This window comes from Lepus europaeus, chromosome 3 (genome assembly GCF_033115175.1).
Source record: "Lepus europaeus isolate LE1 chromosome 3, mLepTim1.pri, whole genome shotgun sequence".
NCBI lineage: Eukaryota > Metazoa > Chordata > Mammalia > Lagomorpha > Leporidae > Lepus > Lepus europaeus.
In genome coordinates, this window is record NC_084829.1 from 82,349,621 (window position 1) to 82,421,709 (window position 72,089).

The following is a 72,089-nucleotide window of genomic DNA, read 5'->3' on the forward strand; positions in this document are numbered from 1 at the left end:
TTGGAAAAGTTTGCTAACTGTTGCAATGTGATGTGGTGAGTACAACTTTAGAGGAATGTTCCACATTGAACAGTCCATGGAGGAAAGGATAAGTCACCAAGGAGTGCCCATGTAGAGTAGGAATTGCTCAAGCCCTGTGCTGGGGAGTGAGCAGCAAACTAGTCAGAGGTGACAGGGAAGACAGAGGGATATCAGGGAGAAGATTTAGTGGTGAGATGTCAACAGGGCCTTTCTGGAATGGCTAGATAATGGGACAGAAGGAGGACAGCCAAAGAACAAAGTTGCAATGAGATAGAAAGCTGAAGTGAGAGAGGGCAGGCTTGAGTAGGCTGTGTATAAGTCACACTTGTTCATGGATCCTGTCCTGTCAGCAGTGGGGTTCATTACAGGGCTTTAAGCAAAAGAGGAAGTAGATAGAAAATAGACTGAAAAAGAGATGAGAAACAAAGGGGGTCTTTGTAAGAGATAATGACTTAGAAAATGAAAAGACCATAGCAATAGGGACGCTGAGGAGGCATCAGAGGTCTCAAGGAAGCTGAGTTCATCAACTAAACTTTGCCATGCATTGGCAATGAATACTCCATGTGGCATGGTGACTTCTAGTGGCCAGAACAGGTAAGACTACTTTGGTCAATCAATCCCTTGTGCCAAAAATTACTAAACTATACAGTTTATCATGTTTCAATTGTACCACAGTAAAGCTCTTAAAATGTATACTTATGTTAACTTACAAGGCCTAAAGCCCACCAGATTATTATCAAGCCCCTTCTATCAGGTTCTATTTGCCTCTCAATCAGAAAACTTAATTGTAGCTTAGACAGCACCTTTCTTAGCTCCTCTAATAATGACTCTGTCCTTTGTTCTAGACCCTGTCTAGCTCACTTGGGCCTCATTCCTTTGTAATCATAACCTCTACTCTACCACCAATGGCTCTACTCCCAACCTGTGTGTACTGATGGTCCTCTTCCCCACTTAATGCTGTATAATTGTTCAAACCTGGTAAATGCCACTCTTAGGATCATTGGTTACTATCCTCACTCTGTCTTTTATGACCTTGTCTAAATATGATCAGAGTCGGCGAACTTGGAAGGCTTCCATAGCCTTGGCAACTCATGACTACAGCCTAGGGTGGTTACTGGCGCCATAAACTAGAATGTCAATTTGTTGGGTCAACAACAAGAGCCACTGTGCACTTGCTCCTGATGTGGGATCTCTGTCCTTAATGTGCTGTACATTTTGATTTAATGCTATAACTAGTACTCAAACAGTATGTTTCACTTTGTGTTTCTATGTGGGTGCAAACTGTTGAAATCTTTATACTAAATTGATCTTCTGTATATAAAGAGAATTGAAAATGAATCTTGATGTGAATGGAAGGGGAGAGGGAGTGGGAGAGGGGAGGGTTGTGGGTGGGAGGGAAGTTATGGGAGGGGGAAGCCATTGTAATCCATAAGCTGTACACTGGAAATTTATATTCATTAAATAAAAGTTAAAAAAAAAAATCAATCCCTGAAAGATATGGGCAAGAACCATCATTTACCTATAGGGTTTAAAAAAAAAAAAGCTTTGGTCAATATTTTTAAAATAATTGTAACTAAATATTGTTCAATGGCATCTGATAAAATGAGTGGAATGGATGACTGTTGTTGTTAGTTGTGGGGCCACCTTTACTTATTATTGGACTGCTTGTCCCTTCTTGTTTTTCTGTCTACAAGACTAGCCTCACAGAGAGCTAGGCAGAATATCAGGTAGTAACTAGCACAGGTTTTTTATCCAGATGGATGTTGGGTCCAAGTCCTCACACATACATTTAATAGCTCAGTATCCTTGGGAAACCACTCAGCCTTTTTGAATCTCAGACTCCTCATCTACGAAAGTAAGATGAGGGGATCAGTGTTGTGGCAGAGTGAATTAAACTGTTGCCTGTGACACTAGCATCCCATATGGGCACTGGTTCGAGTCCCAGATGTTCCACTTCTAATCCAGCTCCCTGTTAATGCATCTGAGAAAGCAGCAAAAGACAGCCCAAGTGCTCGGCTCCCTTCCACTCATGTGGGAGACCCAAATGAAGTTTCTGGCTCCTGCACCTCAGCCTGGTCCAGCTGGGGCCCCATTGTAGCCATTTGGGGAGTGAACCAGCGATGAAATCTCTCTCTCTCTCTCTCTCTCTCTCTCTCTCTCCCTTTCAAATAAAATAAATAAATCCATTTAAAAAGAGGATAAGAATAGTCAAATAGGTATTAGTATGGATTTGTTTAAGAATTAGATATGAGGGCACAAACGCAGTATTCAGCTTGGGGCCTCACACAGAGGCACTCAGGAAATGTAAGCTGTGATTATCTTATGTCAGCACCCATGTCCTTCATATGTCAACCAAAGAAACCTCATCTCACCCCCCAACAAACAGGTGAGATCACACTTCTGTGAATACCTAACACAACTGTGATTAAATAATTGAAAAGTTGTTTAATATCTGTTTTTCCAAATGAAATGAAGGTTCTGAAATTTCAAAGACAATACCTTTTTTGTCCAACTATGTGTGCCCAAGGTCATCCCTGTGCCATGCACCAAGAAGGTGGAGGAGGCAGAGGTGAAGGAGGTGGAGGAGGAAGAAGGAAGAGAAGGAGCATGAAGAAGGGGAGTAAGAGAGGCAAAAGCAAAGGACTTTTCCCTTATGTACCCTCTTTGCCTAGCTACATTCCTGCCCATAAACCTGACTATTCAGAAATCAGGACTAGGGATAGCATCTGGCCTATTGGTTATGATGTCTGCATCCTATGTTAGAGTGCATGGATTCAGTTATCCTTATTCCAGCTTCCTGCCAGTGCAGGTATTTGGAGGTGGTGGTGATGGTGAGTCAAGTAATTGGGTCCATACTACCCATATGGGAGGCATTTACTGAGTTCCTTACTCCTTGCTTTGCCCTGCCCCAGCCTGTCTGTTGCAGGCATTGGTATAAATCTGCAGAAATGAACACATTAGCGCTCTCCCTCTCTCTCTCCCTCACACACACGCACGCACGCACGCACGCACTGTGTGTGTGTGATAGATAGGGAGGAGGTGTAAAGCAGCTCAGGTAAAATAAACACTTTCATGATTCCTGAAGGAACTTTTCAGGAACCAAGCTTTAGAGACTCCCTTTTGAGCTGGGAGCAGCTTCCTTGGGCATCATTTGGCAAAAAGTGGTCAACATCTCCCCTCTACACCAGAAGGAGGAGGAGGAGGAGGAGGAGGAGGAGGAGGAGGAGGAGGAAGAAGAAGAAGAAAAGAAAAAAATAAAAGTCTAACTTCCCCAGGCCTGAGAATTGAGATACCAATTAACAGGGAGTTTTAACTTTCAAGGGCCAAAGGTAATTCTGGCAAGATACAGGAACTTAAGTGGTTCTCTGAAAAAGTTGTTGTCTGGAAATCCATTAAATCCAAATCCTCTGATAAACATTTTTTAGCAAAATTTGAGTGTCTAGAAATCTCAGGAGTAAGCTACGGATTTAGCAGTTTGGGCCCATAACATATGTAGATTCTAAGGCAGAAAACCCAATAATATATAAAACATCACTGAGAGTACTTCAAAAAATCAAAATGCTCACAGAGAAAAGGAATTAAAAGAAAATGGAATTAAAAACAAAATTTTAAATCCACAAATATGAAGGGTATTCAGAAAATTCATAGAAAATACATATTATGAAAATATCTATGTGTGGATTTCTAAATTTTTTGCACCAAAATAAAATTATCTTTTGACTCTGTTTTCCATGAGCTTTTTGAAATAATCTAGTATTTTTAAAAACAGTTTTAATAGAAATCTTTCTAACATGCATTACATGACTTTCTAGCCTTGTTACATATGGCCAGCATATCACATATGTTTTTTGCTGCCCAGGGCCACTGTTGTAAATAATTGTGACTTCTGAACTGTAGATTGTTGATCATTTCTCTAAGGGCCTCAGACTACTATGCCATTCCAATTTGTGACAATTTTGACTCTTTCTTGACATTTCCCTGTAGATGGCTTACATGAAATCTTTAAAACCATTGCTCCTTTAATTTATCAGCTATTCGTTACTATAACATGATACCTGAGGCAACTAACCATATAAAGAGAATAGGTTGACTTAACTCATAGTTTCAGAGATTCAAGTCAAAAACTGAGTAGCCCTACTGGTTTGGTGTCTAGTGACACAAGTGGAAGCAAAGGCAGAGAATGTGTGGAGGAACAATTACATGGCAAGCCAGGAAGCAGAAAAGGCAAGCCCAACTAGAATTTTACAACAACCTTCCTGCACAAAAACCATGTTCCAAGTGCCTGCCCACAATGACCTAAGGACTTTCCGGTAGACCCATTCCCTAAACATCATACTTGTGTTAAATGTCTACCTTCTTGTTACCATCAACTTATGACTTTGGGATTTAAATGTTTGCATGACTTTCAGAGTGAAATCACAATCAAATGTAAAATTCCTTATATCGTTTAACTTTGGAATCCCCTAAGAAGCAGTTCTTCTACTTAATATTTTTGTTTACCAAATGTGGCTGCTTGTATTATCTCGTGCTGCTCCTTATGTTGCCATTGAGCCTCCATAATTTATCTCATTCCTCTCAAATAGCAGTTGCCCTTCCATTACCTACGTTAAAACTAGGAGACTGTTAAAACTATCCAGATATAAAGAGAATTGAAAATGAATCTTGATGTGAATGGAAGGGGAGAGGGAGTGGGAAAGGGGAGGGTTGCGGGTGGGAGGGAAGTTATGGGGGGGGAGGGAGCCATTGTAATCCATAAGCTGTACTTTGGAAATTTATATTCATTAAATAAAAGTTTAAAAAAAATATGATCTCATGTAGAAACATTCAACTTGCTAATGCTTTGCTGACACGTTTCACATAAGTCCATCAGAGGGATTTACAGGTTGTTTTCCTTTCCAGCAACGTTTTATCAGCTTTTCATCTTAGGGAAATGCTAACCTAATAGAATTAGCTGGGAATTGTTCCATCCGCGTCTATTCTGCATAAGACTGCTGAGAATTTGTATTAGTTCTTTCATAAATGTTTGGGCAACCTGAGCATGCTAATCTAGCTACTGGATGGTTTTAAGGTATTTATTCAATTTGTTTAATGATTCAAGACTATTTAGTTTCCTAGGTTTCTCTGACTTTCAGAGTTACCCCATTTCAAAAAAAAAAAAAAAAACTATCCAGATATGAACCAAAAGTTCACTATCATTTGTAATAACTCTATATTAAAACCTAGTCACGGGGCCAGCACTGTGGTACAGTGGGTTAATGCTCTGGCCTGAAGCACCAGCATCCCATATAGGCGCAGGTTGGAGTTCAGGCTGCTCCACTTCCAATCCAGCTCCCTGCTATGGCCTAGGAAAACAGTAGAAGATGGCCCAAGTCCTTGGGCCCCTGCACCCGCATGGGAGATCTGAAAGAAGCTCCTGACTCCTGGCTTTGGATCATCGCAGCTCCGGCCATTGCAGCCATCCAGGGGTGAACCACCAGATAGAAGCCCTCTCTCTCTCTCTGCTTCTGCTTCTCTGTAATTCTGCCTTTCCTATAAATAAATAATTAAGTCTCTAAAGCTGGAAATATCAGTAACACTCAAATCTAGCTTAATATAAGTACAGATGATTACCTATAGAAATATCTATGGTTATGTCTATGTCCATGGGTATTAAAACACACTTATTTCCTTAATATTCCATCTGAAGAGGGCTAGCAAAAATTATACTCCAGTAGCAATGAACGCCTATAGAATGGTTTCTAATAGCATTATCCAATAAAAGGAACCAGAGAACCCCTTGGTGAAATAGTTGATCCCTAGGACTGGGACAGAAAACATATGAGTATGGAGTATGATGTAATTCCAGAAAAGCAAGGAAATACTTTTAAAAACTCAGAAAAAAACAATCATTATGAAAGCATATCAAAGGCATACAGTAACTAGATGAAAGAGTTCCAGTCAAAGCCAGAAAATGAGCAACAAAATAAAGTCGAATTAAATTATAACCCAAAGTATAAAATAATGTCTGTGAATACACACTTTCACAAATAAATAACTGAATAAGTAAACCATTTGGGAAGAAGAGATCAATCAGACATCCTATGCAGAAGAATGTTGAGTAATTTACATAGTCTTCATAATTTCCTACTCAATTGTGAACTACACAATGTAACTTCCTCCCAAAGAGTACAGACTAGAAAGGTGGGGTGGGGGAGTAACCTTACACTGAAGAAACCTGACAAACACTACATCAGTCAGGGTGATCAATGTTAACACTGATAACTATGCAGATAATAAGTACCATTGACATGATGTGATAACTATGTTGATTATAAGTACCATTGACATGGTGTGATAAGGATGGCTCTTGACCTCTGTGGTCTTCCACCTGAAAACCCATAGCTCCTCTCTAATCATGAGAAACACATCAGACAAATCTCTACTGACAGACATTCTAAGAAATACTTGTCTAGTGTATCTCAACAGTCAGCTACAACCAAGAAAAATCTAAAAAGACATGAGGACTAAATGATTAAGAGTAGTTCAGCATTCTGGATGAGATTCTTGACAGACAAGAGATATTGGGGGTGGGGTGGAGGTTAAACTGTGGATTTTGTCTAATAGTAATAATTGTAATGTTGAACAAATGTAGCATACTAACACAAGATATGAGTATTTGGGGTAACTGGGTGTGGGGTATATGGCAATCCTTTAATATCTTTGCAGTTTTTATGAAAATCTAAAGCTGATCTAAAAATTAGTTTTTATAATAGGCACAAGCCTATAGATTTCAGAAGTAAGTGTAAATTAACCCTCTCCTGCAGACTCTGCTGTCTTAGGATAGAGGTATCATATGTCCAAGTGACTCCTGTCTTTCAAGACTGCTGCAATTTTGGCTAAAGGGAATATTTATGCGCTTAGAACATGGCCCAGAATACATAGAGTTTTACAGTCTATGAAAACAATTATTTCCCTTATGTACTCTTCTCAAATTTATTCTTCTTATGATATAACAGGGATTGAATTCAACAAGGAAGAAAAGTCTACCAAGAAAATGACAAAAACTCATGTAACATTAGCAAGCCAGTTGGTTAGAATTTGTTAGGAAAAGACCACTCCCTACAGTTCTCATTTACAAGCTTCTCAAACTGGCTCCTAAAGTACCTTCCAGCTATGAAAATGTGTTAAAGCATCAATAAAACTGTTCTAATAAGCCTTCCATAACCAAAACCTATTTGAAGCTTATAAAGAGAAGGAACACCAAGTACTCCTTAAAAAGCAAAAGGAAAGAGGTTGGTCTTCGATAGTCAGCAAGGTTGTGTGGAGCTGCAGCTTCCTTCCTGGCCCATGTGGGAGGAGAGAGCATTAGAGTTCTAAGGACATGTGTGCTCCAGAGATCATGTCAACCCATGGCATTATATGAGTCGGCTGCAATGATACTGCACTCTGGTGAGCAGAACACTGGATAAGTAAATGGGATTCACTTCTGCTCTTTGTTTCTGTCTTGGTCTGTCCATGCTGCAATAAAAAAAATCCAGAGACTGGATAGCTTATAAACAGTAGAATCTTACTTCTCATAGTTCTGGAAGCCAGGGAGTACATCAAGGAGCTGGCACATTTTGTGTCTAATCAAGGACCACTTTGTAGTTCATGGATGGCTCCTTTTCACTGTATCCTCACATGCTGGAAGGGGTGGAAGGGGTCTGTCTCAAGCCTCTTCCCCAAGAGCACTAATACCATTCAGCAGGGCTCTTCTCTTGTCACTTAACCACCTGTTAAAATCCCACCATCTAGCAGCAGCATCTTGTGAATTAGGATTTAAGTGTGTGAGTTTTGAGTGATATACACATTCAGACCATAACATCCTTTTTGATAAAACTACTGCTCTTGGGGCTGACATTGTAGCATAGCAGGTTAAGTCATCATTTGCAATGCTGGCATCCCATATGGGCGCTGGTTCAAGTCTCAGCTGCTCCATTTCCGATCCAAATACCTGCTAATAGCCTTGGAAAAGCTGAAGAGGATGGCCCAAGTGCTTGGGCCCCTGCATGCATGTGGGAGACCCTGATGTAACTCCTGATTCCTAGCTTCAGCCTGGCCCCGCCCTGGCTGTTGCAGCCATTTGGAGAGTGAATTAGCAGATGTAAGATCTCGCTCTCTGTCTCTCTCTCTCTCTCTCTCTCTCTCTCTCTCTGTGTGTGTGTGTGTGTGTCTCCTTCTCCATAACTCTGCCTTTCAAACAAATAAATCTTTTTTGGGAGGAGAGAACTTCCTCTTTGACTATGACCCTATCGGAATAAGATCAAAGTCAGCGAACCCTAAAGGCTTCCATAGCCCTGGCAACTCATGACTAGAGCCTAGGGAGATTACTGACGCCATGAACAGGAGTGTCAAATTGTTAAGTCAGCAACAGGAGTCACTGTGTACGTACATCCCATGTGGGATCTGTCCTTAATGTGTTGTCTAATGTGCAGTGATGCTATAACTAGTACTGAAACAGTATTTTTACACTTTGTGTTTCTGTGTGGGTACAAACTGATGAGATCTTTACTAATTATATACTGAATCGATCTTCTGTATATAAAGATAATTGGAAATGAAAAAAAAAAAAACCTGGTGTTAAATTGGAAAAGGCATAGAAAATTAATTAATTTTTTTAAAAAATATTATGTAGGATCTCTGTCTTTAATGTGCTGTACACTGTTATTTAATGCTATAACTAGTACTCCAACAGTATTTTTTTCAGTTTGTGTTGCTATATGGGGACAAACTGTTGAAATCTTTACTTAATATATACTAAACTGATCTTCTGTATATAAAGAGAATTGAAAATGAATCTTGATGTGATTGGAAGGGGAGAGGGAGTGGGAAAGGGGAGGGTTGTGGGTGGGAGGGAAGTTTTGGGAGGGGGGAAGCCATTGTAACCCATAAGCTGTACTTTGGAAATTTATATTCATTAAATAAAAGTTTAATAAATGAAAAAAAATTGCTCTCATTATTTCTCATTCACAAAGGAAGAGTAAGAAAACTTTCATCCTTACCATTTAAGTAGTAGACAATGAAAACAAATTTACAAGCATAATGAGGAACTCTTTCTTCAATGTTTTTCAGCGTATAATATGTTTGGTAGAATTCTTGGACAAGTAAATCAGGACTTTGGGTCACTGAATACTTCTATTCTTTAACCAATTACTTGACAAACATCACTCAATTGATGCATTTGTTTTTTTTTTCTTCCTTTTAAAAAATTTGCATTAGTTTTTAACAGATTCAATATGGTCCCTTCCTCCTTTCCTCCCTTCCTCTCCCTCTCTCCCACTCACCCTCCCTCCTTCACACTTTCTTTCTTTTTTTAGTTTTTGAGATAACATACTTTAAATTTCCATTACAGCAAAAGGGATAAATAATTAGCTGAATACGTTTAAAAAGTAAAAGCAAAAAGACCCTAGTTTATTGGGAATATAGACAACAGCTATAAACAATAAGTGAATGGAAAAATGACCATTTCACCCATATACAGTAAATTTTACAGTAATCACAGATCATTAAAACTATGGTAGTATACTATTTTTTTAAAGATTTATTTATTTAGTCATTTGAAAGTCAAAGTTACACAGAGATAGGAGAGGCAGAGAGAGAGAAAGAGGTCTTCCATCTGATGGATCACTCTCCAATTGGCTGCAACGGCCAGAGTTGTGCCAATCTGAAGCCAGGAGCCAGGAGCTTCTTCCAGGCCTCCCATGTGGTTACAGGGGCCCAAAGACTTGGGCCATCTTCCATTGCTTTCCCAGTCCATAGCAGAGATCCGGATCAGAAGTGGAGCAGCCTGGTCTCGAACCAGCACCCATATGGGATGCCAGCACTTCAGGCCAGGGCATTAACCCCCTGTGCCACAGCAACGGCCCCAAGTATACTATTCTTAACCATTAGTTTGACAAAGGTATAAAACAAAGCTTCACAAACTGTATTTGTCACATTCATTTTCTCTAATTATCACTTGTGTGAAATATCCTTGATAGTCAACCCATGGGGTCTTCTCCTCTACATTTTAAGTACTCCTTCTGTTCTCACCCTCCTCCCAGTAGTACTGGGAACATCTGGAATATTGAATTAATATTCTAACAACTAGGATACATTGAAAAATCTTGTGGACCAAACATGCCATATTATACAGAATATCTTAAATCACATATGAGGGCTTTTGATACAGTGATACTGCCTAGAAATACTGTTTTTTGTTTTTGTTTTTGTTTTTTCTGGTGACTTAGAACTACATCACCTGTTCGACTCATCCACAACCTGAGATATCTTATTTTATTCCTGGGCTGGCAGACATGGCTTTACTGTTGTTCACATCCTTTGGTGCTCAATCTCTTCCATTCCCAGGCCTTCATTCTAAGTCTTACTTTGTCAATACTTTCCCTAGATCATTGGATCACCCCACCCACATGGTTAGCCTGCACCCCCAAATCAAGCCCTGGTTGTCAGAAGTGAAGTCTCTCTTATGCACTTCGCAATAGTCCCATCTGCCCCCTCTGCTGTTGTCATTTTGTCTGCCCAGGAAGAGGTCTCAACCTTTCTCCTTGATGCAACAGAGTCTCATAAAACACAAAGGCACTTGGGATTTGGAACATGAGTGATTAAGGTTGAGGAGAGAAAAAGAGAGATGTGGGAGTTGGGAGGATGTTAATTGGGTCCACCCCTATATCATTTTTTTAAAAGATTTATTTATTTTATTTGAAAGGCAGAGTTACAGAGAAGCTGAGGCAGAGAGAGAGAGGAGAAAGAGGGTGAGAGAGAGAGAGGAGAAAGAGAGAGAAAGAGAGAGAGAGAAAGTCTTCCATCCACTTCACTCCCAGGATGGCCGCAAAGGCTGGAACTGTGCCGATCCAAAGCCAGGAGCCAGGAGCTTCTTCTGGGTCCCCCATGTGGGTGCAGGGGCCCAAGGACTTGGGCCATCTTCTACTGCTTTCCCAGGCCATAACAGAGAGCTGGATCAGAAGTGGAGCAGCCGGGACTCAGAATCAGCACCCATATGGATGCCAGCATTGCAGTCGGCGGCCTTACCTACTACGCCACAGCACCAGCCCCCCTACATCATTTTTTTAATGAAAGGAAAAAAATCTCTGCTGAGTCTGCTTATGGAAAAGAGTTATGGAAAATATACATAAATTAAGGAATAGCTGTTGAGAAGTGGAGAAAGGACAGGCTGAAGACAAGGATTAAAATCTCTGCCATCACCCAGAAAGTGCCTCTGAAGCTACCTATAACTGCCATGAAAGATGCATATAATGGGACCTTCACCATCTGAGGAGACTTCATATTATCATGCAGACTGTACATGTTTTCATCAAGCTTGTCTAACAGGGTGTGTGACCTAAAAGCTTAAGCCCTGCTGCCCTAGACATTCACGCAACTTTTTCTGACATAGAACTTCTATACTGGATGCTTTTCTACCAAAGAACTGCAAAAACCACCTCTATCAAAATTTAAAGTAAAGGAGACATAAGGTACCAGGGGGAAATAAGCTTACATTCTCATAACTTTCCCTCATCATGGGCATGATTTTGGTGGGTTGCCAAGCACCAATCAACTCTGGGTAGTGCCTGCATTCCAAAACAATTCTGCAAGAATATATTATTCTATGAACAATAAACTGCTGTAATGTTTCTTCATTCCAATATCAGACCTTGAAGAATACCACATCACTTGCTCTTTTGATTATTTTCTCATGAACCTGGAGTACTTGATTTATGCTTAACTATTTCCACATCTAAAAACATTTTGGTATTTTATAATCAAGTTTTAATCTTCTAAACTAGATGATTCGGAGAAAATACTTAATCCATCAAAATAACTCCCAACCATGTGCTTTTCAAATCACCCCCAAAATGGCATATAGTTTCCATCATATTTGGATTGTAAAAGGCTTTGCAATTTATGACCATTGGCTTGGCTCCAGTTCTCTGAGCTATTGATGGTATTCTAATGCCATCCTCCAAATGTCCCCTGGCAAGATTTCACAGGGATATCTGTGGGCTCAGATTAGAAGGAGTAACCAATGAATTTAAGTAATAGCAATCAGTCTTGAACTCTATTCCCAAATACCCTTATAGCTCACCAGAATTCTGTTTTTGAATAGGAAATCAGCTTCATGGAAAGAGAAAGCAAACTAAAAGTTTAAGTGCTCACCAAAAGCCAAGCACTTTGCATATGCTGTGCAAGAGTACTTCAAAAATTTCGTAGAATTAAAAGATACGTTTATTTTGGTATAAAAATTGAAATCCATGCATAATTTTTTATCATAAGCATTTTTCATGAGCTTTTTGAAGACCCATTCATATTGTCTCATTTAAATTCAGGAAATTATTTATCACACAGAGAAAACCAAAGCTCAAAGTTTCAATTTACCAAAGGAAACAGCCAAATATTCGACTCCAGATGAGTCAGATCTTAAGCTCGGGGTCTTTCCAGAACTCCATTCCATTGATTCCTACTAACAATTGTTAAAACTTGAGTGGACAGCTCCAAAAATTTGGAAATTCAAATATAATTCCACTAGAGGCATGATCTCTTTCATATATACTTTTAAATTTCTCCACTGAAAATACAGGATATGTGTGAATTTGGCCCACCAAGGCAACAATTGCAAAGAATCATGTCTTTCATCAAACCAGAAGTAAAACTAATATGCAGAAGTAAATGAATAAGTAAAGTTCTAACAACTTTCCAGGATTAAACTGAGCATAGCAATGGAATATTGGAAACAGAAAAAAACATATCTAATATGTGCTAAGTGACTAAAAGTGAGGCAAATTATCTCAAAGTGAATTTCCCTATGAAGATGAAATTTTCCAATGTGGCTAGGAATTTATTGTACATATTGTTGAGAATAACTACCCTTGTCTGAATTCTATCTGACATCACTGAATATAAAACATGTACAGCATTTAATCTTCTAACATTATTCATGTTTGAAGATGCAAAATAAAACCACTACTCTGGCCGGTGCCACAGTTCACTTGGCTAATCCTCTGCCTGCGGTGCCGGTACCCCAGGTTCTAGTCCCGGTTGGGGCACCGGATTCTGTCCCAGTTGCTCCTCTTCCAGTCCAGCTGTCTGCTGTGGCCCGGGAAGGCAGTGGAGGCTGGCCCAAGTGCTTGGGCCCTGCACCCTCATGGAAGACCAGGAGGAAGCACCTGGCTCCTGGCTTCGGATCTGCGCAGTGCGCCAGCTGTAGCAGCCATTTGGGGGGGGGGGGGGGCGGTGAACCAGCAGAAAAGGAAGACCTTTCTCTCTCTCCCTCTCTCTCTCTCTGTCTAACTCTGCCTGTCAAAAAATAAAAAAATAAAAAATAAAAAAACACTACTCCAGGAATTCCTTTCTGGTATCTTCTTTTAAGAGATCTATTTTTAAAGAAATAAAGGATTTTCTTGTTCAATAGAATAGCATCTTTTCTTGCTTACATTTAATCTTTAAATTAGTTTTACTCTTTAACACAGAAATGGACACATCTTTATCAACAAAAAGCATTTTTAGAAGTTCTCTTATCATTTTACCAAATATTTTTCTAGGGAAGCTATAGATCTTCCTCCTTCTCCTTATTCTTTTCAATGAATTTCTGATTATGGCATTGGGGTAGGAGAAGCAAGGAGCCTAGTACAAGCAACTCGTACTGGTTATGGTTGGTCAAGGGTGTCAGACCTCTGAGTTAAACAGATAAAGTTCACCACTTAAGAACCATATGACCTTACACAAATTACTTAAACTCTATGAAGCTGACTTCTATACTCGAAATGTATTCCAGTACCTTCCTTATGAAATCTTGGTGAAGATTACATGCACATGTCAAAAATTTGTCACCATGTCTGCTACTGCCTGTCAGTCAGTAAATACTGATCAACATTAGCTGTTAAGTTCTTATTAGTAAAGCCACTTGTGTAAAGACTTCAGAACTCCAGAAGACATGATTATCTGCACAGGAATATCATCATGACTGATCAAATGGCATTTGGAGTAGTCCCCAGGGTTCCTGGGATGAGCAGAGATTTTGTAAACAATTCCACTTGCAAATAATGTGAAAACAGAAAATGACACTGACATTTTCAAATTTCAGAAGCCTTCATACCTTTTTTGTCTTATTTTGCTAATCTCTCAAATCACTTCTCCTTCGCTTTCCTGCATCACTTAAATCATATTTACTGAATACTGGGTTTGATGCTTCAAGGGTAGGAAAGAATCATAAATTTTAGTCTAGATGATAGAATTTAGAATTCTGGGTGAAGAAAACACAAGAACCATACCAAAGGAACAGTCAAGAAAGTGGTTTATTCAGTGGGAAAATGAAAGATACGATGGAGTTCATCAGAGAGAAATAACTGTTTGCCAGAAAGATACAAATTATTTACTTTTCCTGTCCTCAGACTGTTTGCCTCTAGCCTTCAAATGACTTGCTTGGGATTCAATAAATCTAGTAGGTGGGAGCGTGATTTGTGATACTTGGATCTTAGGAGATTTAAATTTCAGGAAAATCAAAGAATGTGCTCCAGACAATTTTAAGAGAGGTCGAAGATAGAAAGCTATTCCTTAGTTCCCAAAAAAACTGCTCTGTGTGCCTCTCAACATTCTCCACCAACTCTCCCTCTCGCTGCCAGCGTGAGAGTCAGCCAGGCTCAAAGGAGAAGGCAGAGGACCTGCTGCATTGCATAAAAGGCATTGCAAAAATAGTGTTAACTTAGCTTGAAACAGCCCGAGAGAACTTAAGTCAGAATGCTATTTTCCACCATTTAAAAAAAAATCACAAACCCTAGGAGTTAGCCTTGTCTCAAATTGATTTCTGAAGTGGAATGGTGTGCCATGATATGGTTCCCTGAAGCCCACCTTGTTGGAGTACTTTGTGATTGCATAAGCAAGCTCTTCACAGCTTCTTAGTGGCTTCTGCACCTGCACTTTCCGGATAAAAGATGCCATCCAAATGGGGGAAGGAGGAGAAAAGGATTGAGGCGAGGAGTAGATGACAACCCAGTCAGAGCAAGGCAGGTCTCCATTTGGGCTTACTGTGTTGATTTGTTTCCCATAGGGACTGGTTATTCTTCAACAGCACAATTACACCTCTATTTAATAACTTGAATGGCCATTTCATCTTTAAAATATGTAAGTCACTATCAGAGTTATTCAATGACAAGGAAAGTAAAAGATCGCTCTTAAAAAGAACAGTGAGGGGTGACAGTTCAGAAAATATAGAAGACTTGAATTTTAAAGGCAAATGGAATAATGGTGACCATAATTAATTTCTGTAACTCATATCCTGTTATTTCTGACTCCTTCTAGGAAATCTCCAATGTTAAACAACTTCTGAGCACTAGCAAAGAGATAGAGTTATTACTTCCAGTGGTCCAAATCTAAATAAAAGGCAAAGAGAGAGGCAGGATACTGACTAAAGAACCCAAAAGAGAAAAGGGATTGGTGATCATTCCATGCTTTCCAGAAAGACTTGTAGAATTTTCCAAATTGGTTTATGATGTATCTAGTTATGGTGTGTGAAAACTCATGCAAAAAATATCATACTACCCCTACTTATAGATGAATGCATTCAAGAATCATTAAAATAAATTATTATATTAACCACATATTCAGATTATACAATAGATGTTTAAATTACTGTGAGGCACCTAGTGAATGGATCTTCAGAAGAATCATTTTAAGAGTGAGAGACCTTTGGAAACACAATGTGGGCATTGTAGTAATCCCTGAGGTCCTTTTTCCAGTTCAGCAGTGAGCAGCAGATGGTCTTATACTCTCTGATTAGTTTCTGCATCTGTGGGCAAAGTCCCAGATAGAAGCCAGGGATTTCTCTAAGGAATTATTCCAGGCTTCAGTATTAGATAGATGCCATGACTCAGTGCTTGGTAACTGTTCTGGTAGGCATGTCTTCCTTTCAGTCATTCATGAGTGAGTGAGTGACTACCATGTTCTAGTGAATGTGTCAGGTACCCAAGTCTTGGCCTGTCTTCACTGAATGCCCACTCCTGCTAGAAGGGCAATCCTAAGCTGCCCATGAATGTGTTACTGAGAAAGCTCCCGGTGCGTAGTGTGGAAGTAAAGTCCGTCTGCAAAAGCTTCTTGACCTTCCCTGCTTTCCCTGTAGCTCAGTGTGTTTATTGTGTGGGGGATTACAAAATGGAAACAAAAGAAGCCTCTAAGAAAGTGGTAGGTCTGAGACCCTTACTTGACGTGTATAACTCTTTGGTTTTTTAAATTTTTTATTATTTATTTATTTGACAGGTAGATTTACAGACAGTGAGAGAGAGAGAGACAGAGAGAAAGGTCTTCCCTCTGTTGGTTCACTCTCCAAATGGCTGCAATGGCCGGAGCTATGCTGACCTGAAGCCAGGAGCCAGGCGCCTCTTCCTGGTCTCCCACACATGTGCAGGGGCCCAAGCACTTGGGCCATCCTCCACTGCCTTCCCGGGTCACAGCAGAGAGCTGGACTGGAAGAGTAGCAACCAGGACTAGAACCCGGCGCCCATGTGGGATGCCGGCGTCGCAGGCGGAGGATTAACCTAGTGCGCCATGGTACTGGCCCCTCTTTTTTTTTAGGATTTATTTATTTGAAAGAGTCACAGAGAGGCAGAGGCGGGGTGGGGGTGGGGGGTGTCTCCCATATGCTGATTCACTCTCCAGTTGGTCACAACGAGCAATTTTTTTTTTCTAGCCCTCCCAAGGCTGTCTATTTCTCTATCCATTTATCATCTCCACACATATTTAGAAAGCCACCAAAACTGTTAGCAAGTCCTTATTTCCTCATGAAAATGAGACTGTAATTCATTCTATAAATATTTACTGAGTATAGATTATAAGCAAAATGCTGATTTCTCACAATCTTCTGTGCTACTCTTTGGTTTGTTTTTGTTTCAACACTGACTATATAGACAGACAATAGTAATTACAAAGTCTGAGCTCTAATCCTAATGTCAAGTACATGAATAATTAGCCTGTTGACCTTGGACAATTTGCTTTCTCTTTCTAGATCTTGATTTCTTTCTGTTTAAAATAAAGATACTATAATACTGTTAAGCACTGGATTGTGTTTCACCACACCCAGAATGAGACTGTATTTGGAAATAGAGTCTTTAAAGAAGTGGATAAATTAAAATGAGACCTTTAGCAGTCACCGAATCTGACTACTATCTTTATCAGAAAATAAAATTTTGAAATGCAAAGAGACACAGTAGTAATTAAGGTAAGAAGGTTATATGGATAGACCCTAATCTAATTTAGTTGTTGGGCTTATAATAAGAGATTAGTGCAGAGAAAAGACATCAGAAAATCTTAGCCATCTGCAAGCCAGACAAAGGCCACCAAAGAAACCAAACCTGCTAATACCTTGATCTTGGACTTCTAGTCTCTGGAACTATAAAAACATAAATTTCTGTTGTTTAAACTTCCAACTTTGTTGTATTTTGCAATGGCAGCCCTAACGACTAATACACAAATCTAACTAGGATCCCATTTGCTTGCATATCCTGGGATCATCTCTTCCCTCAAGTACAAAACATAAGATACTCTAAGTAACATAAAAGTGTTTAAAATGTATTGCATCATATTAGTTCTGAAATAATGAATTGGCAAACACTAACAAAACAAATTCTATGCAACAGATGCTTTAAAAAATTGTTTTTAAGTCTCAGTTGCTTACTAGTGAAACCAAATTTCAAGTCTATGGCATTTGTCATTCTATGAGTCTGCTGTGTATCCCACTTCCCATGTTAGATCGTTCTCTCCTTTTTAATTCTATAAGTTATTATTAGCAGACACTGGTCTTGACAAATGCCCTAAACAGCACTCTGGCCTCAGAATCAGTCCTTAAGGCATTCAGATTTGGCTAAAAAGCCCATGAGAGTTTCTCAGTCATGGAAAGCCAAGACACTGTGGCAAAAAAAAAAAAAAAAAAAAAAAAAACAAAAAAACAAACACCTAAATAAAAATTCTCTGTGTGTGAGATCCCAGCGGAAAGAACGGGCCATCAAAGAAGGAGGTACCTTTCTCTGAAGGGAGGTCAGAACTTCCACTTTGATTATGGCCTTGTCTAATAAGATCGGAGTTTGTGAACTCAAGTGGCTTCCATAGCCTTGGCAGCTCATGACAAGAGCCTCGGGTGATTACTGACGTCATAGCTAACAGTGTCAATTGTTAAATCAACAGCAAGAGTCACTGTGCACTTACTCCCCATGTAGGATCTCTGTCCTTACTGTGTTGTACTATGTGAATTATCGGCATAACTAGTACTCAAACAGTACTTTATTATACTTTGTGTTTTTGTGTGGGTGCAAACTTGAAATCTTTACTTAGTCTGTACCAAGTTGATCTTTTGTATATAAAGATAATTGAAAATGAATCTTAATGAAGAATAGGATGGGAGAGGGAGTAGGAGATGGGATGGTTTGTGGGTGGGAGGGTGGTTATGGGGGGAAGAACTACTATAATCCAAAAGTTGCACTTACAAAATTTATATTTAGTAAATAAAAGTTTTCTATAAAAATCAAGTCTATGGATTTAAAAGTATTAACTTCTCCATAAGTAACTGTATCAAACAGTCTGAAATTTTTCTTAAGTACATTTCTGGAGTGAAATTCTGCAGAGCATCAGGTTCACCTTAGACCTAACGCAAGTGATGGAAGGAACAGAAAGAAGCCAGGGTGGGGCCAGTCACAGTAGATGTGAACTGGTCATGTTCCTACTACACCTGCTCCTGTGAGGTTTGCATGCCCTGAAAAGAACTTAGAAACCAGATCTAGTTGATTTTCTGGTTTGCTTTTGGTTTCTATCTTTCCATACTTTCAAGTGATTCCACTGATGTTGCCTCCAGAGTTTATAAAAACGATGCCTCAATTGTTATATTGCGTGTCCGCTGGCAGATTTCTGAATGTTTCCTGGGTTTGACAGGCTGACACTCTTTGCACAGAAGTGAAAAAACTAACTCTAAAATGAAGACCTATAAACTAGAGGGAAGGGAGGGTGGTCTTGGTAAGGTTCTGGGGGTGACATTTTTCTTTTATTAACTGCTAGACAGGAAATGAGGCTTAAAGTATTGATGGGATGATGAGGGAGAGGGGAAAGAGGGATCAGGTAAACGGATTGCAAAAATATCACAGAAAAGGTTAAAGGGTATGTGCCGAGAAATTGGTTTTAGCAACTGATTCTGTTACACAGGAACAGGAGCCAATCATCTGGAATCCTCTAATGTTAACTCACATGTATCTTAATCAGAATCCTATCTCTGTCAAAGCCATCAGAAAACATGTTTTCCTTCCCATTCCTCAAACCCATGCTAAAATCTTTGATTGGCAAATTTATGACTTGGTAATCAATCTTGAAACCATCACTTTGTTTTTCCTTTGTATTAGGTCTTCCAAAATGTCATGATTATCCATCCCAAGAGAGTACTAACTGCAAGAAAACACTAGAAGCAATGCTGTAACTATTAATAGTGTCCGTATGTCACAACAGCAAGACTCAGGGAATACAAGAAAAAAGGGTGTTAGAGAAAGGAATATTTGGGTTAGGTCACTATGGTGACAAGACTGGCTCTATTAACTGGTCATTTAACAACTTCCACAGAACTTGATTGCCTTCCAGTGCAGTACTTCATTTAACTTCCCCATAATCCATTCCTTCTCCTGCTCATCACACCTTTAATAACCCTATGTCATAGGCTCATTAATCTTTCTACCTCTACATCATAAGGTTTCACATTTTAATATTAGAGCTGGTCATCTTGTTAGTTTGATTTATTGTTTTCCTCTTTTGAAAAGTCCATACTCTCCTTCTATGTACTATAAATAACAAAGCATAGCTCCAGATTGAATAACAGAGCTGTAATTCAGGCTTGGGACTTTGCTGCCATTCCTAAGGCCTCTAGCTGCACCCCTGGGGACCACAATGTCAGAAGAGACTGGTGATTGAATTACAGCCCTACAGTCAATCAAGGCCTTGTACTATTCGAAGTACTTCTACAAATGACAAGTTATTAATGCTTTGAAATGAAAGTCAGAGCTACAGTAGATCAGATGTTAGTTTAATGAGGACAGCTATTTTTTTCCTACTTAATGAGTCAAAAGTCGTTTTTATTTCTTTTAGAAATAAATCATAAGCAATATATAGCAGAAAGTTCTTAAATACTCAAGTTTTATTATTGTTGTCATTGTTAGTATTATTACCAATATTGCATAGTATTCTTTACATAACATATTCATTTGTAGAGTATGCCAAAAAGTAAAAAGAATAAAACACAAGGAAAGGAAAAAAGGAAAGAGGAGCAGAATGGAAGGAAAGATACAAGGGAAGGAAGAATTATTTGAATGGTATATATAGTTCCAATTGTCTCATAATCGAATTTCAGAATTTCAGACACTGTTGAAGATCTGTGAGTGTGAACACTTGGTAAATGACAAAACCAAATCAACCAAAGAAATTGTTAGCCTTAGGGATGTTGAAACAAATAGAGCTGTATATCTTGGTAATAAGTGTCTCAGGAAAACAGGCCATAGGTGTAGAATATTAGAAAATCTTCAGGAGCTTCCCAAAGTATTTTTGAGAAATTTTTTCTTAAACTTTAACAAAATGCTTCATTTTAGTTTCTCAAATTTGACATTTAGGGCAAATGTTATCAAAAAAGACTATGTCAGAAATACAGTGCAATCCACTTTCATCTGCAGAAAAAAGCTCTTACAAGTAGGCTGTCTGAAAAAAGCAGACTTACTCTTGTGCAGGAGTCCTTAATTCTTGACCCCATTGAGAATCTGATGAAAGCTGTAGATTTTTGCCCCAGAAAAAAAATGACATCAACAAACAACACTTCTCTCCTCTCTCTCTCTCTCTCTCTCTCTCTCTCTGGCTCTCGCTCTCACTCTCACTCTCGCTCTCGCTCTCATCACACGCACACAACACTACTTGTCAAATATGAAATTTTTCACACTTTAGGTAATCCATGACCTCAGGAATCCCAATATGGCAAACTGGGATTTGAGGATCAGAATCAAATACAATTAGTCATGGGGAGATCAACTTTATTAGGGTTTATTATGTTCTAGAAAAAGCAACATCTTGAAGGACAAAATTGCTTGCTACAGGGCTATTGTTAGATGCAACTCTTTTTGCCTTTCTTTTTTCATAAATGTATTTACTTATATAAATACTTATGTATACAAACCAGATTTATATATATATTTATGTTTTATATATATCATTTTTTGCTCTTAATCAGTGTTCTTGGTATGAAAGATAACATAATAACCCAACAACTACTGTCTTTTTATTGTCAGTATAGTCAAATAAGTAATAGGGCTAACTGCTATTATTATTTTCTAATAACAATAACAAAAAATTAATATAACAACAGCTATAGTTGGAAATATTCTCTGGGTCTCATTTTTTATCATCAGAATTGAGCATCCTTAAAATTCAGCCTAACAATGTGTTTTAGATAGCAAAGTTCTGATAAGAGATTAATATTATCTAGTTCCCATTATCAATTTATTAATTCATACTAATATGCTCAGTGGTAAAAAATATGCAGGTGAAATCATAATTTTTTTAATAAACTTTGCCTCTCCACCTGTTCTCCATTTCTTTCTCTGCTTTGAAATTTCTTTGGTGTAAATAAAAATATGTCATTTTTATCTTCATGCCTTTGTCTCTCTCTGTTGCCCTTTTCAGCACAGGTGCATGTATGTGTGCACGCACGCATGTGTGTGTGTGTGTGTCTGTATGTGTATTATACAGGGTCTGAGGGTGTGTATATGCTGAAGACAGTTTTTCCTGCAGCCTACTTAAGTAACATGAGAAGCAGCCCGAGAGCCAGCAAGCAAGCCACGGGTGCCACCAGGTGACCAGTTGGAGTCTACTCCCGACATCAGTCAAGATCTTGGAGACGAGCAGTGACAGAAGCCCTTGAAGTCTTTCCTCTGCTCTGACTCACAAGGCAGCAGTGCCCAGGGGTTTCTTCATCAAGTTTTCCTACTTCATTCAGCCTCATTTTAAGTTTCACTCAGGATGGGAGAATTTTTAATGGCAACTAACTCTGCCAAACCAACTATCATAGTGAATTGAGAGTTTTCAGTTTAAAATAAACTGGAAAACACTTCATTCCTGTGGCAAGAATGTCCCCATCCAGTAAATGTCAAAGATAATCTGGTTTCACCCCGAATGAGCCAAGTCGAAACCTTTATACTTAACCTAACACTACAAAACCCAGAGATGTCCTGTCTATGTACCCAAATGACCCAAAGTCACTCTAAAGCTTCTCAGTAATTAAAATCCTCTTTAGAAAAGGAAAAAAAATAAGCCTGGACATGTACACAATCAAATAGAATCCAGGCAGAAAATTGGGGCATTTTATCCTTGATTCTTCCACTGAATAAAGCAATGTAGTTTAATCACCCTTGTGAATGGGCAGCCCTGGTGAGAATAGTAAGTATTGGGATGTTGTCTGCAGTCAGGCTGAAGTGTTCAGAGATATTACAGCTTACATCCATTGGAACTTTGTGGTAATTCTTTGAGATCTGTGCTTGAAAGTCAATCATCAAAGTGGTTTTTTCCCCAACAATTGTCCTTTGCCATTGCCATTCTATTAGATTGAGTCTAAGTTCTCATTTTTGAAGCCATCACATGTATGGGGCACTGGCTATGTTTCTAGGCATGCTCTAAAAGCACCAAAGTCCTAGAGATTCAGAATCAACTTTAACCCACATTTACTGAGTACATACTATATGCAAAACTCCATAGATTGCATGTTTGTGTGTGTTGTTTTATTAACGCCTCACAAATCTGGGAAGTGCAATGTTAACTGCATGATGCATACAGAAATCCCAAGAGGGGAATAGAAGCTTCTGCATTGGTTTGGCAAATAGAAAATAGCTAATAATGAGAATTCTTCCATCCTCTCTATTTTTTTTCCATTCATCCTTTTACTACTATTTCCTCCTATACTCTGGAATAGTCTCACTGGAAAATCAATCCAGAGATATTTTCACTTGAAATCATAGTGTTAGTATTGGGTTGCTCTATTTTGGGGTTCCCAAATTATATTATAGACTTATCTTTCTAGTAATACTAGTACCTCTTCCGTGTAATACATAAATAAAAGTGCTAGTTAGATATGAAATCATATTAATGCATAGATAAGTTGACTAGAAAATAAGGAAAATTTTTAGCAACAGTGAAAAAGTGCAAATTCTCAGAGCTAAGTAAATTCTGGAGCCAGCATTTATCCAGAAGCTAGTTGCCAATCCTTAGTGCTCTGATCTGAGCAAGCTTCAGCCACAGACACCAATTTAAGAAATTGGGGAACAATTCCCGTAGTGGGTGAGGTAGAATGAGACCTGCCCCATAGAGGGAGACAATGTGCATATCTGTCTACCCCTGCCTCTCCATATTCTAACCTTAAGTCACACTCATTGAAGACTGACATGGGTGCCTCAAATTATACTCCCTATGTAGTAAAAGAACAAGTAATGAAACCCAAAGCCAAACCCTAAACCAAAACTTCAGTTTAAAATGATCTTGGGTGATAATGCCCTCATTTGCTACACTGAGGCCAAGAAAAGTCAACTCTCAAAGACTACACTTTGCAAACAGGCAGCATGAAGGTTGGACAGGAGCTCTTGGACCTAGCAATTCAGACAAGAGGAAACAAGGCACCACCGTGTGTCAGCAGAAAAGACAAACATGTCCTGAATGTGTGGACTGCATAAAAACATTTCCAGATACAGAATATAAAACGTATAATAAGAGAGAAAAGGATATTGAAATACAATTAGGGGACAGCACTATGGCTTAGCAGGTAAAAGCCACTGCCTGCAGTGCCGGCTTTTCATATAGGTGCTGATTGGAGACCCTGCTGCTCCACTTCTGACCTAGCTCTCTGCTATGGCCTGGGAAAGCAGTAGATACTGGTCCAAGTCCTTGGGCCCCTACACACGCAAGGGAGACTGGAAGAAGTCCTGGCTCCTGGCTTCGGATTGGCATAGCTCCAGCCATTGCAGCTAGTTGGGGATGAACCAGCAGATGGAAGACCTTTCTCTCTCTTTGACTCTCCTTCTCTCTGTGCATAACTCTGACTTTCAAATAAATAAATAAATCTTTAAAAAAAATAAATACAACAAAATAACCAAAAGTCTATCAAATTTGGCAAAGCAAAGTTTTTTAACTTTTATTTACTAACTATAAATTTTGTAAGTGCAACTTTTGGATTATAGTAGTTCTTCCCCCCATAACCACCCTCCCACCCACAAACCACCCCATCTCCTACTCCCTCTCCCATCCCATTCTTCATTAGATTCATTTTCAATTATCTGTATATACAAAAGATCAACTTGGTATAGACTAAGTAAAGATTTCAAGTTTGCACCCACACAAAAACACAAAGTATAAAGTATTGTTTGAGTACTAGTTATGCCGATAATTCACATAGTACAACACAGTAAGGACAGAGATCCTACATGGGGAGTAAGTGCACAGTGACTCCTGCTGTTGATTTAACAATTGACACTGTTAGCTATGACGTCAGTAATCACCCGAGGCTCTTGTCATGAGCTGCCAAGGCTATGGAAGCCTTTTGAGTTCGCCAACTCCAATCTTATTTAGACAGGCCATAGTCAAAGTGGAAGTTCTCTCCTCCCTTCAGAGAAAGGTGCCTCCTTCTTTGATGCCCCGTTCTTTCTACTGGGATTTCACTAGCAGAGATCTTTCATTTAGGTTTTTGTTGTTGTTGTTGTTGTTTTGTTTTGTTTTTTGCCACAGTGTCTTGGCTTTGCATGCCTGAAATACTCTCATGGGCTCTTTAGCCAGATCTGAAAGCCTTAAGGGCTGATTCTGAGGCCAGAGTGCTGTTTAGGACATCTGCCATTCTATGAGTCTACTGTGTATCCCACTTCCCATGTTGGATCATTCTCTCCTTTTTAATTCTATCAGTAGTGAGAAGACACTAGTCTTGTGTATGTGATCCCTTTGACTCTTAATCCTATCATTATGATCAATTATGAACTGACACTAATCACTTTAACTAGTAAGATGGCATTGGTACATGACACCTTGATGCGATTGAATTGGAATCCCCTGGTACGTTTCTAATCTACCATTAGGGGTAAGTCTGATTGAGCATGTGCTGAACTGTACATCTCCTCTCTCTCTTATTCCCACTCTTATATTTAACAGGGATCACTTTTCAGTTAAATTTAAACACCTAAGAATAATTGTGCGTTGATAGAAGAGTACAACCAATGGTATTAAGTAGAACAAAAAAAAAAATACTAAAAGGAATAAAGTAGTAAGTTGTTCCTCGACAGTCAGGACAAGGGCTGATCAAGTCATTGTTTCTCATGGTGTCCATTTCACTTCAACAGGTTTCCTTTTAGGTGCACAGTTAGTTGTCACCGATCAGGGAGAATATATGATATTTATCCCTTTGTGAATGGGGCAAAGTAAATTTTAAAATGAACTAGATGGCCGGTGCCGTGGCTCACTAGGCTAATCCTCTGCCTGCGGCATGGCATACCGGGTTCTAGTCCCGGTCGGGGCGCCGGATTCTGTCCCAGTTGCCCCTCTTCCAGGCCAGCTCTCTGCTGTGGCCCGGGAGTGCAGTGGAGGATGGCCCAAGTCCTTGGGCCCTGCACCCACATGGGAGACCAGGAGAAGCACCTGGCTCCTGGCTGCGCCGGGTGCAGCACACCGGCTGCAGCGGCCACTGGGGGGTGAACCAACGGCAAAGGAAGACCTTTCTCTCTGTCTCTCTCTCTCACTGTCCCCTCTGCCTGTCCAAAAAAATAAAAAATAAAATAAAAAAAATAAAACAAACTAGATAATTATAATTTTTCAAAGATATATGAATGTATGTATGTATAATTTTTAGAAATATATATTTAGTATATATATGTCTCTAAAAGTTTATACAATTTCATGTATACATACAATTATAAAATGAATAAGTTAAGTAGTAGATTATGGTTAGTTTCAAGTAATGAAAAAACTCAAAAACTGGAAGATAGATCTGATGAAAATTCGAAGAATGATTCATGACAAGAAAAAAAGGTAAAAATATGAAACAGAAGTTAAAAGATAGACGGTAGAATCAGAATTATATATATTTTCTTCCATGTTTGCTTGATGTTCCAGGAAAAGAGTGACAGAGAGAATGAAGGAAAGGATGGTAATTTTCCAAAGTTAATTTAGAAACATTATTTTTCAGTTTTAAGATGCTCATCAAATTCCAATCAGATAAATAAAATAGATGCAGGTGAGTCAACATGAACAGTGCCAAAGATAAAGAGAAGATTTTTTTAAAAAGTTAAGAACTTAGTGTTACAGAAGGTATACTGATGTCTACAATTTATTTTGAAATACTCCCCAAACTAAATGGATTATTGCTTGGAGAGAAGAAATAGATAGATGTATTTGTGGGTATGTATGTGACAATGCAGGTGTAGTAAAATTTAATGGTAGAATCCAGAAGGTGAGTACATGAGCGTTCACTGCAAAATTATTTGAATTTTGCTGTGCTTGAAAGAAAGATAATGTAGTCCATATTGAGGGAAAGACATAATAAAAGCATTTCAGTATAGAAAACCATACTTATAAGAATCATAAAGGTTATGCCTCAGAAACAAGGATATCATCTAAGAGGAGAGTCTAAGACACTAGAAGCAAGAAAAATTTTAAGAGTGTGGGTAAATTTAAATATTGATTGAATAGGAATTGGGTGTAATGCCTTATATATGGAATTAAAAAATAAGATTGAAGCTAAAATATTAGACAACAGCAGCATTTAAAAAGGCAGGAATAATTAGTGTTAAACATTCTAAGGTCTTTTTTATTATTCTAGAGGAGGGTTAAATTGTTGCTTGATTTTAGAAAGAAGTTCTATCTGTATATTAAGGCTTCAAGAGAAAGTTCTAAATGAATAAGAACAGACATATAACTTCCACAATACTGAAAGAGAAACAAAATGAAGCCAAGAGAAAACAATTTTGACCTGAAAGAAATAGAGAAAACTTTAAATAAACAATAAAGAAATAAAACTATTGATAAAGCAAGACAAATAGAGATCACCAAACACAATGATGGAAGTGCATACAAACATCAGTGTCATCATCAATGCAAATGAGAAAACAAAGATTGCTAAATTAAATTAAGCAGCTTATGTTTCCTCCAAAGATCTTCTAAAACAAAATCATACAGAAAATGTGAAAGTGAAAAATGGAAAGAGACAGACTTGTAAGTCCAACAAAAAGAAAGCAGGATAAGCTCTATTTACATTAGAGAAAATAGTTTGAAACTTTTTAAATTTTATTTATTTGAGAAGCAGAGACATAGGTAGAGATAAATACAGAGATAGAGATAACTAGAGAGAGAGAGAGAGAGAGAGAGAGATCTGATCTGGTTAACTCCTCAAATGCCAACAGCAACATCCAGGAGCCCTATGGGTTGATGCTGGAAGCCAGTAATTCAATCCAGGTTGCCCACATGGGTGGAGCCATCACCTGCTGCCTTCCAGCGTTTGTATTAGCAGGAACCTCTAGTCAGGAGATGGAGCCAGCTATCAAACCCAGGTACACCATAATGGGGAGGCTAAATGCCTGCCCCAGAGAAAATATATTTTAAAGAAAAGGGCATTGTTAGAAACAAAAGGTCACTTCAATGCTTAGTTTTCTGAAGAGTTATAACCGTTTTAAACTCTTATATTTGTGGAAACTGCATAACAGCAAAGATAAACACCTTTCAGAGTCAGAATAAAGTGTACCAGAAGAAGCATACTCATGTTTACAATTTACTTTGAAATATACTAGAAATAAGATGGTTTATAGCCTAAAAATGTAAAAAGCAAAAATGTCTTCTGCAAGAAGAAACTTGTAAGTCCATTAGCACATTGGGATTTATCAATAATATGTATGTCAAGTAGTTAACATTAAAAATATAAGACAGTATAATTCCTTTAATACACAATATTGTTGATCTTTAGGTACCCATAGATAGAATCTGGCACTCAGCAACTGGAGAATATATGTTCTCTTCAAGCACACAGAAAACAAACAAAAATGTTTAAAGTACAACAATTATCATTATTTTTCCAAGATTCTACAATATGAAGTCCACATCGTGGGCCAACACAACTAAGCGAGAAATTAGGAAGAAAATAAGTGAAAAATACTTGTCTTAGGAAATTGAAAAACACACTTCTGAATAACACACAAATTAAAAAAAAATTAAACATTCTTAAACCTAAATGACCATGAAAAATACTTCTAAAACTTGTTGCAGGCATCTACAAATAAAATTTGATAAGAAATTTAAAGAATTACATGTTTGTATCAAAAAATGAGGTTTGAAAATAAAAAATGTATCAACTTGAAAACTTAGAAAAAGCAAATGATAACCAATCCAATGAAAATAGAAAAAAAAAAATACAAGCAGAAAAATAATGACCCATAAAACAGTGACAAATTAAAGAAAATCAACCGAACCCAAAGTCTGTTTTTAGTATAAGTAAAATTAGTAAATCTACAAAATTTATCAAGAACAAAATAAAGAAGACACACATACTGTATTAAAAACTAAAAAGAGGGGCCAGCGCCGTGGCCCACTTGGTTAATCCTTTGCCTGTGGCGCCGGCATCCCACATGGGCACCGGGTTCTAGTCTCAGTTATTCTTCTTCCAGTCCAGCTCTCTGCTGTGGCCCGGGAGGTCAGTGGAGGATGGCCCAGGTACTTGGGCCCTGTATGGGCATGGGAGACCAGGAAGAAGCACCTGGCTCCTGGCTTTGGATCTGCGCAACGCCGGCCCTAGCGGCCATTTGGGGAGTGAACCAACGGAAGGAAGACCTTTCTCTCTGTCTCTCTATCTCACTGTCTATAACTGTACCTGTCAAATAAAAAAAAAATACTAAAAAGATTACAACACACATATACAACACAGAATATTATGAGCAATTACTTTCAGTTTATAAAAATTGAATGTTAGGCCACAAAGCAAGTGTGTACAGATTTCAAAGAATCTATAGTAAAAAGACTATTTAAAATATAGGTGAAATAAAGACAATCTTTAAAAATATATAAATTAGTACACTAATGGGAAAAAAAATAGAAATCCTTACTTGTACTCTATCCATTGAAAAAAAGAAACCATAACCATAAATTTTTACACACAAAAGTGAACAGGACCAGATTATTTTAAATAGATTTCTGCACAATACTGAAAGAAAATACTGAAATTTTTATACTCTATCAGAGAATGGAAAAAGAGGAAATATCTCTCTATTTTACAAAGCTAGTACAATATTGATACCTAAAGCACAAGAAAACAAAATTACAGGTGTATCAAAAAAAATTAAAAACATAAGAAAAATATCGTAAACCACATTCAGAAATGTATAGTTCAGTATATATTCATCTTAATACACGCTGAATGAGCATTATATAATATTTTAAAAATGTAATTAAAACTTCTAGAGAGCTAAAAATAAAAAAATTACTTTAACTTTTTAAAAGGTTTATTTATTTACTTGAGAGGCAGAGTTACAGAGAGGCAGAGACAGAGAGAGAGAGGTCTTTCATCTGCTGGTTCGCTCCTGAGATGACAGCAAGGGCCGGATCTGTGCTGATCTGAAGCCAGGAGCTTCTTAACCTACAACAAGAAACACAGCTTTGGTGAAACATCTGCCTTTAAGTCAGAAATAAGACAAGTTTTCTTGCTGTCACCACTTTCATCACCATTTATCATACATCCTAATTAGAACAGTAATGGAAGAAAAAAGTCTATAAATTTCCTACATTTTGGGGGTAGTAAAAATGAACAAACAAAACTGGCAACCTCTGGGGCGGGCGCTGTGGTGCAGTGGGTTAAAGCACTGACCTGAAGCGCTGGCATCCCATATGGGCGCTGGTTCTAGTCCCAGCTGCTCCACTTCCTATCCAGCTCTCTGCTATGGCCTGAGAAAGCAGTAGAAGATGGCCCAAGTCCTTGGGCCCCTGCACCCGCATGGGATACCCAGAAGAAGCTCCTGGCTCCTGGTTTCGGATCGGCACAGTTCCGGCCGTTGCAGCCAATTGGGGAGTGAACCAGCGGATGGAAGACCTCTCTCTCTCTTTCTCTCTCTCTCTCTTTCTCTCTGACTCTCAAGTAAAAAAATAAATAAACCTTTTAAAAAAATTGACAACTTTTATAGGTGATAATTATTTATTTAGAAAATCCAAAAAAGTTTGATTGTTTAACTCAAAGGGAAGTTTAACAAAGTTGCTAGTACAAAATAAATTTTAAAAAAATCAAGTCAACTAAAAAGCTATTAGAAAACAAAACAGCATAGACCATAATTAATAACTATGGAAATAAATACTAATCATGATGACATCCAATATTATTGAATATTTGGAAATCAACCTAACAAAAATTTACAAGACTCAACAATATACTAGCAAATTGAAACCAATAACACATCAAAAAGATTATCCACCCCGACCAAGTGTGACTTATTCTAGAGATGCAAGAATGAGTCAACATTCACAAATCAATAAACCTGATGCACCACAACAACAGAATAAATGATACACTACAGCAACAGAATGGAGGATAAAAATCATATGAATACCTCAATAGAGAAGAGAAAGCATTTGATAAAATACTACATCCTCTCATAATTAAAATCTTAGGGGCCGGCACTGTGGCATATCAGGTAAAGCCACTGCCTGCAGTTCCAACATCCCAGATGGGCACTGGCTCAGTCCCGGCTGCTCCACTTCCTATCCAGCTCTCTGCTATGGCCTAGCAAAGCTGTAGAAGGTGGCCCAAGTTCTTAAGCCCCTGAACCCACATGGGAAGACCTGGAGGAAGCTCTTGGCTTCTGGCTTTGGATCAGCGCAGCTTCGGCCATTGTGGCCAACTGGAGAGTAAACCAGCAGATGGAAGACCTCTCTCCATCTCTCTGCCTCTGCTTCTCTCTCTGTGTAACACTGATTTCCAAACAAATAAATAAATCTTTAAAAAATAAAAATCTTAGACAAATTAAGTATAGGAAGAACATACCTCAACACAATAAAGGTTATACATGGCAAACTCACAGCCAACATCATATTATAAAGGAAAAATGGGGAGCAGTTCCACTAAGATCTGGAATCAGACAAGGGTACCCACTCTTGCTACTCACATTCACTATAGTTCTGAAAGTTTTAGCCAAAGCTGTTAGGCTAAAGAAAGAAATCAAAAGTATATAAATCAGAAAAAAGGAAGGCAAATTTTCTGTATTTGCAGATGACATGACAAAACTTTACCAAAAGATTCTTAGAACTGAAAAGAGAATTCAGCAAAGTTGCAATACACAAAATCAACAAACACAAAAAAAAAACTAGCATTTTTTTCCAAAAACATCCTTTTATTTTGATATAATTTCATTCATCAAATTGCAAGAAGAATATCAAGAATCCCATATACCCTGTATTCAGTTTCTCAGTATGCTAAAATGTTGCCAAAATTTGCTTTATCCTTCTCTTTGTGTATAGATATATATTTTTTAAAAACTTTTATTTAATGAATATAAATTTCCAAAGTACAGCTTATGGATTACAATGGCTTCCCCCTCCCCATAACTTCCTTCCCACCCGCAACTCTCCCCTTTCCCGCTCCCTCTCCCCTTCCATTCACATCAAGATTCATTTTCAATTCTCTTTACATACAGAAGATCAGTTTAGTATATATTAAGTAAAGATTTCAACAGAAAAACTAGCATTTTTATACACTAACAATGGTCCTGCTGAAAAAGAAATTATAAGAACAATCCCATTCACAATATCTACAAAAAATTTAAATACCTTGGGATAAATTTAACCAAGGATGTGAAAGACTTCTAGAATGAAAATTACTAAACACTAGTGAAAGAAATAGAAGAAGATACCAGCGGCACTGTTGCACAGTAGGCTAGCTCTCCTGTTGTGTTGGCATGCCGTATATGGGCTGGTTTGTGTCCCAACTGCTCCCCTTCTGATCCAGCTCTCTTCTATGTCCTGGAAGGCAGTGGAAGATGGCCCAAGTGCTTGGGTCTCTGTACCTGTGCGGGAGACCCAGAAGATGCTCCTGGCTCCTGGCTTCGAATGGGCCCAGCTCCAGCCATTGTGGCCATTTGGGAATTGAACCAGTGGGTGGAAGACTTTTCTCTCTGTCTTTCCCCCTCTCTCATAACTCAACCTCTCAAATAAATAAATAAATAAATAAAATATTTTAAAAAGAATAGAAGACACACAAAGACGGAAGGACCTCTAATGTGCATGAATTGGAAGAATTAATATTATCAAAATGTACTTACTACCCAAAGCAATTTGAAGATTCAACAAATTCCCATCAAAATACCATTGACTTTTTTTACAGAATTATAATAATAATCCCAAAATTTATATGGAAGCATGAAAGACCACAAATAGCCAAAACAATCTTGAACAATAAAAATAAATCCAGATGCATTCACCTCAGGGTAGGTGAATGACTGTTCATAGTAGTAGTCTTCTTTAGACTACACATGAATCTTATACATGCTTTTTTATGTATGATATATTTCACATTAAAATTTTGACATTACATTGAGTATTATAATAATTCTATCAGCTATCATCTGATACAATGGCCATGCAGAATAAACCTCAAACAGTTAAATAGCAGACTCTGTGATTCCATAGTTAGGAAGATTTTGAAAGTACAGCCTAGGAAATATACTTTAGTCAACAATTTCTACAAAGTGGAGAGAAATTTCCAGATGGTAGAAATTTCTGTAAAAATGTTTTTTGATGATTTTTTTTATAAAAAGCTGTGGTTGTTTATGAAAATCCTGCCATTCTTGAGCATGTGTCGAACACAGGAACACAGCCCAGAGACAGTGAAGAGTCTGGCAAGGGTTTAAGAACAGTGTGGTGAAAGAAAGGTCTTCTTTTATATCCCAGCTTTGTCAGAATCTGCCCTGTGTAAGCAAATTAGAAACAGCAGTCTTAGTCACCGTGGAAATACAGCGAGTGATGACACTTTAGAAGTATGGGTTCTGGTAACTGCAGCAGTGACAGTGAGAACTGCCGCAGCTAGGATATTCAACTCATTACAAGGATGTGGCTGTTCAAATGGGCTGCAGAGCATCATGGAACACTGAAGATCAGAAATGATGCAGCCCAAAATGATGAAAGAAGAGGCTGGATTGAACAAAACCCAGGTGTGGACGATTCCCTGAGCTGCACCTGGCTAAGGGTTATGCTGGTGGCTTAGGGATGGGAAATTAGAAATAATACCAGATACTGCTCTGCTAGTGGTATTGTTTTAAATATATTTTCTCATAAGTATTGTTTGACTGTTTTGTAAGCAGCTTATTCAGCAGTAAGGGTTCAATCATTTCTAACTCTTTTGTTATGTAAGTATTCATAAATCTCCAAGTAAAGAAAACCCCTTCAGTGATTTCTATAGAAATATTCATATAGGGTGGATTCAACTGAGGGTGTCATTAGAATTCTGGGTGACAATAATGGATAATCAGCAGCCTCTCCTATAGAACAGTGCCTGACTCAAACTTCTTCCTACATGGCAGAATGCAATAGTTACCTTCACAATTCTTTTAATAGTCTCTGCCCTCAGTTAACTAATTATCTCCCCTTTGCTATTTTCCCTGCTCCTCCACTGCTGACCACAAAAATCTGACAAACTCAAAATTCTGAAAGAGATCCAAACTTTTAACTCAGCCCTAGAAGTTTTTAGAAAAATAGAAACTTACAGATGTATATCATTTGTTTAAATGACATGTCATTCCTTCAAATTGACATGCAGCCAACTCAAAATTATCCTCAGTAATTGAGACTAGGTCCAGCAAGCAAACTTAAATCCACTGATGATCAAAAAAGCTCATTTACCTTCCCCTTTATCAAACTTTCACCAGAGTTACTATCTAGTGTCTAAAATAACTATTGAAGTTCTATCTTCTTTTATTTATCTTACCATTCCTCTAGGGAGAGAACTAATAGCCAGGCTATAGAGGAAGGTGATCCAAGGAGAAGCAAAACAGATGATGCATGAACAAGATGATCACCCTTGTGTCAACTAAGTTGAGCAATATTTTCCTTTGTTTGAATGGTAAATTTAGAAACTACAAGATTTTTTTATTCTGGATATCAATAGTTAGGGTGAACAGATACTACCCTAGTAAATAATATGTCTATTAATGTGTGCTTCATTTAGCCTTCTTATCACATTTTTTCCCTTTTTCTATTTTTCCTGTTCCATACCAGCTAGATCCTTTTTCCCAAGGACCTACTTTTCATCAATTTTTTACCATACTAAGAAATATGTAAGCTCTATAGGAACAAGTATGGGCCCTACTAATTTGAAAGTATTGGCCCAAATTGCATGCATTAGAAGCATAATTCCCAATGTTATATATGATCATATTTGAAGGTAAAAATTTGAGGAGTGATTAGAATTAGATGGGGTCATTTGGTTGGGACTCCCATACCAGTAGTGGCTTTCTAAAGAAGAGAGATCTGAAGTAGAATTCTTGTACTTTCCATATCATGGCCTTCACCATATTATGATGAAAGAAAGCATCAATAAAGATATGAAATTAAAAAGTTAGTCCCAATAATCTCACATGCAAATGTGTTCATTCAGGTGGCTTTGGCAAAGACAACAGGACATTGATGCAGAAAGAGTATGCCACAATGAAAGCTATATAACCTGCCATACTCCATGACTGGGTCAATGCCCCTTCCCACCCTAGAGGTGGAGAAGATGATGAATCACAGAGCTGGAGTGAGGGACTTAGTGAGAATTCTCACAAAGTAGGAGACTGAGACTTGGCTTGTTGGTTGTGGATAAGAATTCCCTTTGAGGCAGCAGGGGGTCTTTACAGAATGATTCATGGCATAGCACTAGTGGTGTGTGGAAGACAGTTAAAAGAATGCTGAGTGAGATAATGACAGGTGCATATTGTAAGAGCAATGCCACTTTTTAGAGACCTAAGTTTAAAAAAAAAGATGCAGGGCTGGCGCCGTGGCTCAACAGGCTAATCCTCCGCCTTGTGGTGCCGGCACACCAGGTTCTAGTCCCGGTCAGGGTGCCGGATTCTGTCCCGGTTGCCCCTCTTCCAGGCCAGCTCTCTGCTGTGGCCAGGGAGTGTAGTGGAGGATGGCCCAAGTGCTTGGGCCCTGCACTCCATGGGAGACCAGGATAAGCACCTGGCTCCTGCCATCGGATCAGCGTGATGCGCCGGCCACAGCGCGCCAGCCGCGGCAGCCATTGGAGGGTGAACCAATGGCAAAGGAAGACCTTTCTTGCTGTCTCTCTCTCTCTCTCTCACTATCCACTCTGCCTGTTTTAAAAAAAAAAAAAGATGCAGAAAATTATATTTAGACTATATAGAAAACAAACAATAGCTTGAAAAAACCAGCTTGTAGAAGGAGAAAATGTGGATGCTATGGTCTAAATGTTGGTGCCCCCCACAGTCTGTGTGGGAACCAAATACCAATGTCATAGTATCAAGAGGTGGAATGATATGGAAATTGATTAAGTCATGAGGGCTTTACCCTCAAAAATGGAATTAATGCCTTTATCAAAGAGGTTGAAGGCACTGCCTTCCCCGTCCATCATGTGTAGACTCTGAAGGAAGGCACCATCTAGAAGGAGAAAGTGAGTCCAGACATTAAATCTGCTGATGCATTGATCTTGGACTTCCCATCTATAAGAACTGTGGGAAATAAATTTTATTGTTTATAAATTATTCACTGCAAGTTTTTTTTATAGCAACCTGAAAAGACTAAAACCTTGGGCTGAAAACTCTCAGGTAAAGAGCAAGCCTAACTGAATTTAAAGGTGATCAAAAAAGCATCAACAATGAGAACGCACTCTTGACTGACATGAGAATTTAAGGGCTTCATGTCAAAGAAAACAGAAATGACAACACTAGCTAATGTTTGATGAGTATGGGTTCTGACTATGTTCCAGGCACTATGTACCAATCCTATGTGGTAAGGATGTGTTGTATAATCCCAAGGGCCACCATTGACATAGTAAAAGTCCAGGGCTCCTCATAGTACACCACTCTGTGAGCCTACTGCACAGGATTTGAGAATGGATATTTGGTCCTGAAAAGACCTCACTCTTCAGCAAAGAATAGGTTATGGTGAACTCTTTGACCTGGTATGTCCCCAAAAGGAGATTATTTTAATGGCCTCATTTTATAGTGAAGAAGCTAAGGCACAGAGAAAGTCAATAACTGACCCTAGGTCACCCAGCTAATTCAAACTCAGGGAAACCAGCTCCTGTTAGAACTGTGTTTCAGTTCACAGTTGATCATAATGATAGGTCTAAGAATCAAAGGGATCCCACAAACAAGACTAGTGTCTGCTAATACTAACTGACAGAATAAAAAAGGGAGTGAACAATCCAACATGGGAAGCGGGATACACAGCAGACTCATAGAAGGGCAAACGTCCTAAACAGCACTCTGGCCTCAGAATCAGCCCTTAAGGCATTCAGATCTGGCTGAAGAGCCCATGAGAGTATTTTAGGCATGGAAAGCCAAGACACTCTGAAAAAAAAAAAAAGGACCTAAATAAAAGATCTCTGGGAGTGAGATCCCAGTAGAAAGAACGGGGCATCAAAGAATGAGGTACCTTTCTCTGAAGGGAGGAGAGAACTTCCGCTTTGGCTATGACCTTGTCTAACTAAGATTGGAGTCGGCGAACTCAAAAGTCTTCCATAGCCTTGGCAACTCATGACTAGAGCCTAGGGAGATTACTGACGCCATAAACAAGAATGTCAAATTGCTAAGTCAACAACAGGAGTCATTGTGCACTTACTCCTCATGTAGGATCTCTGTCCTTAGTGTGTTGTTCAATGTGAATTAATGCTATAACTAGTACTCAAACAGTATTTTACACTTTATGTTCTGTGTGGGTGCAAACTGATGAAATTTTTACTTAATATATACTAAATTGATCTTCTGTATATAAAGATAATTGAAAATGAATGTTGATGTGAATGGAATGGGAGAGGGAGTGGGAGATGGGAGGGTTGTGGGTGGGAGGGAAATTATGGCGGGGGGGGAGCCATTGTAATCCATAAACTGTACTTTTGAAATTTATATTTACTAAATAAAAGTTTAAAAAAAAAGAATTGTGTTTCAAAAACTGCACTTAATTCCTTTAAAGGGCAAGAATGGGGCTGGAGAAGAGTCATAGTAATGGAAAAATGAAGAAGGAAAAGAAAAGAAAACAAAGAGAAGCATTTGCACCAGGTACCATCCACAATGATCTAGAGAACTATGATCAGGTAATTTTCATTGTAAGAGATTGCTTTCTTTTGTGAATGGTATTCTGACCATTGTCGGTGAGGGATTTGTCACAAAGCACCCTCTCATATAGAAAAAGGGGGTTCAGTTTCTCCTTTCTATTTTTTAAGGAATAGCATCACTATAAGTGCTGCCAGATCACAAGTAGATGCAGAGCCTGTTGCATTGTACCTCCCTCTTCACTCAGCTTTGACGTCAATGTCTGCTGCTTAAACATAAGGTTAACATACCTACAAGGCAGTATTTAAGACACAGTACTTCATCTTCCTCCTCTGGGTGAGAAGTGGGAAACAGAGGTCAATCAACTTGATAAACATAGCTGTGACTTTAGGTGATTGTCCAGCAAACAAGGACATAACTAAAAAGTCCCCAGTGTCTCAACTTACCTGTCACACACCACAGAAATCTCATCCTAAAAGGAGGGACCTATCAGAGTTATTAAATTATTCAGTGATTTTGTCTATGCTTTTTGTTTCCGTGGCAGAAACATTTCTTGCTTCATAAATTAAGAAACATGGCTCATTTTCTTTAATGTTTGAATAATTTGCATATTTTGAAGGATATCAATTATTATATGGGGTATTCATTTTAAGTATACATGCTTGGAGTTTTTTCAAGGCTCCACCCTATCACCCTTTACTCTGCATTAATTATTATCAAACAGTAAATTGCAACTGAAATATTTCATTTATTACCAAGTTTTATTCAATTTTATTATTTACCACAATGGACGATAAGCCGAGATTGATCAGGTAACAGGAACTCTCTAAGCAAAGACCCAGGAATAGGGAGTGCTTTGAAGCAGAATATACCAACTTTCAGAGGCAAAAATCAGGTGACCACGGCCAAGAAAACAAAAGCTTGAGGTGGCTAAAGGATGGTGAGAAGGACAAAAATGGCGCAGGCAGTGGAGGGGAATGGACCAAGCCAGGACCAAATCAGATCTGGCCAAGTCAGCCAGGAATCAGGGGTTGAGTGTCATCTTGTTTTCCCTGTATTTGAAACTACAGTCAAACACCAAAATTCAGGTTATATTTTGGTCCATTTAAATGGAGTACTCCATCTTCAAAGTGTAACTTCAAGGAGACACTGGATAGCACATCACTGGGGAGGGTGCCAGAAAATAGGCGCCATGAAGAAAATTTCTTTTTTAACAGCTAAAATTTTGAATTCTGAAACAGAAGTCATGATTATATTTATTTTTTGAGAGTTTGGAAATGGAAGACAGTCATCAAAATTGAGAGTAAACACTTCCCCCACTACCACACTCAATTACTCCCTGCTCCCAGGGCTCAAACATTTTTATACTCATTGCAATGAAAGCCTTTTGTTTCTAAAATGGCTGCTCATCTTCACCATCATTAGACTGAGTATGACTTAACTGCAGCAGGTCTTCACAATGTCTTCAAACAGCCCCACTGTTCAAGCTCTAATCCCTTGGACTAGAGACTAAATCCAGCCCTTTGATTTGGATCCTGCCTCTGTACTTACTTGAAAAAGCAGGATGAGTGGAACAGTTTAAGAGTTGCCAATCCCCACAGAAACATGAAACTGACAGCCTCCTTGTCTGTCCTCTCCTTTCAGTTATCCTTCCACTTGGAAAACTCAGAGACAAACCTTTTTACTGTACAAACACCCACCGCCCCCTTCAGCTAACCTACCCCAGATTAATTGGCCCTAATACAGCGGTTCACAGCTGTATACAAGATGTTGGGGAGTGCAGCAGAGAGGGGGTGATTGTGGTTGCCTGCACACTGTCATTGCATTGTAAGAACAGACTTGCCTCCTTCAGAAATGGCATGATAATGGAATGTAATAGCAGAGCTTCTTGGCAATCAATGCCATGGTGGAAATAAGAGCACATCTCAGTGACAATAACAAAGATGGAATGTGAAACAACAAAGCCCACTCTCTCTTGGCCAGAACTCTCGAGAGCAGCTCATTACTTTAACCTTTCCACCTTCACTGGATGCACAATTAGAAACATGCATTTCCACAGGCATTAAATCCACTCACTTGCTCACTTTGCCCTCATTAGAACACTCAATGGGCCCCAATTAGCTGGATGGTCATAAACAGATGTTTGTGACTTCAGAAAACAAAAAAAGAACATTCTTGGAGCCAAAAGAGAATGGAGAAAATCTGGCACACCCCATCTTATTAATTCCCTGAGATGTAGAGAATTTTAGTTTTGACATGAGCTTATAGTTTTTGTTTTGACAGCACAAATATGTGGACAAAAACACTGAGGTCTTCTTATCATAAATCAGTATTTTGCTTGAGTCACAAAACTTTTTAGTCAAAATTTAGTCAAACATTTTAAATTGAGAAAATTTGCAAGCTGCCTGCATTCCTTGAAAATAATTCAGAAAATATGGCAAAAGTGAGCCCACTTTCCTGTATGATCACATGAATAGTTGAATAGAGTCTGCCTCTAAAGGGACTACTTACGTGTGTTCCATATCACCACTCTCCACACTATTCCTTGTTATGTCCTGAACCTGCCCCATTCCTCTGGTTTACATTGGTTGCCTTTTACCCACAGGGATAGATTCATAGTTCTACAGATTACCAACTCAAGCAGCTTCTTTGCTGAACTTCACTGTAAAACTGTATATATATATATATATATATATATATATATATAAAACTGTATACAGTTATATATATATAATATATGTATTTTATATATGATATATGATATATATATATATAAAACGGGGTTATAATATTCACCCACTAGGTTGCAGAGAACTAAGTGAGTTAAAACACATAAATGGTTAAAAATACTTCCTGACACATAATAAGAACTCAATAAAATTTAGCCATTATGTGGTTCTTGTCATCATTGTCATTATCACTGGTCTATGGAACATAACCCAATATGAGTTCTCATTTTTGCAGGGGAGTTGTCATTGCAATGTAGTTATCACCAAAAGCATAATCTTTAACAAAGATGGTTTGGAATAATTTTTATCCAGAGCACCGTGCCAATAATCTTCATTGCAATTCTAATGTGAGGTGCAATTCACTGGACATAGGACAGAGAAGACAATGTGTCAAAAACAATTAATAGCCATAGCGCCTGACATCCTCAGTTTGTAAGGATAGGCATCAGAGGTGGTTGATAGAGGTGCATATGGAGGAAATACACGAGCACTGTAATGAAGAACAACCACAGAGCGAGGACAATATACACGCCTTAGCAAAGGCAATTCACCTTTTTTTTCTTTATTTGACAGGTAGAGTTACAGCCAGTGAGAGAGAGAGAGAGAGACAGAGAGAAAGGTCTTCCTTCCATTGGTTCACTCCCCAAATGGCCACTACAGCCGGTGCTGCGCCGATCCAAAGCCAGGAACCAAGTGCTTCTTCCTGGTCTCCCATGCAGGTGCAGGGACCCAAGCACCTGGGCCATCCTCCACTTCCTTCCCAGGCCACAGCAGAGAGCTGGACTGGAAGAGGAGAAACCAGGACTAGAACCCGGCACCCATATGAGATGCTGGTGCCACAGGCGGAGGATTAACCAAGTGAGCCACAGCACAGGCTCTGGCAATTCACTTTTAAGAATTTCTCAAATCTAGCTCTCAATTAACTTCTTCCCAGAACCTTAGTGAAAATTCTATTATGTGAGCAAACATCCAGATTTGCTCTAGCAGAGGTTATTCACCTCCCTGGGCCCCCTTCCTCAATACCATCTTTTCCCAGTGATTTTCACAGGCCACACAGGAACACAGGAGAATAAAGAATCACCTTACTAAAATCCACACAGAGGAGTGTTTTTGTTTTTTCAGTTAAACTATTTTTGCTCAGGTGATTGGTTGATATAACACTATAGATTACCTTTCAAGTTAAATTCTCAACAAAGTTTAATAATCACTACTGCTCTCAGAGAATATTTGCAAAAGGGTCAGTGTTGGCCGGCGCCACGGCTCACTAGACTAATCCTCCACCTCGCGGCGCCGGCACACCGGGTTCTAGTCCCGGTCGGGGCACCGGTCCTGTCCTGGTTGCCCCTCTTCCAGGCCAGCTCTCTGCTGTGGCCAGGGAGTGCAGTGGAGGATGGCCCAAGTGCTTGGGCCCTGCACCCCATGGGAGACCAGGAGAAGCACCTGGCTCCTGCCATCGGATCAGCGCGGTGCGCCGGCCGCAGCGCGCTACCGTGGCGGCCATTGGAGGGTGAACCAACGGCAAAAGGAAGACCTTTCTCTCTGTCTCTCTCTCACTGTCCACTCTGCCTGTCAAAAAAAAAAAAAAAAAAAGGTCAGTGTTTTTTCTTTGTCACACTGATGAGAACAAGCTGCTGGAAATTACTGAGCAGGAACCAAGGATGTTAGATGTCCTACAGATAATTGGGAGATTCAGTCATAAACAACTAATGTCCATCCCTGATTATGATTTCTGTTCAAATAACACATGAGCAAAAACTTCTTGAAACATAACGAGTTCATTCATTTAGACTGGTTAGTTCATACCTGGCCTTATCCCCAAACAGCACTATTAGAAAGCAGTTTTGTTGACTCTTCAGTTGAGGAGGATTATCAGTGATGGCAACAGTAGCATCTATTGAAGAAACCTGTCTAGAAATTCACTACTGTGTTCTTTGACATTTCTAAAATATGCCCACATGAATCCAAATTTTCTCTTGTGGACTCCAATTTCCACTTTGCCTGTGGATATGACCGAAACCCTAATGTGACTGTACCTTAGTAAACTGAACAAAGTCCACATTCTCATCAGGCTTCCATTCTAGAAAAGAAACACAAACAATAAATCAGTAAACACACAGTGAAAATATCACTTTAGGTAACGAGAAGAGACACAAGTACAATGAAAAAATGTCTGATTGGGTGTGGTCGGTTAGGGCTCCCTAAGTGGAGCAGTCAAAAACAGTCTCGCAGAGAAGGTGCCATGTTGTTGATTCCTGGGTGGAGATGGGGTGTGCTGGGCAGGCAGAAAAAGTGGAAAACAAAGACTTCAGAGAAGAGATGAAGCAGGTACATTTCAGGAAGTAAAGTAATTGAGATGGCCAAGAAGAGGGGAAATAGTAGCGTTCAAAGGATAAGTTGGGACAAGCCCAAGAAGGTCATTTTAGATCACAGAGAAGTATTTGGTTCATATGCAAGGTGGGGTGGGAAGCCATTGAGAAGTTTTAAGCAGTAGAAGTGACAGGATCAAATGTACATTTTCAAAAGTCATGTCTTTTATTAATGCCTCATAGATAATTGTCTTCTAGTATGTCAGTTTTGTTGGAAAAAAAAAGCAAATTTATCACAAATCACGGTCAAAGGATGGTGATTTAATTTTACATATCCATCATGTAACTCAAATGCACATTTTATTTATTTATTTTTTAACTTTTATTTAATGAATATAAATTTCCAGTGTACAGCTTATGGATTACAATGGCTTCCCCCTCCCATAACTTCCCTCCCACCCACAACCCTCCCCTCTCCCGCTCCCTCTCCCCTTCCATTCACATCAAGATTCATTTTCAATTCTCTTTATATACAGAAGATCAATTTAGTATAAAGATTTCAACAGTTTGCACCCACATAGAAACACAAAGTGAGACATACTGTTTGAGTACTAGTTATAGCATTAAATCAAAATGTACAGCACATTAAGGACAGAGATCCTACATGAGGAGCAAGTGCACAGTGGCTCTTGTTGTTGACCCAACAAATTGACACTCTAGTTTATGGCGCCAGTAACCACCCTAGGCTGTCGTCATGAGTTGTCAAGGCTAGGGAAGCCTTCCAAGTTTGCCGACTCTGATCATATTTAGACAAGGGCATAAAAGACAGGTTGAGGATAGTAACCAATGATCCTAAGAGTGGCATTTACCAGGTTTGAACAATTATACAGCATTAAGTGGGGAAGAGGACCATCAGTACACACAGGTTGGGAGTAGAGCCATTGGTGGTAGGGTAGAGGTTATGATTACAAAGGAATGAGGCCCAAGTGCGCTAGACAGGGTCTAGAACAAAGGACAGAGTCATTATTAGATGTGCTAAGAAAGGTGCTATCTAAGCTACAATTAAGTTTTCTGATTGAGAGGCAAATAGAACCTGATAGAAGGGGCTTGATAATAATCTGGTGGGCTTTAGGCCTTGTAAGTTAAGAGGCCCAGACCTATCTATCTCTTCACATGGGGTATATCCTAAGGGAGGTGTGAACCTCCTAGGGGAAGGCACTCTGTTGACTTTCATTACTTGGCTGGGCTGGGAGGAGAGCTGGCCAGGTAAAGGCAGGTGCCATCTCTAACAAGAAATTTACAGTTCTGCCTGCAATGTTGCTGACCCTACTTGACCATCCCCTCAGCTGCAGTGGTCACTTTGGAAGTTGGGCTGAGTGAAGGGCTTTTCAGCTTAGAGCCAATAAGATCTGTGGCTCTGACCTGGGCATCCTTCGACTCCAGGGCAGGTCCATTTCCAGTGATCCAACTCTTGGCAGAGATGCCAGGGCTCTTCACAAGTTGACTTCTGCTGAAGCCCAGGCTTACCACATTGAAAGCCACTGCAGTGGACTGGCCTGTTGGGTCTCCTTGAGGGCAGATCACTGTACAGATCAGCCATTAATAGGCCTGCCACCCATTGCTTCTGATGCCTACCTAGCTTTCTTTTCCTCCTGGTTTGTGTTAATCAGACCAGAGGATGCAAGTCAAGGGAGTGCCCGTGTCCCATCTCTAATCTTCGGTGGCCTGAATTACAAGTCTATAGTCACAGGCATGTTCTGTAGTAGTTTTTCTAAGGTAGACAATGCCCATGAGGAAAATTATATTCTCACTTTAAAACTTTCTTTCCCTTTGGTCTGAAAGGGAGGTTTTTTCTACTTACTGTATACTTCGCTGATGGCGAAGTGAATCTAGCTATGAGATTATTATTTAAGTTCTTATTTTGGCTATGCTATTACAGAAAAATGTTAGCCATCTCTTTTATAAGGTCTAAAGATTAAATTGTGCGTCCTACAGATTCCTTCATAATAGAATTAGTTTCCTACCTTGAAGAGAGTAGAGAAATGAAAGAACAAGTTGGGCTTAGAATAGAGAAATGAGGGAGCAACTCCTAGATCGCTTGCTGACAATAGCAATATCACATGAATACTTAGCAAACCGTTTCAACCATTAGATAACAACTTAAGAAAACATTTACCAGAAGGTCCAATGCCTTCTATAAATTTTAAGAATCATGTATTTGAAAACACCTCTTAAACATCTAATATGGTGTAGTTTGTTTAACCAGTAAACTTAAGCACAACCATCTAAAATGTTTTTAGTTTCTTTCTACCAACAAGTTTAAAACATATGATACACAGATTCAGGTCCCATAAATTAAAATGTAACTTTGATTGATTTTAGCAGCTTAAATTTATGGACAATCTTATCTATAAGCCATTTAAAATAAAACTCTTAATAAAATTTCCTATGTGGACATACAATATGTACACACATATAACATAGCATAATAGATCAATATAGCAATTTTAATAATAGCTTTTAAAATCTTTAACTCTTTTTGTAGATTGCCAATTGATTTGAATTGCTTTTTGTTTTTAGATTACTTTAACATATTGCTTTAACAGAGCATCAGAGTTTAATTCTATGTCAAAGAGAAATTGAGCTTCCTGTGATCTTTTGCTGTGAGGTTTCCTTCCTTTACCTTCTTTCATATTGGTGACCATGTTTCTGTGTTTCTGTGTGTAACACATCTTTAAGCATCTTTTGCAGGGCAGGATGAGTGGCAACAAATTCTTTCAGTTTCTGTTTGCTATGAAAAGTCTTAATTTCACCTTCATTCACAAATGAGAGCTTTGCTGGATATAATATTCTGGGCTGGCAGTTTTTCTCTCTTAGTACCTGGGCTATATCTTGCCATTCCCTTCTAGCTTTTAGGGTTTCTGATGAGAAGTCTGCTGTGAGTCTAATTGGAGATCCTCTGAGAGTAATCTGACGTTTCTCTCTTGCACCTTTTAGAATCTTTTCTTTATGTTTCACTGTGGTGAGTTTGATTACAGTGTGTCGTGGTGAGGATCTCTTTTGGTCACGTTTATTAGGGGTTCTATAAGCTTCCTGTACTAAGATGCCTCTGTCCTTCTCCAAACCTGGGAAATTTTCTGCTAGTATCTCACTGAAAATGCCTTCTAATCCTTTCTCCCTCTCCATGCCTTCAGGAACTCCTAGAACCCGAATATTAGGTTTTTTAATAGTATCCTGTAGATTCCCGACAATATTTTTTAGATTTCTAATTTCTTCTTCTTTTCTTTGGTTTGCCTGTTTCCTTTCCTGTTCTCTGTCTTCTAAGTCTGATATTCTCTCTTCCGCTCTGCCCATTTTGTTTTTAAGGCTCTCTAATGTGTTTGTCATATGATCTATTGAGTTCTTCATTTCACTGTGGGTTTTTGTCACTTGTTTCATTTCATTTTGATTCCTCCTTAATATTTCATTTTCACGAGAGAGATTTTCTATCTTGTCCATTAAGGATTTCTGTAGTTCAAGAATTTGTTTTTGAGAACTTCTTAATGTTCTTATCAATTTTTTGAGACCTGCTTCTTGCATTTCTTCGATCTCATCATCTTCATAATCTTGAATTGGGGTGTCTTGTTCATTTGGGGGCGTCATCGTGTCTTCCTTGTTCTTGTTACCTCGGTTTTTGCGTTTGTTGTATGGCATGTTGAAGATATTTGGTTTCTTCACTGTGGTGTTTTTTCTTGTTACACTATGGCTCTATATTAAGTGGACTGTCTGCTTTCAGTGGAGCCTTAGAGGCTTGAGATAAGTGTGGACTGAGAGCTGGGTTTGGTTCCTCAGGGTTGAGGGTGTGTCAAAGATGACACTCCCAGGTTAGGCGTGGTAAATCTCTCTTTCTTTCTTTTTTTGATTCAAAAGGGAAGTAATTCCACACAGCTGAACATAATTGGAGGTAGTTAGCAGGCAAATGATATACCCACAGGAGCCAGAGATCAGAAGCTCTTTCCCAAGGACCACACAGGGAATCTCTGCTGCCCTCGGTGTGGGCTCCAATTCTCCTGCAGTCTCCCACTGGGTTGCCAAGTTAGATGCTAATCTCCTGTTATTTCACCCCTCCCCCCAGAGTCAGGTTTTTCTGCTAGGCTCAGGGCCGGTGCAGACCTGAGGTCGCCCTGCTTATGACGTATGTCCAAAATGGCGCCTGCTCTGTCTTGCTCGCCTTTGAGAGGTGAGCGGAGAGAGAGAAACTCTTGTCCGTATCGGTCCCTTTTTTTTTTTTTTCCTCTCTCTCTTCTAGTTAGCCTGGTGAACTTTTCCCCACGGAGTTTCAAGCCTCGTTCCCTCTAGTCTCCTCTTTCTGCTTGCCCGCTGGTGTCTCGGGCTATTGAGGTTCGGCTCACCTCACGTTCCAGCGCTGGTGTGTTGAGTCTGCCGCTGGTGTCCCGAACTTGGGCTCCCACGCTCTCCACGCAGGTCCACTGTGAATCACTAGTTCCGGAAGAGTTTCCGCCGCTGTTTCTTCCCCTACTCTTCCTTGACCCTGCAGTATCTCCACTTTTATTAACCTGTGTGTCTTGCTGAACTATCAATGTGCTCCCTTCCTATTCCGCCATCTTGCCGCTCCTTCAAATGCACATTTTAAAGAGAGTACCCTGGCCCTGGCTGCTGTTTGGGGAATGGATTGTTTGGATATGAGAGGAAGCAGGGATACGAGTTGAGTTAAAACAATGGTGGACAAAAGTCTGGAATAACTGGCTCCTACAGTCTCTTTCTACTCAAAAATGCCATCTTTGGTGCTCTGGTTCATAAGAGGCAATGAATACAAGACAGAGCCCAGAAAACAGCTTTGGTATAACATGAACAATTAAGTCCATTTGGTGGTAGGATCACTTTTCACCAACATCAGTTCTCTAGAGAGACCACAGGATCCTGTAGTTTTATGTCTTCATACTCTGAAATCTTGTCAGAGTTCTATGATGGGAAATCCATAATGAAACTAGTGAACCAATTGTCAGGGTTTGAAATCAAAAGGCCTCTAAATCTGACAATTTAATCTCAAATATTACTAATTAAGACACACAAACTAGGAAGTATTGATTTTTCTTCCATTGCTATTTTTAAGAAATTTTTTTCAAAGTCTCTCCTTCACTATAACTTCAAACAAGAAATATATTTTGTAGTGCACTCTGACTCCTCCCCTGGTAGCAGACGATCCACATTACCAAGAAATGGCATCTGGCAAACATTATTGCACTAGGTTCACAGCTGCTCAAATAAGAGTTAAAAGAGCTATGAGGGAGGACATGGAAATCAATTTTTAACTCTTATTTTAATTATTGATTGTCTTGGTTTAATACTTGCTTACTTTTTCATAAACATTTTGCATTAAGACGATAGCAGATTTCTCCCTGATTAAAGAGCTTACATTTTTTATTTATGTGTTCCACTTTCATACCAAACAGGACTTGGCTTCCTCAGGATACCTGATTAAGCATGGAACTTTGGCTATTCTGTAGGAAGACACTCAATGTCCTCCACCCAGGCTTCCTGGTTCTCTTTATCATGGTAAAACAGCCTTTCCCTTGGACAAATTGTCTCCTAGAGAAAGCAATGATAGCTGATAGTTTGGTAAAGAGCTATACTACAACTAGCAAAAAACTCCAAAGAAATTACTTAATGCTGACATTTACCTAAGAAAAGAAATGACTAAGAACAAATTTTGAATTCTGTACTAATTCAAAAAATAATTTGAATTTACATATAGCCCATAAAGAGAGAGAAATCCTGGAACAGAATAAAAGCTAGGGAGAAAGCATCTGTATCACTTCCATGAGTGGCTCTTGGTGCCCACAATCGATCATGACATTCCTTTCCACCATTTTCTCAGCTTTCCTAATGGCTACAGTGACCATGTGATCCAGTTTTGGCAAAAGCGACTTAAGGGAGATCTAAGTTTTTGGACAAAGGGGCCTCTGTACAATGCTTTTTATTTTTTTGATAAAAAGGAACAGATGCAACTAGCCTCACTGCCTTCACTGGCCTGTGTTCATTCCTGCTTCATGCATTGAATGTGAAGAGAGGCCTTCATCATGTAACCGTAGGGAAAGAACAAGAGCACCACTGAGATGCCAGCCTAAACCCTGATGTTGGAAAGCAGCTGAACAAGGGTCAGCAATTGCCAACCTCCACACTTGCTAGGGAAGAAAGTAAAGTCCCATTTGATTTGCACCACTTTGACTTGGTCTTTCCTATCTGATGTACTCTGGTCCCACCTCAGATAGTCCATCAACAGCCGTGGATCCAACCTGACGTCGTCACAGAATGCTCTCCGGTGAAAATAATCTTGTAACTTAAAAGCCAAAGTTTACTCTATTTTTTGGCACCAAATGCAAATATTTGCTGTGCCAAATCTTGATTAAAAATTGCATTGGTCAGGGTCCAGTCGGGAAAATAGAGCTCATATCAGGCACATTGTAGAGAGGACATGGTTACAAAGGTATCAAGATAATTGAAAAGTCAAACAGCACATGGAGAGGAACTTGTCCAGCTCCTAAACAGGAAGGCGCAACCACCATTAAGGCTGGAGAGACCAAAGAAAGGGGGCAGTGACTATCCAGAGAGAGCTGGGACTGTGATAAGCTGTTGTCAAGACAGAGCACATCAGGCAAGGTGGAGACTGATTTAAAAACAGACAGCAAATAACCAGCACAAACTTTTAGTGCTGTTAATAGTGAGGTGTGCGTCATACCCCAGTGACTTTTTCTTTAGCCTGTCCTTTGTCTGTAGCTCCCACACATTCTCCATTAAACTTACAATGATCATAAAATGCTCATTACCCAGGAGGCCAATTCTCTGAGATAAAAATAAATATTTCCCTTAATACTTTCAGTGTAAAAGTACAAGGAAGTTGCATTCTAAGCAGTTACAGGCTTGAACTGTGGAACAAAGACAATGAAGAACAAATGAGCTAGAGCGTAATTGCCATCATAATGGCCTTTTGATTATACTGAAATCATCAGGAAAGAATTCTGCCTCCACCTGATCTTGCTTGTGCTCTTCTGTGAGCACATGAGAGATCTGATCCTCCTGCTTTCTACCTCAGTGGAGAAGGAAGAGGGCCAAGAGCAGAGGGATGGAGAATTTCAACAGCACAGTACTCAGAAAATTAAATAGCCCACATTTGTAAGAGTTAGAAAACGACTTACAGAAAGTAAGACTGTGTTGGTAAGTGCTTTGAAAGATGTGACATGTTATAGAAGCAATGCCTCTCCCTCTTTCCCTCTCTCTCTAAATATATATATATATATACACACACACATATATATAATTAAATTCTCCAATTTAATTCTGCCATCTCACATATAATATTTCTAAGAAACGGGCATTCAACATAGATTTGAAGATCTGTAAATCCAGGAGATTCAGTTCATGAGGTAGCATGTGCTGTAGTCACATAGCTCTGATCATTACAAAGTCGAGAATCTTCCTCGTATTTTCTCTTACAAGGGGCACTTTTTCTATTTGTTTTTTTACCTTCTTCTTCCATGTGACCTCATTCAAGTACCTGAAGCCAGTTAAAGTCCTTCCTCCTGAACGAAAGCCATATTCAACCAGGTATTTTCCTCCAGTTTTGTTATCATCAACCCCATTGCAAAATCTTAAGCCCAAAACTAGACTTGATTATCAGAAGCAGACTTGGTTATGCAGTTGTTGAGCAGTCATGCAGAGTGTGACAAGATCCACTTCTCATTTAGATACCTCTGTCCATGGAAACTTAAACTGGGTTGGCTTTATTTTTTTAATGATGTATGAGGCTTTTCAACAGACACTGAGATAACCCTTGTAAGATCTTAATAAAGTACTCAAAAACACCTCTCAGCAGGCAAAGTCTTTTTTTTTTTTTCTAAAGATTTGTTTATTTTTATTTGAAGGGCAGAGCTACATACAGAGAAAGAGGGAGAGAGAGAGAGAGAGAGAGAGATCTTCCACCACTGGTTCACTCCCCACATGACTGCAACAGCCAGGACTTAGACCCAGTCCAAAGCTAGGAGCCAGGGGCTTCTTCTGAGACTCCCACATGGATGCAGGGGCCTAAGCACTTAGGCCATCTTCTGCTGCTTTCCCAGGCACATTAACAGGGAGCAGGATCAGAACTGGAGCAGCCACAGAAACTGAGATAAAGCTGGCAGGAACTTAACAAAGTGCTTGAAGACAGCATTCAGCGGGCAAAAGTTTTTACTAGTGTAAATTTATACTATTTTACATATCATCATAGCCTGTTATTATTTTTAGTATTAATTATTTCCAAAATGCCATCATTCAATAGTTATGTTACTGGCTTTTTAGCACAAATGTACAACTTACAATAAATTTTAGCACATGGTTTTGACCCTTTTTCTACTCTGTCATTTGAATATTTATTCTACCACCCTCTGCATGAGAGCCGTTTCTAGTTCTGTTCTTGTCAGACGTGACTAGTGCTCCTCTATGGCTTCACAGCCAAGGCAAGGGACAGAGCTCCATGGCACTCTGTGAGTCACTGCTCTCTGGGTTACCAATGGGTCAACCCTCCGTGGAAGCAACTGTTCAAGCAACCATCAATCTATCCAAATAAACGGTCACTTACTCCATTTCTCCATATTCCGGGGTGTGGAAATCTTTATCTGTCAAAGGCCATTTGGATATTTATAACATCATTCACAGGCTATACAAAATTATAAATTTAAAGTTAGCCTACTATAGATTTATTGAATTGTGAGTCCTGCCTGAGATTGCCATGGCAGGGCCAGACCAAATGATTTCACAGGCCTCATACAGCCCACAGGCCAGACAGTCCCACTTCTTGTATCATATTTGCTGAAATCCTTGTCTCTCAGCATAGAGACCAAGCAAATTGTTGGCAACAGCTATATCCTCAGCTGCAGAAATACTATTATGGGTGGATTATACAACCCTTAAATCATTGATATCCTATTTGGAAAACAGTTGAATCACATGAAATTAAGAAAAATTGTTAACTTCACTATAAAAATAAATAATTTAGTTTTGTCAAACTTCTCTTTAAACTCTGAATCCCATTTTTTTAAACTTTTATTTAATGAATATAAATTTCCAGTGTACAGCTTATGGATTACAATGGCTTCCCCCTCCCATAATCTTCCCTCCCACCCACAACCCTCCCCTCTCCCGCTCCCTCTCCCCTTCCATTCACATCAAGATTCATTTTCAATTCTCTTTATATACAGAAGATCAATTTAGTATAAAGATTTCAACAGTTTGCACCCACATAGAAACACAAAGTGAGACATACTGTTTGAGTACTAGTTATAGCATTAAATCAAAATGTACGGCACATTAAGGACAGAGATCCCACATGAGGAGCAAGTGCACAGTGGCTCCTGTTGTTGACCCAACAAATTGACACTCTAGTTTATGGCGCCAGTAACCACCCTAGGCTGTCGTCATGAGTTGCCAAGGCTATGGAAGCCTTCCAAGTTTGCCGACTCTGCTCATATTTAGACAAGGTCATAAAATGAATCCCATTTTAATTAGCAAAATGGCTAATTAGCCAATCTAGAACTTTTCCAGGAGAATATCAAAATTTTTCCTAATTTTATGCTAATTTTATGTGCCAAATTGATTGGACTGAGACTGCACAGATATTTAATTAACCTTTCTGGGTGTTTCTATGGGAAGAGTTTTGGGTGAAATTAATGTATCGGGGATGGCACCGTGGTATAGTGGGTAAAGCCACCACCTGCAGTGCTGGCATCCCATATGGGTGCTGACTCAAGTCCTGGCTGCTCCACTTCCAATCCAGCTCTCTGCTACAGCCTGGGAAAGCAGTAGAAGATGGCCCAAGTCACTGGGCCCCTGCACCTGCGTGGGAGACCTGGACGACGCTCCTGACTCCTGGCTTCAGATTGGTGTAGCTCTGGCCGTTGCAGCCATCTGGGGAGTAAACCAGTGGATAGAAGACCTCTCTCTCTGCCTCTGCCTCTCTGTAACCCTGACTTTCAAATAAATAAATAAATCTTTAAAAAAAAGAAATTAATGTATAAATCAATAGATTGAGTAAAGTAGATTACTCTGGTGTGAGTAGATCTCTTTCAATCACTTAAAGGACTGAATACAACAAAAAGCATTCCTCCCTTTGATCAGAAAGACTTCCTCCTGCCTGATGGCCTTTAAACTGAAATACCTGCTTTCCCTGGTCCGAGAGCAGCCTCCAGCCTTCAGACTCAAATGGAGGTGTTAAGTCTGCAGATTTTGGACTTGCCATCCTCCATAATCATGTGAGTCAATTCTTTATAACAAATACCTTTTGTAATTATAAATAATATTTTCTCATAAATGCCTTTAAATTTTATTGGTTCTGTTTCTCCCAGGAGCCCTGATTAATATACTAACCAATTCCCCCATGTTGAAATGAAGCCCTTTTTTTTCCCTATCTCTAGTATTCTGATACCTCTTCCATTTTGCATTTGGAAAAATTTTTCAGAGGAAACCAGTGATCTAAACATTTGTACTTAGATATCATATATGCATTTTGTTCTTTGTATGGAACACAAAAATGATTTAAGAAACAAACTATTCAAATCAGGACTAATATGTTTTATTTATTATCAAGATAATCCTAACAAGATGAGGCTACTTAAGTTGTCATGCATTAGAAAGCAAATTGTAAAATGATCATATATATTGACAGAAATTTCTTGATGTTTTTCCCCAGCTGCTGCTAAAAAAAATGTTTTTCTGAAGCATAATCTTGTTGACTTTGCAAAATTCAAGGATATTTCATGAAAATGGAATTAAAAGATAAGTGTATTGGCACGTATTTGGACTATCAGTTAAGATACCCATATCCAAGACCAGAATGCCTGGGCTCCATACCTACCTCCAACACCTGAATTCAGCTTCCTGATAATGCAAAATGATGATGGATCAGTTGGGTTCTTCCCACCCATTTGGGAGACTTGGATTAAGTTTGCAGCTCCTGATTTGGGCCTTCCTTGTCACAGGCATTTGGGGAGTGACCCAGAGAATGGGAGCTTGTTCTCCTTCTCTCTCCAATCTATCTGTCTTTTAAATACATAATTTTTTAAGACAAACTTATTTTGATGCAGAGTTTTGAAATCCATGCACAGAGGGGCCTTCAAAAAGTTAGTGGAAAAAGTGTGAAAATCTGTACTACAAAGTAAATTTGCATAAAAATAAGCTGAAATTTCAATTCTATTTTCTATGAACTTTATGAAGTGCCCTTGTGTAGGTTTTTAGTTTGTGATTCCAAAATGGACTTCACTAGTTGGTTAGTATTTAGCCACACTGATAGTGATATTTACAAGAGGAAGATGCAGGTACAAAATATGCTTTGAGTTGGTGTTGAGATTGGGCTTATTATTTGTTTCCAAGCTCTTCAAGACACAGACATATGCCAATTTGGCCTAAGCACCAAAAGGAGAAATTGTGATATCACAATTCTCTCCCTATGATATGATTTCAAAAGAAAATAGCAAACAGGGAAGATTCTTGTCATAAGTTTTGTTTCATCATATTGAACTTGCTTTACTTAGATAAAGGAAGAACTGTGTAATAGTAATCATTACCTCTCATATATCAGAGGAAGTCACAGCATCATAAGCCCTTTGAGATTCAGTCTGAGTTGTCTTTTTTCTAGCCCTTAAACATAAGAAGAGGAAAAAATAGCAATGGATATTTACATCCTCAGTATCTTCTCTTGGGTCCTCAATGTACTCAGACTAGTAAAAAAGTAATGCTATAACTAGTACTCCAACAGTATTTTTTTTTCTTTTCTTTTCACTTTGTGTTGCTATATGGGGGCAAACTGTTGAAATCGTTACCTAATATATACTAAACTGATCTTTTGTATACAAAGAGAATTGAAAATGAATCATGATGTGATAGGAAGGGGAGAGGGAGCGGGAGGGGGGAGGGTTGTGGGTGGGAGGAAAGTTTTGGGAGGGGGAAGCCATTGTAACCCATAAGCTGTACTTTGGAAATTTATATTCATTAAATAAAAGTTTAATAAAAAAAAAAGTAAGTTATAAAAATAATTCTTGGCCAGCGCCACAGGTCAATAGGCTAATCCTCCGCCTGCGGCGCCAACACCCCGGGTTCTAGTCCCAGTCAGGGCGCCAGATTCTGTCCTGGTTGCCCCTCTTCCAGGCCAGCTCTCTGCTGTGGCGCGGGGTGCAGTGGAGGATGGCCTAAGTGCGTGGGCCCTGCACCCGCATAGGAGACCAGGAGAAGCACCTGGCTCCTGGCTTCAGATCAGCGTGGTGCGCAGGCCGCAGTGCGCCAGCCTCAGCGGCCACTGGGGGGTGAACCAACGGTAAAGGAAGACCTTTCTCTCTATCTCTCTCTCTCTCTCACTGCCCACTCTGCCTATCAAAAAAAAAATAATAATTCTTACAGATAATTTTATATTTCCATGATCCAAACTTAGCATAACAGAAAAATACTAAGTCATACCAAGTACTTCATTTGATGTTCCATTCAGTTTCAGTACTGCTACCCTTACTGTGTCAGTGAGGAACAGAAGCTTAAGGAAGCTGAGAAACTCGCAGTAGTCACATTGCCAGTAAATTATATAACCAAAGCCTGACTGACTGACTTTTCTATTATTTTACAACTCACCAAGCATAAGCAAGACCCCAATAAGGCATCCAGTTAAGAGACATAGGACAGATCCTGGGTGTGAGGGGGATCTAGGAGAAGACATCACATACCTTCATCAAGTCAGATGACAGACCTTTCCTTGAGGGTGAATAAGTACTGCTGGAACTGGGTGCAACTTGCCATACCCACATAGGTTACGTTATTAGTGGAAAATTTTGCTCACCACTTGATGTTGAGACATAGGAAGCGTCATTGACAAAATTTGCCCTGAAGTTTTCAATCTGAAAACTGCAAGATGCTGCAAGTATGTCATTAAGGCCTCAGTTTGCTGGTAGTTGTTGTCAATGGATTGAGATTTACTCCACCCTTGGGAGTCGTGTTTTTGCTTTGAGGAAGGTCCTGTCTGAAGTTTGAAGAGAATTCATTCTGAATTCACAAACTGCACCTGAAAATACAAAATCCAGTTACTGTTACTCCAACTACTTGGGGGGCTATTGCCTATAAGAATCTATCAACAACACATATAACATGTGCCAACTGCATATGTATGTAGCTCCTCCAGCTGCAGGTGACTCCTACTGTACCTCAGTTTACCTCACATTTGGCTCATGTCACTGACTGAAGAGTCACTCCCAGCTTTAATGTGGAATGCTGTCAGACACAACCTCATGATTTGTCGATGAGATCATACATTTCTCTCCAGCCTAAATCAGCACTTTCTCCAATATGTCTCACATAAGCCAGACTTTCATTTGGCTTTGGCTGTTAAGAATAATTAAGGTTTGGGAAAGGCATGATTGTCTTGCCAACTCAGCTATTCTTGAGAGCAGAAATTATCCAAGCCCTTTAGCACAGCAGAGTGGAGCAAGATGTGTCAATTCAGCAACACCCAAGGGTGCAGTGGTTGCCTGGTCAAGGGCTTTCACTCTTTCTTGATAACAAGCCACAGAAAGAAATATTATGTAGTGCTATAACAATCCAGAACCAACATGGCTATATACATGAGTATGTGCACAAATGTATATTTGCACAAATATACACAAACTGAAGCTGCATTTGCATTTGCTATTCCATGTCTTTTGTTAAGACATGTTGGCCATGTATTAGAAAGAAAACATCCCTATACTTCACATGTATTATGGAGCAGAACCCATAATTGAGCTTGTTTCTCTGTCCACAATGCCTTTGCTCTTTCCACCACCTTGTGGAGGCTTCTCTCATGTCCTCCTTAACCTCTTCACAAAGCCACGCCACAACTGTCCAGTCCACACAGTCATTGTGCAGGGAGGCAGTCCTCTCCCAGGGCTTACTTCCTGGGAATTCTTGAGGTTTGAAGCTGCCACCTTCTTGGTCTATAGACTTCACTCTCATGAATTATACTCATTCACTCTCTCCTTCACTCAAACACAGTTGTAGGACTGTACATTTTTATATAATACAGTCAGCTGATTTTAATTCAGACTTTACAACCCCAAAGAATCTGGTAAAGCTGAAATTTAAGGCAGGAATGAGGCTGTGTGACTCAAACAATAGTTTAGTATTACAAGCCAAGAAATTCAATTCAAGGTTTACATCTAGGTTTTCAAATAAACTAGAATAATATTCTGATAATTATTATGAAAATTTTCTAAATATTATTGATTGTTGGGCAAAGTCAAGGGTAGGAGTTTGGTGGCGAGTAGATAGCAAATAGTGTTGAGCAGGAGCATGGTTTTAGTGCTCAAATGGAAATCAGGGACCCTGAGATATGGCACTAATCAGCTATGTGACCTTGGACTTAGAGATTTAAGCTGTTTGGCTTCAGAAAGCAGATATCACACTAAATTAAATCCTGTGACATATTTTAAGTTTCCAAATTCAAAAGAGCCCTTTAAATGTATTAATTAGAAGATAAACAGATTTTCGCTGTAAAAAAAAAAAATTCTCATCTTATCTTCATGTGGCTCCTGGAAATAGAAAGAAAGCTAGAGCAGAATGGATTAAGGCATCAGAAAGGGGTAGACCTTTGGTGCTATGGTTAGACACTGCTTGGGTCATCCATATCCTATATTGGAGAGCCTGGTTTGAGTCCTGGTTTTGTTCTGGATTCCAGATTCCTCCTAATGTATACCCTGGGAGGAAACAGGCAATGGATCTAGTAGTTAGGTCCCTTCCTTTTATGCGGGAGACCTGGATGGAATTCCCAGCTCTCTCTCTCTCCCTTTCGAATAAACAAATAAAGATGATTTTTTTTACAATGTCCTCTCTAGAGACTATAGTCACAGCATTGCCCTTCCCTCCCTGTAACCCACCAGATCACCAGCTTACCAGATCATTACTCATCAAATTCACTAATAACATCAACACAGTGCTTGGAAATCAACACAAATTAAGTACTGTTTTTCAATCTGGCAAGTGAAATGTTGAAACAGAATGTTTCTTCTCATGAAGATTAAAACTATTTGTTTCAAAGAAAGTTGAAGAAAAAATTAACATGTCCAAACACAAAGAAGTGCTCTATAAGAGCAGGGAGAAGCCAGAGAGGCATGCAGTATAATCATTTATGTGGCTAGGGCCTGGGACATAGTAGGTGTTCAGCAAATAATAACTGAATGAGTGAGCTTGTGGTCTGGTAGACCAGACAAAAAACAATCCGTCGATTCTGCTGAACAAAAATCACTGGTTTATCAAGACATAGGAGGAAAGCGGGTTAGGGGCCCTGATGTGACTTCACCAAGGGTTATCTTTGGGTTTTTTTGTTTTGTTTTGTTTAAGAAATTTAAATAATGAAGAGATGATAAACACCTCTACCAACTTCCATCCTTCCCGATTACTTTCCATTGACAGGCAAAGAGGGAGATAAAATTTACCTAGTGTGCTTGGCTGTCCGACAGCATGGTGGGAAGTTCTTAAGTTCTTAAAATAAATGGAGTGGGAAAGCATTCAACCTCTCTCTATACTGCTGTTTTTTTCTTGTCTGTACCTCAATAACCTGCCTTGAAAAAGAAAGAGAGAAACTAAGTAGAGCTAATGAAGACCCTAGAAGAGTTAGCCAGGGAGGACAGGAAGTCTTGTTTAAGGGGTTAAGAAAAGTTGAAAGCTGGAAGGGTGGGGAGAGGGAGGGCAACAGGTATAATATTTCATCCTAGAAACAAAACTCATAGAAATGGGATAAAGAGGGAGAAAACTGAGTGATAGCTTGGAAATTTGCTAATAATGAGAAATCTATTTCCCTGGAGGCAGCCCATCATATCAGAGCAGCTTGGGCCACGCTGGCGATGCTGTTTCTTAGAGAACTGGTTCTTCCCTCAGCTCGTTTCAATGACAATGAGCATTTCTAGTTGAGTGCCAGAAGACATGAAGGGCATCTTTTATTTTCCTAAGAGGAAATTGAACCTATGCATTGTAGACTTGAGCATATGCCTGTGTATGAAAAATATGAGCCAATGCTTTTGAAGAGAAACAGAAGTATGCTGCCCTTGTGACAGAGAAGTGTCCAAGAACAAAGGCAGAGGCCTTTCTGCCAGCAATTCCTACCCTACAGATTCTTTGTTGTGATACATTTTATGACCAACTTTAAAGACATTGACCTGTTGATCTTGTTCTGGTTTTTATTCATTACATCCTTCTTAGCATAAGAAAAAGTCCCTCAGGAAAAACAGGATTTTCATTTCCAAAAAAAAAAAAAAGAAAAAGAAAGAAAGAAAGAAAGAAAGCAAAAAAACTACACAGAGTCCCAGTATCCTAACAGTCTCTCTCCCGCCATAGAGAGCAATCACTGCCTCACATGTATAAAAAGGGGGAAACGACATGCAACAAAGTTGAGAGTATGGCAAGAGTCCCACCCATGTGTTTCCCCGTGGGTGGAATTAGAGAACTAATCCAAAAAGACACCTCAAGTCGCCTTACCAGATGCCCTCCACTTGGCTGCAAGCTGAGTTATGCCAAGAAGTCATTCTTCCAGTGAACACAATTTCTAATTAACACTGAAAATGCATGGTAGCTAAGTTTGTGGTGAAGACAGGCCATCTCCTCCTTCTTCTTAGCTGGAGCTAGATTAAACCATGAGAGAGGGACAGGATAATTGCTCACGGTGGGGCATGGTGTTTTCTCCTGCACAAACATGTAATTAGGCTGTCTTAACCTCCCAGTTCAGCAATAAACACCACTTCACAGACTAATTTACAGGCAAGAATCACAGAAGGCTGTGGAATAAACTCTCAATGCAACAGGCCCTGCAGTTCAGTGAAAAGAGAGCAGCTTCACTATTTCAAGTCAGCAAAAATCCTTTTGCACTTACCACAAACTGAAATGAGATTGAAATAAGGGTTATACATTCAAAACATTGAACACACCAGCTAATAAAAAATACATTTGTGACTGGTCGTAAAAATAGAGAATGTAATTGGCTATACCCTAGAAATATCTTTTACTTATAATATTTGGGAAGACAGAGGTTTCCATAATATTGACTTTGCTAACACGTCTACATTTTTCTGTCCACCATAATTATGTACCAGTCAGCGACACCTCACTCCTATAGCTGCCAACAGGCCTTGACTCAGGCAGTGGGAGGTGGTAGGGCTGCAGGCAGCACCAAATAATATTTGCCTGGCAAATACAGTTGGCTTAGGGGAGTGTGTGGGAGGTGCTTGTACAAAGGACAACACCTTCATGGTGGCTTTATTCTTCCCATTGGACCCCCAGTGCTGAGGGCCTCTCTGAAGGAGAAAGGGAGCTGGTCTGCAGCTGTCAGTTTTATCTGAAAGCCTTCTTTAAGTGTGGAACACAACATGTTTTCAGTAGGGGAGGTCACAGAAGTAGATACATCTTACTATAGGAATTGTTTTCTTCTGGCCAAAGCAGACTATCTAAAGACAGAGAGGCTGTGGTTTGACACCGGTTGGACAACAGAAACAGTCACAGAAGAGCTGTAGGCTATGGATTGCTGCTGCACATGATTCATGTGGTGTGAGAGTTGGGAAAAGGATGGTGGACAGAGACACAAAAGAGAAACCCAGAGACTCAGTCAGCGGGATGTTGGATGGATGGTTTAATCCACAGCCAGATCTGAATTATTTGTAGACTGTTTTGTCTGGGTCCCCTCTTAAAATATGATGAAATAAAATAGGTAATAGGGTCATATTTTCTCACAAGTCCTCTTTTTTATGTCCAATCCTCATTTCAGCCAAGATTTGCAAGGACAAAGACTATGTTTTCACTATTATAAGTTTTGGGGCTCTAGAAGTACCTATGATAGTACTTTACCTAACCCCTGTTGAATGAGTGAGTAAATGAGTGAAGGGATGATGAAGAAATCAAATGTTTCCTATTAAAAGACTGAGAAATAAACAGGCTAATTGTATATTTTCAAGATTCATGTAACTACAAAATCTGATTTTTATGTATTTTACAAATACAAAAAAACAATTGGTAAATTAATTTGAATGAAAATAATTTAGATAAAATAATACTCATCTAAATAAGTGTTCTATAAAGAACATTATTTAAATGATTTATTGTGTTTAAAATATTGAGTAAAAAAATTTAAAAAGAAAACTATATAGTTGTAAAATAGTGATTTATCTCTTAAGTACCATTTGTATGAAGCAATCAAGACAAATTTATTTTTTTAAAGATTTATTTATTTATTTATCGAAAGTCAAAGTTACAGAGATAGAGGGAGAGACAAAAGGCCACAATGGCCAGCACTGAGCCACACTGAAGCCAGTAGTGGATGGCAGGGGCCCAGACACTTGGGCCATTTTCCTCTGCTTTTTCCTAGGCCATTGGCAGGAAGCTGGTTTGGAAGTAGAATAGCTAGGACTCAAACCAGTGACCATAAGAGATGCCACTGCCACAGGCTTCAACTTTGCCAGCTACGCAACAACACCACCCCTCTTAAGACAATTTTAAATGATTGAACAGAATCAGAGAGATAAGGCTCAAATTGAAGATTTTAATAAAATATATGAATCAACAGTATCTATATTGAATTTCTTCAGTTAATACAATTCCTTTACTTTTTAACCATATTTTTTTTAGCTTCAAATCCTTCTTTGACTACTACAAACAATGAAGTTGCTCTGAGGAGAAATTACTGCTATTGGAAAACTTATTAAACAGTTTAAAAGTAAACAAATTCCACTGTCAAAGACAATGTTTTATATTTATTTTCTAAATCTAGATTTCAGATAATCAAAAGGCAATATTATATCAGGACTTCCATTTTTCACTCATTTTTTTCTTTCATTCTTAGAAAAAAATTGTCATTTTACATGTTCCTGCAGTTTTTAAAAAGAGCAGTTGGCAAGGGAAATGCATTAAAATATTTTAAAGCTTTAAGAAGAAAGGAAAATAATGTCAGTGGAATGATCATTCTACCAAGGATATCCAAGATCAAACCACGGGAAGACATAGGTGGCACCCTGCTGGTGGCCTCACCCATGTGTGTGCACACTTGTACACATGTATGAAGCCACTTCAAGAAGCTGGTGGAAACGTTGATTTGAAAGAGAAGTTTATGTTGGTGCAAAATTTTGAAATTCATGTATAGAAAGCATCTTCAAAAAGTCCACAGAAACATGTATTATGAAAAAAACAGTGTGTGCATTTCAAAATTGTTTTGGCACCAAAATCAACTTATCTATTAAATCCATCTCCCCATGAACTGTCCTAAGTATCTTCTACATTTTTAGCAACAAGCTCTGAACAAGAAGTCAGCAAAGTATTTTAAAAACTGTTGTCAGGAATTATTCTCATCTCCCCCGATTAAACATGCAATGGTTTTAAAGTTGAACGTGAGGACTGCACACAGCTGTAGCTATGGGAAACGCTTGTAACCATAACCCACCAGCTTGCACAGATACCTTTAATTTAAGGCTCTGGCTGCAGCAGAGGTGAGGGCTGAAGCAAATCCGGTCAAGGGAGTGAACAGTTACCTCAAAGCGCAAGGATATTTTTCTGTTGTGGAAGCGAAGGGAGAATTAATCGAGGTAAGGAGCAACTTAGTAGTTTAATTCTGAGTCTTTTAATGTCTTTTCATAATCAGTGAATAAATACCTTAACAATAAAATTGAATTTAAGCTCTTAATAGGCCGTGTTGGCTTGAACCTAAACAAAGGAATTAGCAGCTCCAGGCATTGTGCAATAACTCGCTCACTGTTTGGTGCCAGGAGAAACAAAGCACTTCAAGTGAGTTTTTTGTACCTCACCATAATAAACGCTTGTAATATTCCCCCAATTTCTGCAGTGTAAGACGCAGATCTTATTTATCACAGTATGTGACACACCTGGCACGCGGATCAGGAAACAACTGTTTTACTTCATTTCTGTCATCACCTTCCAACAGATTTCTTTCACATTCCAATTTGGATGGGAGGACTTGACTTTCTCTCCATAAGTTCTCCATTAACAGTTTCACAGCAGAAGGCGCCATTGGTCCGTTTCCTCCTGCAGCAATTAATTATGGGGAGTGGCGTGTTTTGACTCCCACGGCAGCAAACGTGTGAAGTCACGGGCATTTACTTGTATCTGCCAGCAACGTCTTTATCATCCGCCGCCTGCCTTCTCCGGTAAGGTAGTGGATTGTCACAGCTCCTCAGGCAGGCAATGACGAACACGGTGTCGAATCAACAGCACAAATTACCGACTTCAGCTCCCTTCAGTCATTTTTATTAATCGGTGTTTTATTTGAGGGGCACTTTTCTTGTAAGGTTGTGCAACTTTCTGTGTTCGGCAGATAAAAGGCACTTTTGCTTTGTGAATTAGCAGGCAAGGTATCAGACTTGGAGGCTTTAGACCTGAGAGCCGGGCAAACAGCTATGCACTAATAAACCTTGAAAAGCTTGAATTACACTATAACCCACAAAAATTTTCAAATTAAAAAGGCATATTTAGAGGCCCCCCGTGGATAGTGATTTTATTTAGTTTAATTCCCTCTTGTGGCCAATTAGGTAGACACCCCGGCACACAGGCACACACTCCTGAGGAAAGGGGGGAGTTAACTTTGGTTTTAAAGGAAAAAAAAAAGCAGTATATCATTCCTCCATAGACAGAAATTATTTTCCCGGCTGTTATTCTGTAAAGAACAGAGCTGCTAGAAATCAGTGAACATGTATGCAAATAGATTTTTATTTGGATTAGCTTTTTAAGGCTATATGCTATTCCAACGTCTTTCGTAATACAGCTGTAGTGAGTTGCGAAGTTGCAGAATCGAAGTTACATTTCCACCATCTCAACAGACATGTTCCTTTCATTCTCTTGAATTATTTTCTGGTCTCCTGACTTCCTTCAACTAAGAAAGCTTCAAATGCATGGTTAATGATGGGTTTATTTGTGTTTGCTTTATAATTAAGTGACTTGTACAACTTCAATGCGCTTTTTATCACCTGTGCATGGAGCTCATTTACCCAAATGGAGTTCAGATCTACACAAGAGAGAGATTTGCTGTGAAAATCCTTGCTAGCATCTCACACTGCTCACTGCTGCTCTTTCCATCAGAATTGCAAAGCTTGCCTCCTTCTCATCTGGTGGCTGGCTCCGTATGGACCATATGAAAAAGGAGTTAATAAAATGCACGTTGGAAATATAAAACAAGGTCAAGGGCGACAGTTTGGCTGAAGGCCTTTCTTTAAGTGTGGAAAACAAAAGAACAAGATTGTTTTAGCAGTTGCAGCTGTCTGGAAAGGCGGCTTTGGGTGGAGAATGGCAGCTAACACCCCTGCTACCTGTTTCATGTGTCAGTCAGAACACTGTCCTCAGCCTAACACACTCTGCACAGTAGGTGCCCCAAGCTTTGGAAGGGCTCAAAGGACAAAAAGGAAAATTCCCATCTTGGTCCGCTCTGGGGAGCTAAGGGATGAAGCAGTTGGAGGTGTGGGGGAAGGCTGAGGGTGGGAGGGCCTGCATGAGACTTCAAGCTCTCACACCCCCTCAGCCCTGTGTCCTCGGAGCCAGCAGTGATGAATGGTGTTACTGTGCACACTGCAAAAGCCACCCAGATTGGACGCCTGTCAGTGGTAAGTTTTAAAAAATAAGTACTTAAGATTTTGTGGTTGGGTCCATCCCATGCCAGCCAAACCAGAGGAAAGAAAATAACATTGTCCGTCAAGTAGTTGCTTGTTCCACAAGACCTCAAACGCACCGCTGGACAGATTTGTTTTCCTAATGAACTGACTGGTTACTTTGGCATCACTTAAGAGCCACAAGGCAAACAGTGAAACTCAATCAGAAGAACTTTATCATTTTAAAGTGAAGATAAAAGAGAAAACACGTAATAATTATGTCACAGGACAGTGATCATAGCCCACAAACCCATTAATATGTGAACATAAATTAGAGCATTATCAGAGTAGTTGTGACCCAGCAAAACAGAAGACTTTACAGTCCTGGTGAAGAATGAGAAGACCAGGTCATCCAAATGGGAGAGTACTATGTTGGGGGCAGGAGAGCAGTCGGGACCCTAAAAGCATAGAGGAGCAACCTCCAGACATCATTCTCCCCAGTTGTTAATTCTATGGTCCTGGTGCAATAGCTACTTTCCTTTAGGTTTGTTTTCCTTATTTGTGAAATGTGACTTGTAATCTCAGCTTTTCCAGAACGATGTGTACGAAGGACCAGGCTAGCACCTTGCTCACAATAAGTGCTCAATCAAGGCTAGAACATGTGTTTTCTCCTTCCTTTCCAACTTGCAGCTATCCCTAGAAGCACCCTAGCCTGAGTAAACCTCCACTCAGATAATAAATGTTGGCTGAAGAAAATCTTATTCTCGATTAGGATGTACCTGTACTAGAAGTAGCCAAATGATATAGGCCAACATGTCCAGAAATTCCACACATGTAAGGTTTATGGGAATAGTGGAAAGAGCCTTCTACTCCACTTTTTATTTTCCTTCTATGTCAATTCTCCTGGGTCAAAGGTTATTTGTTTTATTTCAGCAAAAGTTTCATACCCCAAATTCTTCCTCCAGATACCCTCTACTCAATGTATGTTCTCAGAGAGCAGCAGCAGCCTCCCCCAGGAGCTCAGAATTTCATCCTGCACACCCAACCCCTTGACACCACCTACTGAATCAGGTTCTACAAAAATACCTAGGTCAACCCCATGCCCATTGAAGTAGGGTAATTTTTAAAAATCCTAAACCAATTTGATCAGAATTTCTACCATTGGAACCTTAAAATCAGTACTTTTGAAACTTCTCCCAAAGATTCTAATCTTTGTGTAGAGAAATTTCAAAGTCACTGTTCTAGTCCCATTAGCAAAAATAAACCTTTAAAAATAGAAAAATATTTAAGCAAGAATTATAGAGTAGAAAAGACTACTCTTGAACTAGATCCATCAAAAGAAAGAAATTTTCAAGTGTACACTTCAAGACATCTACGTTTCTAAAACCCTAGTGATCTGCTTTCCTATTTACCCCTTGGCCTTATGCACCTCTTGGTGAACAAAGTACCCTGGTGGGCAGAACATTTATTGGCATTAGGCACGGCGTTTATTGAGGCTGCCCGTTTTCCACTGATTTTAGAACTCTGTAGGGGAGGTGCTGTGACTTTGAAAAGGCTATTTTTATAATCAAATTGTTTTACTTCAAGGTTTATGTAACATGCTGTACTATTAAACAGTAAATAAAAACCACTGATAAATCCCAGGTCCCCTACAGGTAGTTTGGCACATCCTTAATTACCTGGTTTATGAGCAAATTGCCACCTCAGCTTTGGTTTTCAGCTTGTTGGATGCATGTGTGTGTTCACAGTCTTCTTACATGACAGGCTACAGATTCAGCAGTTAAATGATTTTGCCAAAATATGTTGGGGGACAAGGGCAAGAGTCATAGTAAATAAGAGGGGTGATGTTTGAGTTGGCGACTTGGATTTTTGTTTTTGTTTGCAGTACAGATTTAATTTGACTTGCTTCTTTTTTTTTGAGCACACACTAGAGCATGCTCATAGACCAAGAGACCAGACAGCTGACTGTATCAACATAAATCCATCCAGCGATATACTGAAATGTTTTGGTGAAAGTTTTCCCACTGCATCCCCATGTACACTACATTCTTTTTCTTTATTTATTTAATAAATGTGAATTTACAAAGTGCAACTTTTGTATTGTTGTGGCTTCCCCCCCAACCTCCCTCTCTCCCGCGGCCCTCCCCTCTCCCACTCCCTCCCCCATCCCACCCTTCATGGAGTTTCATTTTCAATTACCTTCATATACTGAAGATCAACTTAGTATACACTAAGCAAGGATTTCAACAGGCTGCACTCACACGACCGCACAAGGTATAGGGTACTGTTCGACTAGTAGTGTTGTTTTTAAGTTTCATAGTAAAATACATTAAAGACAGAGAGCCTACATGGGGAGCACGTACCCAGTGACTCCCATTGTTGATTTAACAATTGGCACTCTTACTTATGACGTCAGCAAACACCTGAGACTCTTGCCATGAGCTGTCTAGGCTATGGAAGCCCCTTGAGTTCACCGACTCTGAACTTGTTTAGTCAAGGCCGTATCAACAGTGGAGGTTCCTTTGTCCCTTCAGAGAAAGGCTCCTCTCTCCTTGATGGCCTGTTCCTTCTGCTGGGGTCTTGTTCACCAGGATCTTTCATTTAGATTGGTTTTTTTTTTCATTTATTAAACTTTTATTTAATGAATATAAATTTCCAAAGTACAGCTTATGGGTTACAATGGCTTCCCCCCTCCCATAACTTCCCTCCCACCTGCATGCCTCCCCTTTCCCGTTCCCTCTCCCCTTCCATTCACATCAAAATTCATTTTCAATTCTCCTTATATAGAGAAGATTAGTTTAGTATATATTAGGTAAAGATTTCAACAGTTTAGATTGTTTTTTGCCACCGTGTCCCCCGTGTACACTACATTCTACTTTCTCCACTAGGAAGAACAGTTAAGGTGGCTCACAGTTGCCTTCCAGCAATTAAACTTCCCCAAAACAAAAATCTCTATGCCTTTGCCACTCAAATTTAAGCTAAGTAACATTTTCAATGGTATTAGATGACTTGTGTTTGTACTTTTATTGTTTTACAAATGTCTGTGCTCAGTGAGTCTCCCAAGTGTTTACAATCGTCTCTAATCCCAGAACTCCAGGAAATCAATGTTTTTCTTCAGGGCCTCAGAGGCTCACAGCATCCTGTATGCTCAGCCACATGGACTCCCCCTGGCGGCTGCACCGTGCTTCTCCTCTGCCAATCTTGGAGAAGAATCTGTTCAGAGTCCCTGAAGACATCAAAAGGGATGCTGAGACAGACAAGAAGAGAAAAAACAGCGGGCTTTCCAGTTTCCTTGGGAAATGATCCTTGTTACAAATTAGCTTGCTGAGTCTGAGAGATCTAATCTTTTGCTAGTCATTTCGATGCCCTAGCACCCTTCACTCCTGGACACCAGTGGACCTTCTCCCTTCCTGAGGCCATGGCCTTAGGCTCTTTCTGCAGGGCTTATCCAGTATTGCAAACCATTGCAAACCTCTGCATCCGGTATTGATTAAACATGTCTGGAGTTGGCAAACATTATTAATATATAGAATGCTATAGAGATTGATTGCTTTACTTTCATTTTTCTTCTTCCTGCCAGCCCCCTACAGGAGAAAACCCTGCAGCTGCTCTGAATCCCTTTGCCAGAGGCATATTATAGCTTGTTTTGATGTTTCACCAGCAAGTGCTGTGTCTCATATAGGGACAAGCCAACAGAACATCCTGAGTCCCAACCAGAGGCTGAGCGAGGCACAATTGTCCTGTCAGGTATTGTTAGTAAGTTGGGATCATAAAAGATAATAAACTCTCTCCCGTCTTTCATGACGGCACACTGAGATCAAACACTTTCCATACCAGAGCACAAAGCCCCCAGGACTAGTTCTCCCTGACAGATGTTCATCTGCTATCTCAGTATTGACGTGTTACTTAATTTATTGACCCACAGAGGAAAGGAAATATGAACACCCTAGAAATCTGGTATCATATAAACTGCTTTCCAGGGCTCTGAGCCCTAAGAATAAAGTGGAGACTTGATGTCATGTTTTAGGAGCTGTTTGAATATTGCCCTTCTATTTTTTTTTTTTTCGGTTCTTAGACTAATAAAAAAAGGTCAAAGAAAAAAGGGTTTGATTTAAAGATCATTTATTGTTTTTAATTGCCTTTTACTCAATAAACAATACACCCAGTGGTGAACAATGTGGTTTGTTAGTTCTTATTAACTTGCTGACATTCACCTGGCTCTCTCAATCCCATGTACATGAAAAAGCTGGCTCATCCTAGACTTCACAGGGTGATGAGGAATGGGGTGAAATAAAACTTCATAGTGTTCAATGCTACATAACTCAGTCTTTCCTGCTCTATTCCAGTCTGCACATAACCTCCAGACTGCTCATTTAGAAGTAGAACTCTGATTGCACATCTCCATATTAAATCAAGCCAAAGCTTATTTCACCCAAGGTTCAAGACCAAATGATTAGCCAGTAATCAGAACTTTTCTTTCTTCATCCATATAGTGTTTTCAAAATTTAACAATGACTCATAAAAAATCACAATCTAATACAAAAACACACACATATGCATAACATAACTAAAACAATTCTCAGTTTTATATTTAATGATACTCTACATTATGCAATCTAATATTTACCATTTTATTTCATCTCATTTTAAAAAAATCTGTCCATGGCTCACTAGTCATGTGATGACCTACAAGTAAGACACGAAGAACTAAAGGGCCAGTATTGAAAAATGGATTTAGAAGTTCCTAAATACTTCCAGCTACTGATGAATATCCAAAAGCTTATAGGACAGGAAAGTCTGGAAATTAATTGCTGCCCTCAATGTCCAACACTTTACAATAAAACAGGAACAAGGTAAACAGAGTAGTCTTCATGATGATTCCAAAAAGGAAATTAAAGCTAAAGTGAAATAGACATAAAAGGTCCAATTGCTAATCAAATCTGAAGCTCCATGATAAGGCTAGAAAAACTTACACCTTCTCATAATCTTTAGGTGACTGATCAGACAGTGAAAGAATCATGCTGGTGTGGCTGAGGTCATGGGTCAATGAATTTTCATCTATTTTATTTGCATTATGCAAAAGCTCTTAGTTTATCTGATCTTGCAAATGTATCACTGGAGACTTGGGAAAAAAATGTTTTAACTTGTCAAAGAGAATAGTTTTATTATTGCTTTCTCTTATCAGTGCTACTTAATTAGGTGTGATTCCTCTTCACCCTGCCCAGGCAATATCTGGAGACATTTTTAGTGGTCACAACTGGTGAGAAGAGGGGCAAGAGGATGGAGTGCCACTGGCATCTAGAAGATAGAGGATGTTGCAAAACATTCTACAGTACATAACATATCTCCCCCTCCCTCAACAAGGAATGGCTGGTCCAATATGTCAATAGAACCACTGTTAAGAAACTCTGTACTAGGCCAGCATTGCAGCACAGTAGGTCAAGCAGCTCCTTGCAATGTCAGTATCCCATATTAAAATACCAGTTCGAGTCCTAGCTGTCCCACTTCCAATGCAGCTCCCTGCTAATGCACCTGAGAAGGCAGCAGATGATGGCCTAATTATTTGGGCTTCTGCCACCCATGTGGGAAACCTGGCTCCTGGCTCCTGGTTCCTGGCTCCTGTCTCCTGGCTCCAGCCCGACCCAACCCATATCATTGCAGCCATTTGGGGGGTGAATCAATAGATGGAAGATCTCTCTTTCTTTCTCTTTCTGTATTTCTCCTTCTTTCTGTCACTCTGCCTGTCGAATAAATAAAATAAATCTTAAAAGAAGAAACTCTGTAATTAACATTTTCATATTGTATATTTCTTTATTAAATTTGCACAATAGTAAAGGACAAATATGCACCCTAGAAAAGTGGGGAGGAGGAGAGCCAGAACTATCACTCAGAGATTTTTCTCCATATTATCTCCACATAAGGGATTCAAATGGGATTCTATCAGAAAAGTTAGGACCTTCTCCTGAAGTCTCCCATAGTCTCCAACAAACTATGCTCACAAAGGAGAGGACCCAACAACCTCAGAGTCTCACCACTTGCATCGGCTCAATGTCAAGACTTGCAGATCTACATCCAACAGTGAGACACAGCTGCAGCCACCAGAAACCAGTCAGGGAAATGCAGATGCTATTCCAACATCTGTAAGAAATGTAATATTTGGATCCCTAATTCAAAACATATCATTAAGTTGGAAACACGTCCTCTTTAAAATGTTCCTTGCTGCAAAGCCCTTGGGTTATGGATTTAGTCCTTTTCACTGTACAAAGGTATGTTTGCCAGCTGCTAAGGTGTTCTTTAACTCACCTAATCACCCAAAGAAGCTAACAATTCTCTTTCTCTCTCTCTCTCTTTCTCTCTCTCTCTCTCTCTCTCTCTCTCTCTCTCTCTTTCTCTCCTCCCACCCCCAATGTGTTGGAAGTCCCAGCTGGTACCTAATCTGTGACCTCTTAAGACTCTAGGATGAGTCAGTAGTTCTAAAGTGGGCTGTTTACATAACAGACCCAAACCCTTCCTCAACAAAAATTTCTGCCATAGCTTCCCAAAGAGTTCTTACTAGCACACTCTCTCCTTTCTGTTTGAATCCATCTTCAACCTGAGTTTTATCATATGATGTCTTTACCAAAAAACTTTCTATGACTTTCCTTTTTACAAGCAGACATCAAACATCTTAATACTTGATGTGTCTTTCCACTTGGCACCACCATTTTCTTCAAACTTACCTGTGCGGTCCACCCTCTCACTTAATCCACTCTGATGATCCAGCTGGCTTTTCTGAAGCTCATTCCTGCTGTTGACCTCCCTGCATACTATATTTTTCCCCTAGAACGTCCCCTGTGTCAGTCAGAGTTTCAGCAGAAGGCAGAACCAACACTACTCAAAAGCCTCAACTAACTCTTTACAGAGGTATGTCAGTGTTTAGGGAATCACAACCAGGGAATCTGTCACCCCTTCTTAACTCACATGCAAGGAGAGAGACCAGTGTTGCCTGAATGAATGACTGTCTGGCAAGTGCCATAACCATAGGTATGGACTATGCAGCCACTGTCAAAACCACAGAGAAACAGGAAGTTTCAAGGGAAGAAATGCCTCAGCCTTTCTGTTCATCTACTATTCCTTTCTACTATTCCCTGAACAAGCAGGAAGGCAGATCAACAGAGCTGGGTGAGGCATTTCTTAGAGGTCAGCCTTTCCAAGACTGGTGTAAGTCAGAAAAAGGTGAGAAATGTATGTTTGTCCTTGTGTATGTGTGTGTGTGTGTGTACTATCAATACACCAAAGTTATATTCTTTCTGGGGAGGGCACTGTGGTATAGTGGCTTAAACCACTACACCAGTATCCCACACTGGAGCACCAATTATAGTCTTGACTGTGGCAATTCCAATCCAGTCCTCTGATACCATGCCTGGGAAACAATGGAGGGCGGCCCAAGTGCTTGGCCCCTTGAAACTCATCAGGGAGACCCAGATGGAGTTCTGGGCTCCTGGCTTAAGCCTGGCCCAGACATAGATGTTGCAGCCATTTGGGGAGTGAACCAGCAGATGAAAGCTCTCTCTGTGTCCCTTCCCCCTTTGACACTCCAACTTTCAAAAACATAAATAAAACTTTTTAAAAACTGTCTTTCTCAATCAAATTGTCATCTTCACATCTGTGCTCTCTCCTCCCTCTGAGTTCCTTGAAACTGCAATAATAATGTCACCTTACTATGTTTCACATCTTAATGTGTTCTTTAATTGCTTCATTGCTATCCAATATCATTTCACTCTGGATATGGCTGTGAACAAATTGACAGCAAAGGAGACTTCTTTTCTATGACTTTGGTTCCAGTGCTGTGAACTTGAAGATGTTCAACAAGTTTCTATTGAATAAGTAAGGGGGGATGAGTAACAGTCAGGAAGGAAGTTTTTGATGGATGATGGAAAATAATTACTTCTTGCCCAAAATAATATGTGGAAAGCAAAAATATTGGTAGAATATAGTAGTATTTATAGCTTAGAAAAAGTGCCAACTTCTCTGAGGCACACCACTCCCCTCTTTTTTATCTTCAGTGCTGGCCCACTTCAAAAACAAACCTAGTAATTCTTAACAGTACAGCAGGGATATGTGGTCAGAGCTGAGGAAGCCTTGTACTTCTTCCTGCTCCTTTAA